This window comes from Betta splendens, chromosome 13 (genome assembly GCF_900634795.4).
Source record: "Betta splendens chromosome 13, fBetSpl5.4, whole genome shotgun sequence".
Lineage (NCBI taxonomy): Eukaryota > Metazoa > Chordata > Actinopteri > Anabantiformes > Osphronemidae > Betta > Betta splendens.
In genome coordinates, this window is record NC_040893.2 from 5,799,781 (window position 1) to 5,854,808 (window position 55,028).

General features: G+C 44.8%; 4 protein-coding genes across 15 annotated transcripts; 2 read left to right on the forward strand and 2 right to left on the reverse strand.

Annotated features, from left to right (window-relative positions):
* The first annotated feature begins 418 nt into the window (after nucleotides 1-418).
* On the forward strand, nucleotides 419-3,180 carry si:dkey-4p15.5 (zona pellucida-like domain-containing protein 1). Its single transcript, XM_029171598.3, has 11 exons — nucleotides 419-540; nucleotides 812-921; nucleotides 1,003-1,229; nucleotides 1,430-1,614; nucleotides 1,696-1,768; nucleotides 1,850-1,947; nucleotides 2,024-2,104; nucleotides 2,180-2,351; nucleotides 2,428-2,521; nucleotides 2,809-2,838; nucleotides 2,932-3,180. Exons 1-11 carry the CDS (start codon nucleotides 419-421, stop codon nucleotides 3,066-3,068), a joined length of 1,329 nt encoding a protein of 442 aa, XP_029027431.1. The 3' UTR covers nucleotides 3,069-3,180.
* Nucleotides 3,181-3,728: 548 nt separating this feature from the next.
* On the reverse strand, nucleotides 3,729-15,243 carry sytl2b (synaptotagmin-like 2b). Of its 5 annotated transcripts, none has more exons than XM_029172132.3 (20): nucleotides 15,070-15,243; nucleotides 13,986-14,117; nucleotides 12,537-12,700; nucleotides 12,042-12,153; nucleotides 11,411-11,459; nucleotides 11,228-11,330; nucleotides 10,760-11,141; nucleotides 10,504-10,679; nucleotides 8,065-10,311; nucleotides 7,233-7,343; nucleotides 7,106-7,156; nucleotides 6,927-7,021; nucleotides 6,730-6,840; nucleotides 5,923-6,092; nucleotides 5,746-5,848; nucleotides 5,477-5,638; nucleotides 5,097-5,181; nucleotides 4,884-4,986; nucleotides 4,594-4,799; nucleotides 3,729-4,507 (listed from the first exon to the last, which is right to left on the reverse strand). In XM_029172132.3, the coding sequence occupies exons 2-20, from the start codon at nucleotides 14,084-14,086 to the stop codon at nucleotides 4,359-4,361; spliced, it is 4,680 nt and encodes a 1,559-aa protein (XP_029027965.1). In that variant the 5' UTR covers nucleotides 14,087-14,117; nucleotides 15,070-15,243; the 3' UTR covers nucleotides 3,729-4,358. The 5 variants fall into 5 exon arrangements, with proteins under 5 accessions (XP_029027965.1, XP_029027964.1, XP_029027963.1 ...); XM_029172131.3 differs by having other exon boundaries at nucleotides 14,991-15,243; XM_029172130.3 differs by lacking the exon at nucleotides 15,070-15,243 and having other exon boundaries at nucleotides 11,228-11,327; nucleotides 12,537-14,117.
* A 759-nt stretch (nucleotides 15,244-16,002) lies between these two features.
* Nucleotides 16,003-30,386, reverse strand: picalmb (phosphatidylinositol binding clathrin assembly protein b). Of its 8 annotated transcripts, XM_029171324.3 has the most exons (24): nucleotides 29,640-30,382; nucleotides 26,674-26,816; nucleotides 26,488-26,563; nucleotides 26,297-26,399; nucleotides 25,516-25,609; nucleotides 25,212-25,323; nucleotides 25,001-25,107; nucleotides 24,879-24,920; nucleotides 24,040-24,051; nucleotides 23,399-23,484; nucleotides 23,157-23,280; nucleotides 22,948-23,081; nucleotides 22,277-22,377; nucleotides 21,987-22,139; nucleotides 21,520-21,603; nucleotides 20,240-20,332; nucleotides 19,968-20,078; nucleotides 19,243-19,359; nucleotides 19,133-19,163; nucleotides 18,922-19,021; nucleotides 18,724-18,783; nucleotides 18,421-18,525; nucleotides 17,990-18,095; nucleotides 16,003-17,408 (listed from the first exon to the last, which is right to left on the reverse strand). In XM_029171324.3, the coding sequence occupies exons 1-23, from the start codon at nucleotides 29,767-29,769 to the stop codon at nucleotides 18,003-18,005; spliced, it is 2,211 nt and encodes a 736-aa protein (XP_029027157.1). In that variant the 5' UTR covers nucleotides 29,770-30,382; the 3' UTR covers nucleotides 16,003-17,408; nucleotides 17,990-18,002. The 8 variants fall into 8 exon arrangements, with proteins under 8 accessions (XP_029027157.1, XP_029027159.1, XP_029027160.1 ...); XM_029171326.3 differs by lacking the exon at nucleotides 17,990-18,095 and having other exon boundaries at nucleotides 29,640-30,386; XM_029171327.3 differs by lacking the exon at nucleotides 21,520-21,603 and having other exon boundaries at nucleotides 29,640-30,381.
* Nucleotides 30,358-40,749, forward strand: zpld1b (zona pellucida-like domain containing 1b). The gene is given in 14 exon segments (XM_055514129.1): nucleotides 30,358-30,507; nucleotides 31,562-31,726; nucleotides 34,681-34,824; nucleotides 35,449-35,457; nucleotides 35,459-35,576; nucleotides 36,491-36,711; nucleotides 36,831-37,012; nucleotides 37,312-37,384; nucleotides 37,629-37,726; nucleotides 37,979-38,059; nucleotides 38,261-38,432; nucleotides 38,520-38,625; nucleotides 38,828-38,857; nucleotides 38,978-40,749. Coding segments are annotated over 14 exon segments (1,722 nt in total). The 3' UTR covers nucleotides 39,151-40,749.
* The last annotated feature ends 14,279 nt before the right edge of the window (nucleotides 40,750-55,028 follow it).

Sequence of the window (55,028 nt, forward strand, 5' to 3'; positions counted from 1 at the left end):
AAGCAGCACATACAGTAAGTGATTTGTCTGTTGTAAAATATTGTTTTGTCCAATAATGTGGCCTCATGCCCATAATTAAAACTACTCCATCTCCTGTGTCAGATACAGTTAAATGTTCTCACAAATGCTAATTTTCTAAGCTGTACTTTTATACTCTCTGTTGTATCTGTTGTTATAGTCTCTTTTGCATCAATAGACTATTGTTTGCACTATATGAGACAAATGACTATGGCTATATTTATGTGAACTATAGATGGAACCTTTTGTAAATAAAAACTATTTTCGCTCCCTTTAACATTAAAGTGAATATTCTCATTGACACAAGGTCAGCCAGAGCCAGTTTGTATGTGAACTGTGTTATTTTAGAAGCCCTATTATTCAGATTCACAATGTCTGTGAAATATTGGGCACGACGAAGATGTTTGTGGTCCAGATTATGTTACTGTGGGTGGAGGAGAGGGTTCCTTTCTACGCCCACCTGAGTATAAACAGGGATGATGTGGAATCAGGAACCGCAGCACCCAACATGAAGACTAACAGGTGAGGATGCCTTTATTCTGTTATTTCCTAGTGGTTTATTACTTTTAGATTTTATTTATTTATTTGATTTTATGAAAAAAAGTTACATTTAGTAAAAATATTTTATTAGGTATTACTCTGGATGAGCAAAGCTACAACTAAAGTCACTCATTTTATGCCTATGAGCTTTTGATGAACATTTTCATGGTTATCCCTCAGACATCTATACTTCACTTTGAAATACAGTGACTGTTGTGGTTGTGACCGTTTTGCTGTTTTCTCACAAATAAAGGCTCAGGACCGCGAGGCTGATCCTCCTTGTGTTCCAGCTGGGTCTGATTCTGAGAGCAGAGGCCCAGGTTCCAAATGCCTGCATTGCGAGTGAAACGAACCGAGCTCCAGGTTCGTACCAGACATCTTACACCTTTTTTTAGTTGTTCGATTTTTCGTATTCACTTCATTCATTCGCTCCATCTCTCACAGATTATGGGGACATAAATGTGTCCTGTGGAACTCAGTCCATAGACCTCAGCATTTTACTGTGTCCAGTCTATAACGCTCTTTACAATGAGTCTCTGCTGGTCCTCAATAATCAGTTCTCCAAAGCTGGCTGTTTTGGCACTCCTGACTGGACCGCTGTCCCACCGGTCTTAAGATTCAAAATCCCCTTGAATGAAACGTCCGTCACAGCCTGCGGCAACAGCTTTAAGGTACTGTGTGCGCTTTGCAATGTGTTCACACATCAACACGAGACAGTCCTAGATACTGTCTTCATAAAGAAATTACTTCCCAGACAGCTTTAATTCAGAAGAATTTTAAAAGGAAGTTTATGAATTCAGTTTTATCTTAGCTTTCGAGAGAAGAGAAATGCTCTCTTTAAACTAAAAATCCTGTCCTTCTCTTTTAACAGATAACTAGTGACGTGGGAAACGGACTCTTTTCAGACTTCTCAAGCGTCCAGAATGTCAATATCTCTGGCCTTGTCAATTCTAACGACCCCACCGGCGGGACAATCACCTATCGATCGCAGCTCCTGTACAGGTTCTCCTGTTACTATCCGCTGCAGTACCTGCTGAACAACACTCAGCTGGGCGTGTGAGTACTGGACGCAGTGTCCGTTGACTGTGGTGGGACTTGTTCCGGTACCTAATGCGCATTTGGTCTGGTCCCGTACAGGTCGGGCGTGAACGTGGCCGTTCGGGACAACAACGGCAGCTTCATCAGCACGCTGAGCATGCAGCTCTACAAAGTAAGACCTGCTTTGGCTTTCGCTACTGGACTAGCGTTTCACAATCTGACTTCAGGCCTACTTTTACTTTCTGTGGAACAGGACAGCTTGTACCAAGAACCCCTGATAATCCCACAATCAGGACTCAGTCTGAAGACCAAGATTTATGTTTCTGTTAAAGCCACCAATCTAACTAACAGGTATCTACTATCAGAGATCATGTATCATCTATTAATAAGAAAACACACACAAAATCATCCTGTCTGTCCTCAAAAGGTTCAATGTGCTGCTGGACAGATGCTACGCTACAACCAGTCCATACCCCTCATTTGCCGTCTTTTATGACCTCTTCGTGGGGTGAGTCTCGTCTACTTAACCACAGCATAGATTCTGTTTCACATGCTCGTCACACTGAGCATCCCACCGTCACAGGTGTACGCGCGACGCCCAGACTAAGATCGACCTCAACGGCGTGTCCCAGAGGGCGGCCTTCTCCTTCGAGGCCTTCAGATTCATAGAGCACAAAAACGTCACCGTCTCCACTTTCTACCTGCACTGTGCCACCAGGCTGTGCGAGGTCTCCACCTGCAGCTCATTATTACCCGTAAGTAACAAACTCTCTCATAGTCCTTCGCTCGTGCGTCACTGTAAACCGCAGCCCGTGTTCGCCTTTTCGACAGGTCTGTTCCGGCAGAAGAAAGAGGGAGGTTCAGGGGGGGCTGCCCAACGCCACCGTCACCTCAGCCGCCATATATGTCGGCCAGGTGAACGAAGGTCAGTCTGGAGGGCGCGATTTGATGAGGATAATGACACGTTATGTGCTGTAGTGATGAAAGTTAAAAAAAAATAAAATAAAAAAATAAATAAAATATTCTCCTGTAAAATAAACCTGAAGGCAAAAGCCAGACGCAGCTCAGCTTATCTAAAAGAAAACACAGATAATAGAATTTTCCTGCACAAGAAGAATCATCATTTATTATTTCTGGCCATTTGCTAACTGTGAAGATAAATTTGAATGAACCCTGACAACTATTGACCAGAGTTTTGATTGAATCTTTCAGGAGGTGCTCTGACCACTGTAGTTCCTACTGGTGAGAATACACACCATTAAATAATGGAGCATTTATACAGTACCCAGCCTATTATTGGATGGTAATATTAACCTCTCTCTCCGCGTGGCACAGGTGGGACGAATGGGACCACCTACAGCAGCCCAATGGTTGCCGTCATCATTTGCATTGTCATCCTAACCATTGTCATCATCGTCATGGCCTGGTACTTTGTGTTCGTCATTGGAAGGAGGAAACAACCTCGCCACTGATGCCTCCAGACCCTTCACCTCCCAAAGTGTAATAATTTACCATCTACAGAACAGGATCATACGCTACAGTAGAGATTCATGCTTACATTCATTTAGATGTTTCATCACAACACAGCTGTCATTTATCATGCAGGTATTGTAAATAACATGATTTATTAAATAGGAGATCAGGCATGAAAAATGTGTGCAATAGTTGTATATTATAAATAAATTGATGTGTGTTGGTTTAAAGCACATTAAAGTATTTAACAAAAAAGTATTAATCTTTTGCAATCACTTTTTTTAAAGCTGTTTGTCAAAGAACTCACACTGATGAAACACTATTACAGTGCATTATGTAATTATAAGTTGGTCTCCTGAACAGATAATTAGGTTGGCACATGATGAATAACTGCACGGAGTCTGCTTTGGTTACGAACTGTACTGGATTTTTAACAGCATCTAAACAACAGATTGGTGCACTTGCCGCATTACTTTGAATCTGTTTGTTTGTGTTAAAAGCTTTGTCTCTTCCTTCTCTTCCAGTTTTTCACCATAAAAGTCACAATCTACTCTGCCATACTGGTAAACATCTAGCAAAAGAATCAAACTGAGTCTGATTGAAGTTTCTGAAAAAAGCAAACAGGATTTGTAAAACTGGCGAAAAGATAAGACTAGTAGTTCGACATTAAATGTGTTTAATCAGATAAGTAATTTCAATATGAATAATACTGTCAAAAATAATCAGAAAAACCAGAATTCCAGGACATACAGCCACATAAAAAGGCATAAATGGCTTAAAGGACAGTTATATTAGGACAGATAAACTCCAGTTCAGTGTAGTTCCAGTTAAAACTAAAATCCTTGAGTCACTTTGATTGATCTGTTACTAATACAAGATAGACAACTACTGCAAGTGGGACAACGCTTTTAGTTGGTAGCAGATACGCTCAAAAAATATAGATACTGAAATTCAGAGATCAAGAACATTAAAGCTTCTATTTCAAAAGTTATGTGTGAAAGAAAGTAAAATCTGAAAACAAATCCACATATGCTGCAGACGCTGGGTGAACAATAACTCCTAACTGTTGCAACGCATTATAGTGGTGTGACTCACAGACACACTGCTTTACAGCAGCTCAACAACTGAAGCTTTTCTTTAAATGTCATTTTAGCCTTTAGCTTCCAGAAGGTATTAAAACAGCAGTAAAGAAGCAGTTGGTGTCTTTTTTACTGTAAATCTTTTTTTCAGCTCAAGAGCTGGAAGTTTGTTTTTCTCCTAAAACACATGAGACCTCTGTGTGGTTTCACCTATTTGAGGGCCGTTTTCGCACAGTTCAGCGTTCGCAGCGGCAGCACGCCTTCTATCCATTCATTAGGGGATGCCATCATGCGCTCCCACAGAGCCACCTCATCGGAGCCAGAGTCCATCCAGTCCACTGCCGCTCCATAACTTCTGCCTGCAAAACAGGACACAACTGATGGATCTCACTCACGGGTCACCGGCATCACCCAGTTCACGACGACGGCTCGTCGTCGCCATCACCTGTTCCAGATCCGAGCCTCAGACCCCCCAGCAGGTTGCCGGCGAGCCTGTCCCGGTCCCAGACCGTGAGCTCCACGCACGCCTCTGTGAGATCAACCTCTCTGATGCCGTCGTACACCATCGTGTGGTTGAACACGGGATTCGCCGTCCTCCGCAGCACGCGCGTCTTCTGCCGACTCTTCCTGCTCGTGTCCGGTAGCACAAAACTATAACAAGTAGCAAGTGGTCAACGCAGCAGCTCGATCCAGTGTGTGTTGTTACTGGTGAAGGGAGTGTGTGAGAGAGAAAACCATTTAACGTAGGGGTCGATGGTGGTCCTCACTAGAGGCAGGTTCTTGCAGTCCTTCACCCAAATATGAATCTCTCCAAAGTTGGAGGTTCCTTTAGCTAAACCTTAGGAGTGGAAACAAAGCCTGTGTTTACGGAGTTACAGATTAAAAACACTGATATTTCTGATAATTTCATTACATTAACATGTTTTGAACAGAGCACTGATTGCAAACCTTCGCTGCGGGTGATCTGTGGCAGGAACCGTATGGCCAGTCTCATCTCGCCACGATAATTTGATGGGACTAGATTAAGGATATTCTGAAATGTTTGACAGAGGGAACTTTACTACCTCTGAAAATAATGTTCCAAAAGTTCTCCATAAACATATTGCACAATAGGCCCAGGTCATGTGATATAAACAGACCTGCTCCTATTTCATCAAAGAACAGTGACGAAGGATAAAGTGGGCTAAGTGTGTGTGTGTGTGTGTGTGTGTGTGTGTGTGTGTGTGTGTGTGTGTGTGTGCGTGTGTGTGTGTGTGTGTGTGTGCGCGTGTGTGTGTGTGCGTGTGTGTGTGTGTGTGTGTCTCTCTCTCTCTTTCTTTTCTTCGTACTCTTGGTTTCAAGGCTAAGTAGTTCATCTGGGTGTGGTCCAGGTCCCAGTTGGAGAGGTCTACATCCACCTCACCAAGGAAACTGTTCCTGCCAAATGTGTCGTGATGCCAAACGGACAGAATGAGCGTCTGCGTCCTGAGGTGATCCATGCGAACGCGATACTGTACACACACAACAACACAGGGCTTCTGAATGTGCCAGGTTATGTGGATTAAAGCAGGATGTGGGAAAGTGTACTTCTAGCACAACTGGCCTTCAGGGTTCTTACTCGGAGAATCTCATTGAAGATTGGATTTAATGTCTTCTTCTTTACAGACGTTTTTCTCTTTCCCAGATGATCTTTGTCAGGAACTAGGTAGCTCTTCACGTACCTGACAAAACATTTGATCTTGAAAGATGAGAGAATGCAGCCACAGTCGAGAGCACTCGTGCTATTTTTACTCACGGATCCGACCGGGCCCTCTTCTGGTCGACCGCAGCCAGGTCTCGACACTCAGCCACGAAGATGTGAAACTCCTGGAGCCGCTGAACGTAGTTAATGGAGAACTGGATGTTTCCCTGAATGTCAATATTCCCAAAGTCTCCGCTGTACATTGTCATCACGCTTCCGCTCAACTACAGCAGGAGCAAAGAAAGAGGTGCAATGAAAACTACAGTAAGAAATGAAGATCAGAGTCACTTGAAAAGAGAATAACTGACCATTTGGTTTAAATAGAAAAGATTCACTGTCTTAGTTTCTTTCATTTTTTTGTCACTATCCACAAATGCAGACAAAGATCACAAGCTGCAAACGAGCTTTTTAATTCACCAGGACTTTTATGAAAGTGAGTATTTCTGTAATGGTAGACATGGCCCTCTCTAACTGTAAGCATCCCATCTACTGTAACTGTCCAGACGTAATCAGGGTTTTCTTAGCACATTTGGCTAAAATTAACGAATTCCGGCCTATTTCGACAACTTCCTGCCAATATTTGTTTTTGTTTGTCAATATTTCTTGGCAACTGACTAAAATCTCACATTAGAGAGTCTGAGTTTTCAAGTAGTTGTACTTGGCTATGCTGCTTTAGGCTCTTTACTGAGGCGAGAGTGAAGAGCTGCCCAGATTATTGGCAGTGTAGATGTAGACCAAATGTTTGGTTTCAATCAACCTCCCAGAGAATAGTCACAGCCCATGTAACATAGCTCAGTGATGCAGCCAGGACAGAAGCAGAGCAGGTTAGACGCGTGTTAGCGAGACACATGTTAAACATACAGACGACATGGACGCCATGCCAGAGGAGTCCGTGAGGTTAGACATGGATCGGCCCATCATTAGTTTCCCTCTGTGGTCCTCGAAGGTGGAGTCAGTGTCTATGTCAGCGTCCTGCAACACACACAGCAGGCTTTGCACAGACAGCTCTGTGCAAAGGAAGGCCAGCAGGCTACGTGAAGATGCAGCGGCCGCTTTACCTCCTTCTGCAAGAACGATGGAACCGATTTGCTCATTTTCTTTAGATGGTCTGGATCCGAAAATAAGGACGAGGAGTTTAATGGGATTGTCGACACTAAAGGAAAAGCAGAGTTTTTTAAAAAGTCTCATTTGCTACTGTGGCTTCCAGGATGTTCACATATGTACAATGTCAGTTTACCGTCGCTTGTACGTCTCACATCAGCAGGTGGCTCTTGTCCCCTTTCTTGCCCTGTGACACACAACAGCAAGAATCAGCTGTCTTTACATAGGATCAATCTGTAGCTGCACGTTGGGGAAATGCTCACACTCTGACGAGGATGCGATGTCCTCCATACTTTTAGCCAGATTTCTGGGCCGTGCTTCCGCTCGCTTCAACGCTTTCCTCACGAGGTTGTGGGTCTCGTTATCATTTTCACCTGCAGCAATGATGATGATGATGAGCTTGTTTGGAATAGATTTATTGTTGTTCAAATAATGTGAATATTAACTCACAATGCTGAACACAACAAAACGACTTGATAAAATGGTGAGAACAGTGTAAAGACAACTAAAGAGAACTAAAAAATAGAAAATAATTTGTAAAATAATAAATCAACCCTTTCTAAATAATAATGCATAAAGTAGCATTTATTACCTGAACATTTAATCTTGTGCATTGATCTTACGCATCTTGTGCAAATATTATAAATATTCACTGTAAATGCTTATGTTTGAAGGAAACATACAGTCTGTCAGTGTAACCCGATTTAAACTGGCGTGGAGGGATTGGCAGTGTTAGAGTTAGACCCAACCCACAAACTAAACAAGATCAGCTGAGCTCAGCAACTGTTTACAGAGATTTACTTGTGCCAACAAAGATAAAATGACGCGGACGTTATATCAAGGATGATGCTGGACACGACCCACAGCGATAATCAACTGTCAACGACTCTGCAAACAGCAGGGCAACTTTAAAACACACTTCAAACTCACGTGCTTCATTTTTAAAATTAAGTAACTATGATATGTAACAAAGCACATGTTTAATGAGAACCTCATAGAAGATAAATCTTTTAAATTTTTTTTTTTGGCCCAATTTTAAAAATTGCTAGTAGAAGAAACCAGACTTTGATCTGTAAGTGCTATCTGGGTGCTTACGGTTAGAACTGGCCCTGGAACTGGGCCGGGTGTCCGAGGTGCTGCTCTGGGCCGACTCCTGACCCGTGTCTGAGCTGCTGTAGTTGGCCCCCAGGGGGCGCTGACTGGGCCTGTTGGCCTTCCGGCTGGAGCGCTCCTCGGAGCACACTGGGGTGCTAGCCCTCACCGGGGCAAACTCGTGCGGCCTGCCCTCCGACCCTTCCTCCCTCACAGCCGGGGCGAGCGACGCGTGGACGCTGGTGCCGTCCGTCATCCCCAGGTAGTGCCGGTAGTCTCTGGGAACGAACGCCCGCGCAAGTGGGGTTAGGGTCTCGGTTTCCTCGGAAGATCGTCTCTGCAGGACGCCTTTGTCTTTGATCGGCCTCTCCTTTCTGCTCTGGGACTGAACCGGACTCACGTCCACTTGAAGCGGGCCTTTCTCGTCAGGACCACACAGGGCAAACATGCTTGTGGCTCGACGTAAAGAACTGCGGCCGCTTGAGTTGCTGAAACTGTCTTTTCTCCCCTTTGCAGGACGAGTTTCTCTCCCAGAGGTCATCTGAGATTTTGTGGGTTTTTCTTTGCTGAACTCTTTGGAGCTTCTTCTAGACTCTGACCTACTCTGGGGCGACCTGGACCGACCCTGTGGAGGTGGAGATGACTTCATGGCAGGTCTGGTTTTCTCCACGGTGGAGTGAACCTCAGACTCGTCCCACTTGAACTCCGGACTTTGAATGTGGGCACTCACTGGCTCTTTCCTTTTGGGGCTTTTGGGTTTGTCATGAGACAATGGCGCCCTGGCTTCTGCCGCGGCCTCGTCCCAGAACACACGCAGCGTGTTGAAATTCGATCTGCTCATGTTCAGGCTGGGGGACAAACTCTCCATTCGCTGATTCAAAGGAACAACAGTAAAGTTCGGATGGTTTCTGTTGGAGTCGTCAGCGTCGCCATCAGAATCGTTTCCAACTGACCTCAGATCGTACTCAGACTTGGTAAATCTTTTATTCAGTCTTGCCCGGTTTGCACGGTGATAAACTTTCCCATCCACCTTAGGTTTGTCCTTGTAGAGCGTGGGTTTGTTCATCTCCTGCTCCCAGAAAGATCTCAGCTGCTTTATCTTCTCTGCTCTACCTTCTTGTGGCGAAGCTCGTTGGTCCATGTTAGGATCTTCATCCTCTCTGTCCATCCTCATGATGACGTCACTTGACTGTCTACAAATGCTTCTTTTAGCGTCGACCTGTCCATCATTCTCATCTAGACTGAAGGCCATGCTCAGGCTGTTTCTGGACAAACCGATCTTCTCCGGTGCAGGACTGTCGTTTGGCTTGACATCTACATCCAGTCCAGGCACAGACAGGGTCTTTGTCAGCTCTTCTGGGACCTGGGAGGTAACAGGTTGTTGATTTGGTTGAGCTGGAGTTCCTCTAGACTGGACAGCTGTCCTGGACTGGGGGCCGGGTCTGCTTGCATGTGAGACCTCTGCACTTCTTCTGTCTTGGGGCTTGGGCTGTACATTCAAAAGGTCATCATGTGTTGGGTCATGCGTGTTTACTACCGGACGGTGCTGCATGTTCACATCTAAGTGAAGCCCGTCGGTATTATCCGCTATCCTTTGATCGCTTCCGTTCCTGCTGTTTATCCCAAAGGGCATATTAAACACTCCATGTTGTTTGCTCACGCTCGCCTCCTTTTTCCCTGCTGGCTGGTGAGCAGGTTTTTGTTCACTGTCGCTGGGCGCGACTGATTTGCTGATAAGCATTTTCAGGCCATTGTTGCTTTTCTCCCAGAAAGACTTCTGATGACATATTCTGGGCGACTGCCAGTCATCGTCATTATCTTCCACCTCCTGTGGCTGCATTCTTCTTTCTCTACTATCTGCCACCATCTCCTCATTCTGTGTCTTGTTGTCTCTAACCCCCAGAGCCTCATTGGTCTGTCTTTGACCTCTCTCCATTTCGAGAGCCTCTTCCCTCCTATAAATGTTCCCATTGTCATTCCTCAATGACTCCTCATATTTTATTTTGTTGCTTTCTGCGTGTTTCTCAGAGATCTCTGCAGCCCCAGGATCATCTTGTCTTTTTAACCAGTCACTGCTGTCTGTGCTGCGACTGAACCAGTCCAGCACCTTGGCAATGGAGTCTTCATCACCAGTGGGACTGGTGACCTGAGTGGATAACTTGAAGACATGTTTCGGATTTGATTTGTATTGTGCTTGCTGATCAGTTTTATCAATGAACTTGAGATCATAGGAGACAGGAGGCTCTGGATCTGTGGAAACAAAGTCAAATCCAGTCAAAAGCTTTTTAGTGTGTAAAACACAACAAATAGACCTCATACTGGCAGTTGTATTTTAATGATCCTTCTCCTGTAGATACCCTTTAAAAATCTATCAAGTAAAACAATATGTATGTAAAAGTCCAAACATACTAAGGCAGCATCAAAGTTAATTAGTGAACTTACCCACAATGCTGTGGGTGGAACTCTCCATTTCTCTGACCACACTGCCGGTGTTTTCATAACCTGAGTCTTTAAAAATGTCCTTTGGTAGGATGACAGTTTTCACCCCCACACATTCTCTTTGTGCCTGAGCGTCTCCTGCTTTCTGTGTGCTTTGGTTTTCTGTGAATGTTTCACCTCTGAAATAACACAGCTAGTCAGTTGCAGGGCAAAGCCAAAGGCATTGAATCGATGGCTCGGAGTGAACGTTTCTAGGCACCTGTCTCTTGCGGGTGAAGGTGGCTTCCAGTTCATCTCCAGATGGGAATTCGAGGCGTCTTGTGCGGAGCTGAGCGGCTGAGGTATCTTGTTATACGCCGCGGCTGCACCTCTCTGGGGCATCTCATCCCGGCCCCTCGACTGGTTGGAGCTCCCACTGGACCCCCGCTGAAGGCTTGTCCTGGGAGCAGGGACGACTCCCTCTGGCCGAACCTGTGCATCAAATCCCGGATCGCTGGTTTCCGAATGACTGCGTCTTGGAAGGAAAGTCCTCTTCTTCGGGACTGGCCTGAACCCGGCGGAGGAGCCCTCTGACGTCAGAGAGCCTCCTGAAGTCTGAGCAAGTTCACCTCGAAGGGGATTCTTCAGCGGAGACGCGAGTTCTAATGAAAATATGACAGAAATATCATTTGTGTGTCATCGTGAGAAAATATTTACCTGCCAGCCTTCTAAAAGTGTGAATTGAAACCTTTGTTGGGTGAGACTTGGTCCCAAACGGGTGACGTGTCCATATTACTTTCAGGAGGTTCCACAGGAATAAGTGATGCGCGGTTGAAAGGGTTGTGCCTCTGCTTGAAGGAAAACAAATATAAGTAATGCCTCTCATCACGTGATCTGCAACAAACCTGTTAGACACATCCGCCTACTGTACCATTCGCGGAGAGCGGAACCCAGAGTGAACATTCTCCTTCTCTGCATCACTGAGGAAAACAATAGAAAAGTTAGGTCAGAAAAGGAGAATTGAAAGAAACCAGATGAAGCTACAGTTTGTTCTTCAGCCGCTTGGCCAAGTCAAATATTGACTGCACAGTAAAAGCAGGGTGATTCATGTGACACAGGAATATGTCAGGTTTCGGTCCAAAAGAAAAACATATCTTTTGCTGGGATTCGCTGTAAAAACTATTTAGACTTAGATCAAAGCCAATTAAATGATGCATAATGAATTTTGTTATGTCTAAATCGGAATCAGCCGACTGCAGCCTGTCCCTCCTGTCAGCTGTGACTCGGAGCTGCTACAGTCTTCGAGTCAAACGCTTTATGAATGTGCTGTTGCTTCCCTGAAACCACATCCTGCATCGCTGAGACTGTACAGTGGCTCCAGCTGGGCTGTAAAAGACGCGCTCCCACTAAGCACCACCTATGTTTGCAGAGGCTGAGTCACTGTACACACACACACACACACACACACACACACACACACACACACACAAACACACACACACACACACACAATGATAAACGCAGGCATGTGACAGAGCGGCTGAAGACAGTGTGATGTGTACTTTATCTGCTGCGGCTGTGTCGCCTCCAAACATCTGGCGGGTTTCGACGGAGGGACGCTTTCTGCAGCCCGGCTGCTGGGGATCCTGGGCCTTTCGAGTCTGAGAGACCCATCTGCAGCGAGAAGGGGAAGATAAATAGCTCTGAAGCCGTTTCTCAGTAACGCTGCAGCCGGGCGGTTCAGTCACACTCCGATCCCGCAGTTCGTCTGCCCTCAAGGATGCAGTGTTTGCCCAGGGTGAAACCGGCTTTTAAATCCAATATTTTCCCAAAGTGTGACACGGCCTCTGCGCTGTGTGGCAGCGGGCGCTAAGTCGGGCCCGCGGGCGCTGGCAGCGGCTGCCGCAGCTTCTGATTTGAGCTCCAGCTTCACCGCGGGTGAACACGTTATCCTTCCAGGATGAGAGCAGACACCGGTGGGATGATGAAGGCACCTGTGACCACACAGTGTCTTCAGAAAGTAATGGGCCGACTACTGAGGTCACACCCAAACCCACCTAAACCGGCGGCTTTCCTCTGTTTCATTGAGGCCAGGATTATGTCTGAGCCGTGGATCTTGTCCGTGTGTCTGCGGGATTTGGCTTCGTAAAACCACTCTCCGGTCAAATACTTCAGCTTGCTGTCTGACGGTGAGCCGCTGCTCAGCACTGTCTCCAGTTTCCTAAGAACAATTAAGGAAACACAAAGGAAGCATGTACAGATGCCGGTAGCGACCAGCGGTTCTTTGACGACTCCATTGTGAACAAAAGCACACGGCATGGACACAAACGCACGCACAAACACACACGAGCAGAGAATCTGACACTTGTTTGCATTTCGGCAGTGTTGATCACTAAATATGAGGAGAAACATGAAACCCAGTGCAGACAGAGAAGACACAAATCACCAGAGGCTGTTCTGAAGCTAGACCACACACACACACACACACACACACACACACACACACACACACACACACACACACACAAATTGCTATTTCCATCATTTAAATAAAACATCATAAAAGGTCAAAGGTCATAATATCGCCAGAGGTTTCACAGACTTGGGACAAACATCTGAGATGATGTCTGCTGTTATTTAGTGCCACATAAACCAACGTAATTAAATCGAGTTAATATTATGTTTAAGCGCATCATACGCAGTATTTCCTGCTGTTCTCTGTTAGTTTTCAGCTTAATTTACCATTTGCACATGACCTTTGGAGGGAACGGAAGGAATCCAGAAAACAGTTCCATCAAGTTCAAATTGAATCACAGAGAGTAAAAGAACAAATTCCTGCGACTGATCCGACTCATCTTTCCTTTTGACGCCGGACCACGCGAGTCATGTGAAGACGGGCTGGCGCATTATTACAGGCTGTGGGCCTAATCCTTTTACAGCTGACTGGCCGAGACACAGTAGGCTTCAAATTCCATCAAACCCACGATCAAAAGCGGATTGTTCCATGACATTCAAATTGAAAACAGACCACGAAGGCGGAACGTTTGTGAGGAGTCGGACGGACTTTACGTCAGTGTGAGCTTTTCCTCGCCTCTGACGCTGCTGAGACTCAAACTACACAACGGTGGGGACCTGAGGTCCTTCACAGGTTCGTGTCTCCCACCGCTGTGTGTTTAATGGCTTCTCTTCCTGACCGCCGGCAGTGTGATGCTCTCCCGTGTGCGAACGCTTACGAGGCTCTAATCCAATTGCTCACCTCACACTGAGGATTCTCTGTGATGGAAGCAGCGTCTGTGTCCGGCCAGGCTTTTATTGTGTTACATTATTAGAGCCACGGTGGGCATGTTTACTGTCCCACAGAGGCTTCTGCTCACAAGACGGGCAATATATGGCCTTATTAAATCAATAAAATGACATTAGCTGGACAACATGGCAGATTTAATATTCAACCGGAACATCTCAGCTCACGTATCAGAAAAAAAAGTCAAACTACACGTATATTGGACCTGATTCTCTCCCCCTCAGACTTCTTCAGCTCAAGGTCCCTCCTCAGCACCATCATTATCTTCCCCTGCTCCTCCTCCGTCAGGTGGCTCAGGTCGATCATGGCTCCTCCTCGGTGCACAGCAGGTCAGTCTCTGTCACAGAGATTCACACAGTTGAACGTCCTGCCCACACATTGGCCACAGTGAAGCCACAAAAGGCAGCATCCGCCATTCAGTATGTTGGTGCGAGCAAAAAGCCACGAGATTCAGTTCTGGCCAATGTTCATGCATCAGTGCAGTGAAGCCCACGGAACCAGAAACATCTGCAGCACTGGGAGGACGAGCTACGTTCTGTTGTACACGGCAGGGGAACGTCACAGGTTCTACCAAGAGCTTCACTGACGTCTAGTAAAGTGTTGATATGATATTTGTCAGACATGCAGATCCTAACCTAAAACATCCCAAGATATATATATATATATATATATATATATATATATATATATATAATATCACCTCAGTCACCTGGTAAATACACAATACTAATAGATGTTTAAATTCCTCCTTTCACTTAAGCATGTAAACACATCCTTCACTTGTTCTTTACCATGAAGTGAAGTGCAGCTCAGGTTCTCTTCGGGTGTGTTTGCCCAACATTTGCTGGATGTTGACACAACTGGCCCAACGACAAACTTGTGTGTCTTTCTTTCAAACTCTATCGCTAACGCTTATTCATTATTCTCCACCACCAAATTATTCTAATATAGGAAACAAGAGCTATTTTCTACGTTAGGTAAACGCTTCGTTCACAGTTTAACACAGTTAAGTGATAATGAGGTTTCCTCGTCTTCATTTTAGATGACACGAAGCACGTATGACCGTTTTAGAAGCAGTTGTAGCAGCAGTGACACTTCTCTGTCTGAATGAACAACAAACCGGCGGTTTTAGTGATTAATTCATTATCTTACAATTAAGGAAAGTGACAAGTTTCTTCTCAGGTGAAGGACGTAGTAACACGTGACCTACCTCACAGGACCCCCACTCTCTTCCTAAAGTGCATGTCGCTGTGGTGTTAAAATGCACAGGCTGGAGTTAAAGTCTTTACCTCGTCTTCGGCACAGACCCGCGGCTGCTGCTCCTGCTGGAGGGAAGGTGGGAGGTGTGGTGGGGCGGGCGGTGTCGGTGTGTTTGAACAGGGAGGCCCTGCGACAGCTGCAACAGCTGTTCGATGATCTTTTCACTTCATTTCATCCGTAGCTTGATGTGATTTGTTTGCTGGTGGCATCCGATTAAAGTGTCTCAAAGTAAGGTACGTCTGTGAAGCGTAAATAAAAGGCACTAACCCATCTGTGTTGTAATAACTGGTAGCGGCCAGCAGGGGTCCCCAGTCTCCACAGTCTACATCAGTCTGTTTGACCACAGGGGGGCAAGGTGTGACCGCGACCACAATTCACAGTGAAAGCTTGAATGTTTAATACTGAACCTTTGAAAGAAATCTGAATACCTAATAAAAATACTTTCATCACAATCTTCAATTATAACCCTGTCGGAAATGTTTTGTGAACATTTAACATTTGCTTTCAATTCTGCCCAGAATTAACAGGTAAAAAGCATTTGGAAGTAAAAAAAATGATAATGATGAAACATTTGAAGAATTAATTCCCATCATTATTATTTTTGCAATAGATGTAAATGTTTGTATCATGTTTCACACTTTCAAAATGTCTTTCTAAAACATTTAAACTTCTGATTTCAACCCCTAGAAGTATGGAGAAAACATCTCATGTCCAGCATACAGTAGGTTCATCCTGGAACCTGCTAAGCAGTCTTACCTCAAGACTGAAAGAGGCTTTGTTTGCTGCTGGTCAATACAGAGCTAGTATGAGATTCTTCTCATGTAAGTGAGGGGAGCCTTTAACATCTGGTCACAATATAAATTTAGTCAACTGCCTCTCTTGATTTTAAAGCGCTTCAGGTGTCGTGGCTAAAGTGAACTTTTGAAATATCAAGTCACCAAAAAATCCCCTGAACACACCAGTTTGTGGAAGCTGCTCTTTATTTGTAAAAGAAAGAAAAGACTTCAGTCGTTGTCTGCTACACGTTCTAATTACATAAAGAAAATATCTGCGGAGACAAACGCAGAGAATATCCTGAATCAAACTTAGGTAGAGTCAAATTTGATTGAATTGCCTTCATATTTCATACATCTTTCACATGTCCCACTTGATGAACAGTCAGTTTTTATTTACACACAGAGCACCGATCAACAGTGCCTCTCCGCTCTAACCCCTGACCCTCTGCATCGTTTATACATCTAATTTACATCAAATCTGAAACCTCCGCCCCTTTACTGTAGCGACTGGCCACCACCACCACACCCCCACCGAGGAACTGCAGTGTGGAAAGATGTGTGCAACATGAAGACAACTCTTTCACATTCAGAGTAAAGGCAGCCTTGAATACGGTCAGTGAGTCAATGGCATGCCAAGCTTAAAGCAAATGGAGCCCACCACCCAGTGCGACGCTTCAGATTTGTGGATGAAGTGTTTGTCAACTAGACAGGAAACCATTGCAAAAAACTCTAGGCACAGAACCGACTATATACTGGTAACTGACTCATACTCTAACCCCTGCACTTGGAGTACAATGGAGACTGTGAAATCTTTCATCTAGTAAAAAATTTTCTTAACACAAAACTCAGAATATTTAGTGCTCTATCATTCCGCTTAATAGGTGTCTTTTATATAATAGCTATTTATTTTTAACTCTACCTCTCAGTGATCGTCTGAGATTCTTGTTAAATGCTGACGCACTCCCACAAGTGTTCAATGTACTGTAGATTTTACATCACCCCCCCCCCCAATCTTAAACCAATAATCATAAATAAATACAAACAACACACAAGGAATGTCTACTGTAAACACTGTAAAAAAGACAGAAACTAAGCAGGTGTAAACGTCATTAGCATCACTACTCAGTGACAGTTAAATAACTGTAGGGAATGGATGACTGATGATCGGATCAAGAAAGGGAAGGATCACTCTCTTTTACTCCGCTGCCCCCACTGAACATCGAGTCTTTACATCTGACCACAGTGTTTCCAAATACATAACATTAAAGTTTCTCAGCACCCATTATCTACCTTTACAGATTACACTGTAAAACGTATAAGGGATCCTCTTAAGGGGGGGGGTTGTTAGACAGCAGCATCACTTGACATCTGAGACAAGTTACAGAATGATGGGTTTGAGTTAATCGCCAAACGTCATGTGGACATGGTTACCATAGAGTCGGACAGCCGTCGCACCGCTGTGTTCTCATCACGTTTGCATTTGGGATCGTGTGAATGTTTCTCCGTAGAGCTGGACAACGAGGACAAAGCTTTGCTGCTAAGTGCTTAAATCTTCCGAGAGACACTTTTCCTTCAAATTACATGAACTGCATCTGCAAAAAAGGGAATGAGAAGAATTAGAAACATGGTAGAGCAGAGACTGAAGATTAAGCTAAGGACAGATATAGGTATGAGTCAGCTGATCATGACCACTAAACCAACAGAATAGTCCAAACACAGCTTGGCCATAAGTAGTTCCACTTAATAGAAACCCCTGAGCTAAACTAACTGGGCTGTGGGTCTAATCCCACAGAGGTCCCTGATTGGTAGCACCTTCTAAAGATCCAGAGTCTGTAAGGGTGGAGCCTGATTTAAAAGGCCTGGAGGAAGTTAAAACAAGCTAAGTCACAGAGACAAAGCTCAGTGAACTGTCAGTTTAACTAAGCAATGGCTGCAAAGTTGAGCGAAAACGGGCTCGAAAAATACATAATGACGACAGGAAGAGGAAGAACAAAGGGTCAGGGTGAATCCAGCTCCTCCATAGAAGCAGTACATTTATTTCAACAAGCAAAAACCCAGGGCTGGGGGAAAAAAGAAAAACAGCATCTAATCAAATGTAGAAAACATGACGTGCGAAAGATAACACAAAGGGTATTAGAACTGGGCATGCAATGCATGCAGGTGCATGCTGTACCTAAAGAGATGCTCTACAAGAAATCCTTGAGAGAGAGGTGTGCAAATGGGTCCTGTCCAGGGGCTCGAAGAGGACTCTGGCTGGAAGGACTAGAGGCTGCTGAGGGCTATTTCAGGAAAAAAATACAGCAAGGAGGAGGACCACAGTACAAGTTAGAGTCAGAATCTAAGGAGGGGGGGGGGGGGGGGGGGGGGTTAGTTTGGAGACGTATGACCGAAGGGAGTTACTGAAGAACAGACATTTAAAATGGCAGATGATTTACAGTTTTGTGCCTTTTAGCTTCAGAAACAAAAGGGTTCATTATCAAAACTGTCATCATCATTATCATGTCACAGCACAATGGAGACGCAGCTACTTGTTCCACCTGAGAACTGTACATAGACATCACTGTGGAGCAGCTCAGTGCAACAGTGAAACTGCCTTGCACCCACCTGAGCACTAGACACAGAGCCAAAGGGGTTGGGTGGCCTCATCACAGGCTGGTTGTACATCATGGTGGGTGGATTCATCATCCCCATTGAGCCCATTTGTGGAGGCTGCAGAAATCAAATATTTGACGAACAGTAGAAAAAGTAGTTATTTCATTTGATTCACAGATTCTACTGATGTGTTCTGAGGACAAAAAGCTGGTAACAATGTTAATGAAAGTTTAAGAACACTTCTTGGGTTGTTGTTGTTCAGTATGTAATCTACAGTAACTCATCTTTTTGGAGTACATGGTACATAATACTAACCATTCCATATCCCATCATGCCTGTGGGTGTGGTGGCAGGGAAGGCCATAACTGATGGTGGCTGCAAGGAGACATAGGCCAGTGAGAAGTTGCAGCAAACACGCATGAAGCAGCACTGTGTTACACTCCGTGGCAGCAAAATGAGGCAGATATACACCAGAGGCCGATGTCAAGACTTAAAAAGACAGTAATGCATCACCATGGAAACGGGGTTCCAGGTCGTGGTTGGCGCCGCCTTGGGCTGCCAGTTGGTGCCACCGGTCATCCTCTTTTCCCCCGGCTGGCTCCAGTGGATGTCACTGCAAATGAAGCCATTTACTGTTAGCAGCAGTTTGCGTGTGCCTGGCAGCTCAAAGTCGCTGCCGTGTCTGTGCTGCCAAAATATACCAGACAGATGATCCACCACTTACTTCTTCATCGTGCCATTCCCAATGCCGAGATCTGAGAGAAAATGGAGATGGCAGGTATTAGATATCGCTCTGCGCCTTTCATGTGGTGCCGTGTAAAGCATCAAACTTACTGCCGACAAGGTTGGCCAGGGAGGAGTCAAGGTCATCTGACACCAGCTTCTCTGGCTGCTGAAGCGACGCCTGGTTGGAACCGGCAAGAGTGGGTTTCAGGATGCCTCCGGTAATATCTGACCATACAAATGACACACAATGTTAACAGCTGTTTAAAAATCAGACAACATAATCAATGTTATCTGTATAGCAGGTGACCAAATGCAAATACAGCAGTGTTACAGTAGGATTTCTGTGCCATGTCTGCCCTCTATACTGACCCATTAAAATGATGTTTGCTAAATCAATGATCCGCTAGGCGACTGCCTTTGCGTAAAACCTTTTCACATTTGTCTTGTTTTCTGCTCGGCTCCTTTTCTAGCCGAGTGATTTGTTTCATTATTTTTTGGGGCCAAACAAAGAGGCAAGTTTCACGCTAGACTGACCTTTGAGTCAACATCTGCACGGTGCAATTTAACATTTCCTGTGCCCTAGAATAAGATGTAAACAGGTCCTGACCCAGAGAATCTGCTTGTATAACTTAGAACTCATAGGAAAAAGAACTGGCCCACAGTCAGTAAAACAAGGCCAATAAAATACACCTCCAGCCCCTTCACACCCTGCTGTGTGCAACCTTTGTTGGTTGACTAATCCTGAGGTAAACAACTAACACAGGGCCTTTATTCATTCTTACTGGCCACAGTATAGTATGCTTTAAAATTACTAAATATAGGAAAATACTCACCATCAGAGTTGAGACTGTTGCTGCCTGTGGCTTTGGCTCCAAAAACAGACTCGAAGTCCACTTGGAGTCCCCCCACAGACTGCTGTAGAGGGGCCTGTGGTGTCGAGTAGCCTGTATAAGATACAGGAACAAAGACGGTTACTGTTACAGAGTTCGATGATGGGAAACGATGCGTAATACTAAACACAGGGCCCATAAAGTTCTATGAAGTGATTGACATATGAACAGTGGCGCTGAGCTACTGCTGAAGATGACTCTGTTCAGTACTCTACCTCTGAATAGACCTGCTACAGTAGAATGCTCAGAGGGGAAGGGTGCCTGGTGTGGGAGATGCTGGGCGACCGACACTGGACCACAGAAGGAGTCTGACACGTCATAGGAAGCAGGAAGCAGAAAACAGCAGAAAGCGGAAAAAGGAAGAGACAGTTCAAGGCCAGTCCAAACATTTAGAAAGCGAAGAAGACTGTACATCTGAGTTTTAAAGTGGGTTAACTGGTGCTTAAGTCAAATCTAAAGACTGTTAAAGAATAGTGCAGAACAAGGCTGTAGAAACAGAAAAGGCTGTAATAATACATATTGCGTGAAACACATCAATACTATTTCGAGGGACAGTCAATGTGACACAGAACAAGGGAAAAGAAAGACTCCATACTTAAACCTGGGACAAAGTTACTGTATGAAAAGCCATGCAAAGTAAGCTTTAGACCAGTCAAACTAACCCCTACCACATAGATAAAAATTAGGGCAAACAGTCAAGGACAGTCTACAGATAAGAGCCACAGACAAGTCTTGAAGCAAATCCAGAAATCTAGATGAGGACTCTGCTGGTGGTGAGGCAAAAAATCTTGGCAACAGAACCAGAACGCTTATATCTAACTAATATGTCTGAATAGAACATGTACAGGCCCGTTTATTCAGCTGTTTCACGTTCTCATTAGACTCAAGACGTTCACAGCCCTTTTTCCCCCCACAGTGGATAAGAATTAAGAAAGAAAAGTTGTGACAGTTTGAGGAATACAACTATCTGGTTTGTTGCTGAGGATATAGATCCAGCCTACATGAATAATGTGCATAGCTACGCCCAGCAGTTGCTTAGCTTGGCACAAATATTGGAATCATTAACAACTAGATTGTTTTATAACTCATATACCGTATATTATCATAATCATAATAATGACATATAATTAACTTTTACCACTTGCATTAATGAAAGAAATCCATTGTATTAAACTTTTACTTTCCCTATGTGTGACATGTGTTTTCTGATTGCCTGGCAACTGGTGCACATCAGAAAGTGTTTGTGTCGGTATGCTAAACTAAGCTAAGCTAGGCTAAGATGAGCTAAGCTAAGCTAAACAACTGCCAGTTGAAGCTTCATATTTACTGTACAGACATGAATATGACATCACTGCTTATTTTTAAGTCTTGGCAAAAAATTCCCTGAAAATGTATCTATAAATGTCAATTTAAGACCACTGGTTTATCATTCACAGGAGCCTATGTTTGTCAGGGTTCAGCAAACATAGGTTGAGATGGTGAGCCATCATAGTACCTGAGATGGAGTGTTCTATCCGCACTGTGCGTTTGTAATTGGCTGAAACTGATGAGTTTGTGTCAATAAAGGGATTGTAACGATCTGGAGAATCAAACATAGTGTTGGTGAAGAAAAACAGGCGTCAACTTAAAGCTCTATGGTACGTTTGTATTACATTACAACACCAAACTGTGTAGTGGAAGAAAGGATGACTCAAAAAGCTAAATGTGCGCATGGGCTCTGCAGTGAGGGTCCTGGGTCATATTGCACCAAAACGGAAAAAAGGTGTGTTCTCTCTGAAAATATAACTTAAGCTTGCTATGAACTGCAATGTGGTGCGTTTTATAAACAGACAGAAAATCATTTAAACATCAGCACAGGGAGACATTCACACTGAAATGACAGTGGTACGATAAACCATGCAGGCTAATCATGCATGAAAACTACTACAAAGAAATGAACAAATGAACAAAATGAGTTGTTACCACCAAACACTTCATGACCAGATGTCCTAGAGGAAAAGCTAACACCGTCTGAGGACACGACAGGTAAGTGAGTGGCATCGACAACAAGTTTTGAGAGGAAAGGGTTAAGGTTTGGCATGGAATCATCTCCAGCTTCAGCAGAGGTGAAAGGATCTAGGCAGACAGAAAAAAAAAGAGACAGAACAGAAGACAGACAGAACAGAGTGAAGAGGAAGATGTAGGCATCAGAGTCAGACAACCAGAGAAGAAGAGCATGCAGAAGAGTTTCAGAAACACACACACTTCTTTACCTGCCCACGCTGTTGCCACTGGAAGCCCCGATGAGCCTGATTGCATGGAGGGCTGGAAGGTTGATTGCAGGTCAAAAAGGTCACTCTCCATCTTCACTGCACTGCAGACACACAGAAAATAAGCGGTTAAGTGAGACAAAAACCCTTAATATCTATCTAACCACTTAATACAGAAAAGGGGGGGGGGGCAGAAGGTTTCCAAATTACAGTAAACACGTTTATTCACAAAAAAATGAACCAGCCTTAGATTCCACTGACTATTAAAAATGTATATTCTTCAAAATATGTTCTATATTCTAAATTGCTCACTTCAGCTCTAATTTCAAGATTTGCATAAATTTCCTTGTTTGAGCAATTCATTGACTGTTGGTTATGGTTTATCTAAACTATCACACATCCAACAAACAATCTTGCACTTTTACAGAAGCTTTTAGACTCTAACTCATCTATTGAGAACTGTCGAAGTGTTAAACGTGTATTTACGGCACTTTTACTACCTCTGCTGATGACATAAACGCAGCAGAATGACAGATGGCAAATGGCTGCATTACTGTATTTCTTTGGAGAGAAGCGTCAACAAACTACTTTATGTAACCTGAGAAATGTGAGAAAACTGAATAAAAAAAAAAAAAAATCACAAAAGTCTCGTTAAAACACAACAGCAGCTGTACCCATTTGAGCAGCTGGGTGTAGAGAAGAGGTCGATGGCTGGTGCTGTGCTGATAGTGCCCCCGGTGGTGGAGATAGGCGATGTATCAGTGGTGGCAAAGGAGGGCCTCTTGGACAGCTCTTTCAGCCTTTGTTCCTATGTAAAGATGGAAGGGCTGTTTACATACAGTTAGCAAAGACATTATGAAAATACATGTGAAGGAGCACTAACCTTCAGAGCTTTGAGTCTGGCCTGCTCCTCCTCAAGAGCCGCCTGCTTCTCCCGTTCATCCACCTTAGTGAAAGACATCCCCGTGCTGGCCAGTGATGACACTGCATTGGACAGAGTACTGGCCCTGCAGGACACAGGGCCAAACAACACAACATGAGACACCGCACAAAAAAAGACATTACTGTTTTAGATTGAAAGACAATGAAAACTGAGATTTGAGAAAAATACTCAGATCGGCTTACCTGCTGGCTGCAGTGGAGTCCTTGACCTTCTTGCCCTCCAACGAAGCCAAGTGCTGCTCCAGAGCTTCGAGCAGGCTGCTGGGTGCCTGTTGTGACAGAAAACACACAGTGAGCTGGCTCCTAAGACAAAAAATAGGCACTCTGTACAGACATCAAGAGCATAAGAACAGTGGTGGGCAACCAGGAGAAGAGCAACACTACACACTGGGAAATAACCATTTAACCCCAGGTGTTAGGAGAAAGCCAATTACCATCTTTGAGGAGATTCACTTTTGTTCCACAAAGTGATCTAGCAGCTACAGTATTAGTTACCCACCACTGATCGATGACTGCATTCCAGCCCAAAAGCTACTTTGGATGAGAGCAACATCTGTGTGGGATGATGTACGGCACCACGGCAATTCCAACAACCTGGCCGTTGTTGAATTGGTCGTTTCTAAGCACAACGGGGCAGCCACTTTAGAGTAGATGAGCTACACCTCAATAACAAGACCAAAGTGAAGACACTTTTACCACGGCGAGGGTTTTCTCCTTCAACTGTTTTCATCACGATGTAGGACACAGTCAGAGCAGAGGCATGCAAAAAGACAACACTGAGCCAAGTCACTGACACAGAAGAAGAGTGAAATGATAGTACTTACACAAACTGTGAACTAAAGTGGAAAGATAAGGGGAAATACAGAATATAAAGGTGGTCACAGTCAGAGGGGAATGCAGTTCTCCGGGGTAAAATATTGATGTAAAGACTGGCCCCATAAGCACAGCAAAGCAGTGTGTCTCTCATTTTATAATTAGGACGTATCTAACTGTTACTGTATAAGTCCAGAGGTTATATGAAAACACTAAGAGTTGACTCTACACCTTTATTTACTGTAGAAGGAAAGGAACAAGGTAAGAAGTAAAGAAGGTGAACAAGAAACGAAGAGGGCCGCCTCCTCCTCGGCCAAACATGCGCTCGAGAAGGAAATCATGCAAAGTGTAAGTAGCCAAAAAATGTCTAAAGGTGTTTTAAGCTGTTTTAATGTGTTTAGATATTGGCTGCATCACATGCCTGCATTCTCTGTGAAACCATGAAGGAAGAATTTGAAACTAAAAACTTATTCCAAAGCTATCTGATTTGACAGGGCAACACCCAAATAAAATACAACTACTTCTTGGAGAATTTGAGCTGGGACAAAAGTGCTGCCAGGACACTGATGAGTGCACCCCCCGAAAAAATAAATAAATAAAGAATCAAAAGGAGCCATGATGCTGCAGCAAGATGCATGTCTGAGGAAGCATAGAGTAATATTTGCCAACATCTATGACTTAACTTCTATGAAGTTAAAATCAAGTGATCAAACATCAAACAAGTACAGTTAACAGATTATTTTAAGTATTTAAATAGTACTCAAATTAGGATTAAAAAAGGAGGAACATCCCTAGCTAGAGATTAAATAAGAGAGAAAAGCTTTTGTATGAAGAGTGGAAATGTCTTTACCTGTGAAAGGTCTGGAATGTCTCCTCGATCGATGCCCACCTGCTGTTAGAGCAAAACAAATTAGAGTCTCATCTCGCCAGCGCTGACACACAGTCAATGAAAAGGATGGTGGATGTATTTACCTCTGCTACTTTGAGGAACTCTGATATTCGGGTCATCCGGGTTAGGAACTTCTTGTAAATATCCAAACCTTCTTTACACTGAGTCTTCTTCATGTCAAAGTATTTTTCTGTTTGTGGATATTTTAACATTGATTTTATCAAATTAAAATGGACAAAACTTGTCAAAAGCAAATAAATGGTTAAACGCTAAAGTGCTTGTTGGACGTCTTACCGAGCAGGTTGATAATGCCTTCATTATAAGCAGCAAAGAGCCTGATGGAGTCTTTGAAGAGGAGCATGAAGGCTGCATTGATGACTCCATTAGTCAACTCGTTGGCATTGACCTGGGGGAACGCAATCAGCCAGGACATTTATTTTGCAGCCTTTTCACAGCGATTTGTTGACAAGGAATAACAGAGCCTGTGTATAGGAACTCTGTCATTCCGTGATAATGCATCTGACTTTGTTTGCGGGAGCCTCAGAGCAATATGCACGCTCAAGCTGCGGCGCTGCGGGAGGCTTCACCTTAGACTCACATTAAAATCGAGGAGGGCGTCCATCTGGTTCTGAATAATGGGAATGGTCTTGAGCAGCTTCTCTGTGTTCATGGTCCTCATGACGCCGTCCACTCTGTGTGGACATGGACAGTAGGAGCAGGATCGAAAAAATTACTGGTTTAACCTCTTAAAAATAAAGCGCTAATTTAAAGATTAGGAGACACCTATAAGAACAAATGTAAAGCAAATGTTTGCATTTTTGCTGTAGCAAATTTTGCTTTCCTTAAAATATGACCAACATAATTTTGATGGTACACAAGCTGATAATAATGCAAATAGGGCGGCGCGCCTGGACAATATGCTACTGTGCTATTCTGAGCATGCAAATTTACCTAAAGACAGAACTTTATACTGTCTGTTAACAGAGCTGTATGTGTAGTTACCGTTCACAGGTCCCCTTTGCTAGTTAACTAACAACTTAAGCTCTCAGCATAGAGTAACCCCTATACTGTACATTCAACAATCACAGGATTAAACAAGTTATAAAAAGTACCAAATCCTAATTATATTGGGGCTTTGAGAAAAGACTGTGAGAAAAGAAGTGATTATTTGATTACTAACCAACAGTTTTTATTGAATTAAAACAGCATCTGTGGCCTGATGTATGAAATATTAGGTCTAGAAAATATATCAAATCCTTTAATAGTAAGAGAGCCCCAGCAAATTTTTAATGTATACAATTTAATGATCAAGTTTTATTTGGCAAAATATTTAATATTACAGAATACAACTAAAGACTAGAGCTGCTTCAAGTCCTTACCCGCGTTTCACTTTTGTGAAGTCAAAGGCAACCTGTCTGTAAGACACAGCTTTCTCATTCAGGTATCGACTATACCTCCTGATAAATGTAGACATGTCATAACCTGGAGAGGAAAGGGACAATTTACCTTTACAAGTGGCAACTAGCAGATTCAGACGGATGTAGGTTAAAGTCAAAAATCAAACAGGTACCTTGTAGCCCGCTTTTATCCAAAAAATTACTGAGGTTGAATAGTGTGTTCCTTGAGGCCAAGTACTGGACAAAACGCTGTATGAATGTAGAAACACACCAAGGTATCAATTAATAACACACTCAATTTATTAAACTATAAGCTCCCGTGCTACCAGTCTGTTTCACTGTCTACTTATGTGTCTCACCTCGTTGCCATAGACCATGAGGTGGTGTGTGGTGATAAGTGACTTAAACACCACCACCCAGCTGGTATTGGTGGTCCTCTCGAACAGTGAGTCAGCCAACTGGGGGATGTTCACGTTCATCTCGTTGGTACAGTGAATCAAATCTAAAAAGGACAGAAACAACTTCTTAATGAGATCGTCACATTCAATGAGGCAAGCTGCACAGTTCAGAACCCCAACTTAGGCTTTAAATACTTACAATATATATAAAATGATCAAGAGTATGAGAGCACTGTGTATACTACCCTGATGCCTGTATCTGATTAGAGCCCCAGCATGACAAGAATGAAGGCAGTCACATATAATCCTTTGTACTGTGAAAGTATTGTCACAGGCTTCACGTTGAGCTGGTGAGCAGACAAACACCTGCTGCCGCCTGTGATGAAGAACTGCAGTGACCGCAGGCGCTCAAACTAATTTCTGCGAGACTGAGCCAAAAGCAACCTCTGATGCCAACGTCATGCACAGCAGGTCAGGCGCAGTGTGTGTAGTTAGTTCAGACTTATGACCACTGGATCCCAAAAGCTGCAGCACAGGCGGCTTCTCATGCTGTTTTAGGTGGCTCCAAACCAAAAGGCCAAAACTAAAAAGACCAAAATAACACCTCTTCATTAATTTCATTAGGTGACTGGTTGATAAACATTGAATTTCTGTTTGTTTAAGCAGGTGGAGCGTGTAGGAGTGTCTTTGAGACAGACTTTGACCAGTGAGCTGCCTGTAATAACTGCACAGTGAGATATAAAGTCCTCATACTGGAGATGATGTCACTGTCCCACGGCTTTGGCTCTTCAGTTTCCCTGAATTTATAATCTAGATTATCTGCTCCACCACTGATACAAACAGGGCAGTACTCTGTTGAGTGTTCTACATAAAATATGCATAACAAACAGTGAAATCATAGGAATCACTCTTGTAATGCCAATGTAATCAAGACTAACAGCAGGAGAAGGAACCCGTTCCATTCATTTCAATACCTAAAGGCATCAAAGTGGTCATAAAGTTCACAGCATTAAAGATGTTCACCAGATGTGCTCCGTCTCGCTTCCTCGTGTTCACCCTACATCCGTGAACTGGGTAAGCGCTGTTAGTTCAGGCCCATCAGTGCTAATGACCCCGGCGTTGATCAGACTGACGGGGTAATCAGGCCTCGCTTTCTGTCCTATATTTGACTGTTTCAAAAGGCGGGGGATTCTAAGTAGGACAGGACAACCTTCCAGAGAAGAAGCAGCAGTGGCGGCGGTTAGCATGGGTGGATGAACTGCCCAGAGAAGGAGATGACAGAGAGGAGGAGGAGGAGGAAGATCTGGGGGAGGATGATGAACTGACAGCACTGTTGTGTTACAAGCAGCCTGCTAAACATTCAAAGCGCTTGACATGAATGAATTTTTATTTAATTCATGTACGAGACAGCAGTGAATCTATTGAGCTGTGATGCTGCTAAACTGTTGCAACATGTAGCTTTTTCATTACTTCTGCTTACAGCACTTAACCCCAATAAAGCCGCGTTACACGTCTGACTCAAGTCCAGATTTTGTGCCAAATGTCATCATGGATACGACGACGATCATTAATTATAAGGAAATTTGGTGTGAAGGTTCAGTGAAAGCAGAACCCCAGTAATGGAGACGATCTAATAACGGAGATGTATTTCGAGACATTTTGAGTGTTTTGCTCTCACGTAGATGAGATAAGCTCAGGCTTCCCCCGCGATGCCTACAAGGATGAAGTAGTGTTGGCTTCAACGGTGGGTAGGAGTGAGTACTTTTTTTGGAACTGGGGCATTTAGGTCCTGGGTGTTGCCTGTCTCCCCTCATTTTTACCATCTCCCACCAAAGGAAGCATCTGATCACTACAAATCAAGCCCAGGCGCTCGCTGCCGCCCCGTCCCACTGTCATTGCAGCCAGCCAGCCAACATGGAGCCATTATCCACAGCAACAGTGCCTGTCTGTTGTGAGTGCACCAGGACACGTCATCACGTGGGTGATGGAGCCCTTTACTTATCTCACCCTGTAGCACCAAAATATCCACCACAAGCATGTTAAGCAGTGAGTAAATGAGATGTGTGCTGTATTCCAGTCCACAGCCCGTGATATTGAGGCCTGTGGATGCAGGATGCGGGGCCACTTTGATTACTTCTACCGTCAAAGAGCAGATCAATATGCAAAAAAAAAAAAATCCACCACTGCGTCCAGACGCTGACTCCTCCGTCCGAGCGCATCAGACGGAGACTTCAGCTCATCTGTTGACGTCAGGGCTGAGATGAAACAACCCTCGGTCCCAAACGGTGACTTCTGCCCTTCTGGTGTCACTTCCCTGCGTCTAAACCACCACGTCCCCCACAACGAGCAGGTATCGCCTCACTCAATCACTTCCCCGCAGGATGTGGCCTGCGCTGGAACAGACGCTGGTCCTGATCCTGCTGCAGGTGCAGCGGGGACCAGCGGGGATGAAACTGGCCCGGGGGGGGGGGGGGGGTGACCCCGTGAATACGAAGTACTTCTGAACGCTGGCCGTGGGATTGTTGCCCGACAGAAACTAGTTCGGGTGCTGTTCGGCGGCGGTTCGCGCAACGTTAGCCCGGCTAACAGCTCAAGCTAAGCGAGAGTGGAGAAACGGGAGAAACAGACAAAAGCGGACAGCTAGGCAAGCTAATGTGTCACCAAACGAGGGAAAAATGACGAATTAATAGCCTGTAAGCAACAATAAAAGCCACCAAGTGCCCAAAGCCGCGTTCATTGTGTAAAGCAATGTGTCAGCGAGGCCTGTGGTCGGTGCTACGGTGTAATAATCTGCCTGACAAGCGGCAGCGGTAGCAGCTAGCCTGTGCTGAGGCTTTGAGGCCTTGCAGCGCCGCCACCGCCATATCAGCCTGCGGAGATTAAACCGACCCAGCCGAGCCGCCCAGGAGCACTTTAAGCATACTTACAGTCCAAATGCTTCTTCTTCGGGCCCATTATTTCGTGAGTGGTGGCTTTGCATACTGTTTTGGACACGGCCGACCCGGTCACACTGTGCTGGGCTGCCGTTATCCGGTCCGTAATGCTCTGCCCCGACATCTTCTCTCACTCGGCGCAACAAAAGGCTTCCACAAAAATGTCACGTTATGGACCGCCGGCTTCGTCCTCAGATATGAGCTTCGGCAAAATAAAATAAAACCTCCACCTCCTCCGCAACCTGGCCAGGCCCCCCGTTTTCCCCCACTTCGGTGGAAACGGGAATCAGAACTAGGCTACGGCAGACGTGGACCGGGGGAGGGCGGAATAAAGGGAGGAACAACCTGACAACAACAACAATTAGCGAGAAAAATGTTCAATCGCGCCTTTCCCTGGTTCCGTCCGAATTCATTCAGATTTCAGAGATAGCTGGCTGCGTGCTCCGCTCGCTGACTCATCCGACCCGGGTCTCAGTTTCGCTCTCATCCCGCTGTAGCACACCGGATCCCTGCGTCTCCTCTCCTCGCTGCCTCCGCCTCCGCCTCCGCCGCTGCCGCTCCTGCCGCTCCTGCCGCGTTTGCCGCTCCTCCTCCTCCTCCTGCCGGTGCCGCCGCTGCTCCCGCCGCTCTGTTTTACAGCGCAGCGAAACAAACGGGAAATGGCGGTCCCCGCTCAGCTCTGCTCCGCGCCGGTGGCGATGCTACGGCAGCGATGCCCCCGGTGGCGCAGGTGGACCGGTCCGACGACCCGCACCGACGCTCCATCACAGGTGCGGACGCTCGCGCTGAGAGGCGTCAGCGCTCGGAGCGTGTCTCTGATGATTGTCCTCACTGCATCATTAGAGAACGAAAGTCATTAAACGTAAAGTTGTTCACGTTTTAATAAAGACCATATTCCTCGGTAAATGTGTTGCCAACCCTTGTTGCAGCCATGACAAAACAAATCATAATCCTTATATTAAAATTTGCACAGTTAAGTGTGTTTTCTAGTAAATAAACACTATTATTGCTGAGTTGGCTCCGCAGTTGTGTTTGAGCTGCGTTGGACACTGGTTCAATTCAGTTCCTAGCGTGCAATCAAAGGTACATTTGAGAAGGTCATATATTTGATTTTACGACTATACTTATCTGAGCTCAGTTTTATGTTTATAGCCTTACGACCAGAGCAGGCTGCGTGTGGCTGCAGTGCGGCACAGTGGCCACAGGGGGGCAGCCCAACGCCGTCCTACTGTAGCAGCTAACTAAAATGTCAGGACAGAGACAGGCGCTTCAAACGGCATAAATCAAACCAAATGCTTTAACCAAACCAAATCTCAGTTTTTTTATGAGATGATGTAAAGGTTCCACCTGATGGAGTCAGATAATATGATTCTCCCAATGTTCTTGTGATTGTTACGCAGTGATATGAGATTCATTTTACTGCCTCACTGCAGACTCAATGTAAAGTCATTGTTTAAAAGCAGCAACGCACCAAATCTAGGTTCTTCAATCTTAAACAACAATGAAAAGAATATGTAGAGTTAATTTTTTGTTAGGTTTCCTGAGTCGTGATGTGTGCATATGCATATTCAGACTATAAGAAGATGACTGTGGTTCCTTTTGAGTGACGTTCTTGAAAAGGTCATTCTCTTAAAAACAGCGTTCTCGTGTAATGTTCTCATAACACAGTGCTGGCTTTCATACATAAGCAGCAAGACAGCCTGTTGTTTTCACATCTCACCTGGGAATTTTTCCCAGGCTTTCAGCTCCAGCAAACACATGCTCCCCACAAACCACAGGTAGTTGGTTTATTTTCACTTTCATAAATAATAGTTAGAAACAAACTCTTCTTTTGTTGTTGATGGACTGCAGCATATTGTCATATACTGTAGATTGAATTCTGATGATTAGTTCTCGTGTTTTCCTCTTTTCTACAGGGTTTATGTGAACAGCTTTCGTCCGGGCTCCAAATAGGCAGCGCCGTCGCCCTTCTGCTGTGGTTTCTGGCTTTTGGATCAAATCACAGCGCTGCCTTTGATGAGGGCTTCACTTTCCAGTTTGCGTTAAAACCGGAGCGTCAGATTGCAGCCGAGCTCTCACGGGTTTTGTGATGCGGCCCAGAGAGCGTGTGATTTAGATGTCTGTTTGTGGAGCCTGGATGTTTCGAATCACATAGAGGCGGCACCGTCAGGCAGATCAGACTATAGTGTTTGGTCCTGAGCCATGAAAAGTGTCTGAGCACAGGAACCTGTAGAAACCGGACACAGACTCCTAAATGTTCCAATGTATGAGGCCCCTTTTCGTCGCAAGGCTGAATCAGATGTTAAATCTGTGCATTCATTTCACCTTTAATGTGGCCGTGCGAGCTTGTCCGAGCTTAATTGCCTTTTTCTGCTTGTGGGCTCGTTGTGTATGATTTCATCCCGACCTCAGCTCCACCTCAACAGAGCAGCAGGTGAGCAGCCAGCTGACGGCTCTGCAGAGGCAGCAGGTGTCTTACAGCGTAGTGTGAGGGTGACACGTAAGGCAGGAGGCTGGCAGTGACGCTCAGCAGACATCAGCGGTGGGGATGTGCACTAACAGCAGTGTGAGCAGATGATGTTACATTATACATCTTATTCTGGGAAATATTTCTGTAATTTATAGAAATCTGGAACATGTATTTGACACTTAATCTTGACAGCATATTTGATACTTCTGAGTGTCTACAGGCCACATATATGTCTGGGGGTGACTGGGTAAGTGGAGATCAGGTTTGGGTCTCGGCTGCGTCGTCCATTGCATCCTTGGTTCATGCACACTCAGCAGCAGGTTTCCTTTAGGGTCATTGTTTGGCTGTAATCACCCTTTGCTGGCAGCACAGGGAGTTAGCAGTTAGCCGCTGTTCACCACACATAAAATAGAGACCCCGTGAAACAAAAAAAAAAAAATCCCAGGGCGCTGTGCTAAGAAGCCATAAAGGTGCATGATGCATTCAATGGGCCCCACCAGCAGCATCAGCAACGCAGGTATACAGGACAGTAGGTGGGATCCCTTGAACGCACCATCTAGCTTCTTTTACAGCTTTGGACAGATCTACACATAAAACCACTGCATAGACGCATTGTAGTCCTGCATTTTTAATAACCTTTATTCCAGAAAAAACACTTTGTTCTGTGGCCATCACCAAAAAAACGACTAGTCCTGTATCGGCTGAATGGAAATGTCAACTTTATTTTCCAACAGTCACACATTCATTGTGAGCAGTTTACTCGGCTGTAAGGGTATTTTATAGGGTGTATAATGTCTCACCGGAGGCAGCCTTTACTGCGGTGCTCCCAGAATCAATGCAGCCAATAGGACATTTCATCAAGCTGCTCCCTCTCTGATAGGTTGCTCTGCATGACGTCATGTTCTCTGACACTCTGGGCCCCTCTAGAGGGCAGCCTCTAATTGAAAATGGCAGCCAGTCATTATCATTATGAGCCCCACACGTTTTCTCTTCCATTAGAAGGCCTCTTCACTCTGAATAGCCATCAAAGATGATAATCAGCACATTATTTAATTCTTTAGTTTAGAGTTGAACTGTTGACCAACTAAAGTGATGAACCAGTTAATCAGCTAAAGCTGTGGGGAATTCTAAAAGTATTTTACACATATTCTTTTTAATCAGTCAAAAATTAATTAAGATAAAGAAAACTAAAAGTGATCACAATATTAATTTTAATAATCAACATGTAGCTGAGTGAATCCCATCAAATCAAATCCAGATCAGCATGCTAATTAAAGCCCCCCCACCTAATCTGAACCAGATACCTGGTACAGATTTACATGCAGATGCCTCCTACACATAGTTCTGAATCCATCTCCGCGTCTCCAGCTGATTAAAAGGAGCACGAACACGAAAGCGTCCTAATTACTGATTTACGTTCATCGGCTGAACAAGAAACATGAGATTGTTGTTACATGAAGACAAATCATAGCGCACACGCATACAAGAGTGAATCTAAAGGAGACAGGCAGCGAAGAGTGTTTGCTGCAGGCTGTTCTGTCTGTCGGCCGAAGGAACGTCTCAAAAAGAATAAAAAAGAATCACAAAAAAGAAAAAAACGAGTGGTCGTATCAGTATCAAAGAGCTCGGCATTAAACTTTTATTGAACCAGTCAAATGAGACACGATCTTAAAAATATATGAACATATATTCTTCCCCTCGTTAGCTCATTGTCTTCTGTACAGAGCAAAGATTTTGATGACATTTCATTTGACATTCATGAATGGACCCCGTTCGATTAAAGTCTGGCTCATCCTTGCATGAATGAGTCACACCTTTGCACCTGAGCCTTTCCTCTGCCACTCTCTCGTAGTCTGTTCCATGCAAATCACCGTGCTGCAGTGAGGGCTCTGCACCTTGTGTGTTAATCCGCCACAGGAAATAGTCCCCAACAGACGTGCTGGTTGAACCTGTTTATGTTAACTCCAGCTACAAAGTTCAGTGCCAGTCGGTTGTGGGCAACGAATTGAATTATTAAACTCTAAACTTTATATGCTTGACCTTTTCTGTGTTCAGTAGAAATCAGCGGGCTGTGGACAGGATATTGCAGCTGGACTCTTGGTTTTAGACTTTTTATGGGATTTATAGACTGTAAGAAACTCTGTCAAGGCTCCGGCACCTTCTCTACACCACTCTGACTTTGTTGAAATAAGTTTAAAGGTCAAAGAAGCGGAGGAAGGAGTTCATGCTTGTGGTGCAAATTCAACATATTAATGTCGCTGTGGTTTGATTCATTTGATGAAGTTCATCAAAATCAAAGGTGAGTGTGTTTCTGCATGTGGACTTTGTGCGATTCAGCCTTGAGATTCTACATTTACCTGCTGAACTGGCTGTGATGCGGCCGCACACACCGGCGCGAAGCCTTCACTGCCTGGCGCATCACAATAACTCATACACAGCCCCGCATCAGACCGTGAGCTGACTTTTATGTTTTTTGTGAATGCGGGCCGCGCTAGCAGTCGATGACAGCTTAATTCCTGGGCTGCCCCCCCGCCGCTGGAGCCCAGCGTTTGTGCACGCTGACAGGCAGAGATCAGCCTAAGAGGAGACGAGTGGGAACCCTCTGAGCACGCTCAGGTTTCTGGGCCAGAAGAAAAGGTTTGTCCACGCCATTCTGATCTGGTGGAGTTTCCCATGTTCTGCACTGCAGCAGGGTTTTGTTCAGGCAAAGTTGGATAATGAGTCCCTCTATCTATCTCATCTGACACACACACACACACATACACACACACACACACACACACACACACACACACACACACACACACACACACACACACACACACACACACACACAGTGGTGACGCTGAGTACAGTTTAGGTTCCTGATGCCATCAAAACGTACGCCGCAGCGCTGAACTCTCCTCTCGTCACAAAGCAGGAGGACGAGGGGCCACGAACAATTACTTTGCAAAAGGCAGAAACAGGTAAACAGCTGTAGGGAAAAAACTGGAGCGAGGGCAGAGTGAGAGGAGTGGGATGAAATGAGCTGGAAAAGGAGGTGACCTTGGTTTAAAAGGGGTTGGCTAATAGAGGTTTGGGGCCAACATGAGCGGCGGAGGTAAAAGTGGGCAGAGGGAGCAGGATAAGAAGGATTAGGGGACCTGGGGAAGGAAGGCTGCGCTGCTCTGATAGAGGTCAGAGTCTTCAGCATCCAAGGAAATAAGCAGAGGGAGCATTGTTTCAGAGCAACACATTTTTCCATAACCGCGTTTTTTCTTTTTTTTTTTTTTCCAACACGTAACCGAGGACCGTGGTTAATGCGATGTTGACCTTCTGATTATGACTGTTTGAAAACCTTTCCTCAGGTGCTGAAATGACACGAATGTGCTTTATCTTCCTGCTGATGAGTAAAGCTGCTTCGGTCTCCACACAGTTTAATGGATACAACTGTGACGCCGCCTACCACAGCAGGTTTCCTGGTGAGAATATTGCAGATAACGCTCGCATCACACGCGCTTTGAGGCTCACTGCACACATGTAAGATAATGCTGCTGCCGGTGGAGGAAAAGCATGGGAACCGTTGGCGCTGGCATTTTCAATTAAACACATCTACTGCATTAAAAATAAAGCAGACGAGCTACTGTAGCTGTAGTAAAATGACACTTTGGTCCCAGAGTGGAACAAACCTGGTAATAATGACTATTATTATAGTCTTCATAAAGAAGACTGAATGCACCTGCAGCACACACACACACACACACACACACACACACACACACACACACACACACACACACACACACACAGATGCCGGTTGTAGTGTTGAATGGGAGGTGGACGGGTCAGTGTGGGCTTCCTGACCCGTCTGTGGCTGCACAGCAAAGCTGCGATGACACATGACACGACCCGACCCATCCAGCAGCACCGGCTCCCTGTTCTAAGACCAACCTGAGCCTGAGCTGCTGAATGCGTTTAGTCAAAGCCGTGTTCTGTAGTCCTGTATCGGCTGCATCATAACCTGGTATCAGTTATTATTATTATTATTATTATTATTATTATTATTATTATTATTATTATTATTATTATTATTATTATTATTATTATTATTATTATTATTATCGAACAAATTCGTCTCTAGCTTCCATTTGGACATTTTGTGTTGATGCCACGCGTCTCTCACTCAACCAAAAGCAATTATTCCATTTTGTCATATCTGCATGCTGCTTAATTAGCGTCTCGCTGCTGACGCTCAGCAGGGAGCGTCGGCCGATACGTTGGCATTTGTAGGTGCGGCGCTCGCTGACGTGCCGGTGGGGGGGGGGTTCGAGCCGCCGGCCCGGGCTCTGACTAACGTCTGAACTCCGCCTGCTCTCTGCTCCGACCGCTCCTCCAGGCGAGCGGGACATCAGCGTCTACTGCGGCGTTCAGACCATCACGATAAAGATCAACTTCTGCCCCATACTGTTTTCCGGCTACACCGACGCCGACCTGGCCCTGAACGGTCACCACAGTGACGCCCAATGCCGGGGCTTCATCAACAACAACACCTTCCCCACGGCGGTCCTGTTCAGCATCAGTCTCAGCACTCTGGAGGCCTGTGGGAACAGCCTGGTGGTAAACAATGCCCACACGCCCCGAACACGGCCTTGATTTGATCAATAAGCGGCTCGGCCACGTTGTTTATTGACTTGGGAGCGAAGCAAAGTTATTCGCGGAGACGTTTCTCTCCACAGGTCAGCACGGCGCACGGGGCCAACGCCTATGGGAACATGTCTCTGGTACAAATTGGTAACGTCTCAGGTTACATCGACACCCCTGACCCAGCGGCTGTAATCAGCTACCTGCCCGGGCTGTTGTATAAGTTCAGCTGCAGCTACCCGCTGGAGTATCTGGTCAACAACTCACAGCTGGCGTCGTGAGTTCCCACACAGCTTCAGTGTCTTTAGGATGTGCTTGTTTCTGGATGTTTAATTATCCTCCTGGCCTGTGATGATGATTCAGCAGCTGAGTGGGTTTGTTCCTCAATCCGCCCCGCGAACGTTTTCCTCGAGTGTTCCCGTCGGTCCTGAGGCTGCTGCGCATGCGTTCGTCCCCCCAGGCTTTTATCTGTCATCATTTGAGCCGTTAAACGTGCTGTCAAACACACTTTTAACAGGGATGTTCATTAACCGAAGCAAACTTGAGCAAAAGATTAAAAGCCCCGTCTGTTCCCAGCTCGTCTGCAGCTGTTTCCGTCAAGGACAACAACGGTACATTCGTGAGCACGCTGAGCTTGATCCTCTACAACGTGAGTGCACTTCATTGTATGCCACCATTTCTGTTCCAGCTCCAAACTGGGAGCCTTTGTGTCACGAGGTTATTTTAACCCAAATCCGTTATTGATCTTTGCATCCTGCTTGTGTTTGCTCTTCGTGTATCTGGATCTCAACGCGGAGGATCACGGTGATGCAGCCTTGTTGCACTCCAGTATCATTAGATCCGTCTGGTCACTAAAGCGGTTTACAGTGGCATGTTTTTCATTGTCTCTGCAGGACTCCTCCTTCAGCCAGCCTCTCTCCATACCAATGGCCGGACTGGCCCTGAAAACCAGAGTGTTTGCTGCCGTGAAGGCCACAAACTTAGACAAGCGGTACCAAACCTTTTCCTTTGATTGATTTTTGCAGAATTCTCACTGATGAAGCAGGCAATGAAGCTCGGACGGGGATTTTCTGCCTCATCATCTTTCCCACCATTATTATTTTACAGATTTAGCTCTTATCCAGCGCTTTGTTTGCATTCGTTATGCTATCGAGGCATTATTCCAAGTGCAGGCGCCAGTCTGCTGCACAGATTCTAGATCTCTATCCACCGTCCCATATTATTATTTTTGTCCCTTCTGCAGGTGGAACATCCTGATGGACTACTGTTACTCAACCCCCTCAGGGAATCCTAATGATGAACTCCGCTATGACCTTTTCTTTGGGTAATCTTTCCCGTCAGCATGATGATTTGATCAACCACAAAGGGGAGTCATTACCCATTCAGTGTGTGCCACTGGCTCAGCCCCATGAATGCTATGTTTTCTTCTCAGCGAGTGCTTAAGCGCACACCCAGGCATCACACAGGCAGTCCTCAGTGTGTGCGTGCATTCATGTAAATGTGCGTCGTCCTCTTTCTGACACAGCTGCTACAAAGACCCGCAGACGACGGTTTTCGAGAACGGCAAGAGTCAGATGGGCCGTTTCTCCTTCGAGGTTTTCCGATTCGTTAAACACAGACACCAGAAGATGTCAACTGTGTTCCTGCACTGCGTCACCAAGCTGTGCCGGGCGGACGACTGCATCATGCTCATGCCGGTACGAGAACGCGCTGAGGCCCGGCCCGCGGCCCGGCCCGCGGCTCCCTGCGGGCTCCACTGACCTGTGGCGTGATGTGATTGGCAGATTTGTGGGCGGCGGCGGCGGCGGGATGGAGAGGAGAGGCCGGATGCTCCTGCAGCAGCATCTGGAAATGCCGTCATCACCGCCGGGCCCATTGTCACCAGGGGTGGTACGAACAACACACTCATGTATTGTATTGTTGGGACATTCCCTCACTGGAGGTTCTGTTCAGGTATAGGTGTAATTTAAACTGTGAGTATTCATTTGTATTGTTCTAGTGGGTCAGCTGGAGGAAGCGGGTTCTCAGCTAAAAATCAGACAGTCTTTACCAAAAAGTCTGTGTAAACATGATTTTTTTTTTACTCTTTCAGATGAAACTCCAGTCAACAACTCCCAGCTCGGTGAGGTCCAACAATTTGCAAAGATGTTCAAATACCAACGCTGACTAAGATATCGTAAAGCATGTCACAGTGAACTTCCACGTTAAAGAGCTGTGGCCTGTTTCGCCCCCCGTCTTTCAGCGCCTGCTGGCCCGGCCCGGTCCATCAACCCGGTCACCGTAGCTCTGATCTCAGGTGTGGTCGTTCTGGGCGGGATCAGCGGGGCCTTCTTCCTGTTGGTGCTTTGCCTCCTGCACAAGTCCAACCTCCCGACGACGGCGGTCTCAGGTGTCTGCAACCCAAGTTTCAAATGAAGCTACGTAACAACACATAGACGTGCTGCCCATGAATCACAGTGTTACTGGGTCGTATGGACAGATTCTACTGGTTGGTTATTATTGTGGATAGAGTGGAGAAAACATAAGGGTTTGAGGCAATCGGATGAGGGAGATGATAAGGCTGAATTTGTCCTTGCATGAGTACTACTGAGTATTATGTAGGTACTATAAGTACTACTGTATGGACGCTTTTGTGTCAAATCAAATAAAGCAAGTTAACCTTTCTGATGATGAACTGATGAAGAAAGGACAGAAAACTATATGAAATAAACATATTAGACCATTAGTACTTCACTAAGTACCAACAGTGGACCCATTTAAAGGAGAGGAACAAAACATGCAGTCAGAGTGGAAATATTTAGCTGCTACAGTGGCGTGAGCTCAGCCTTCCATCCACGGCGCCTGCACAACAGAAGACTTCCACAGGCGTGTGTGTGAGGAATGCCTTGTTGTGTCCTGTTTTCTACTCCAGTGTATCTTTTATGAGCCGCCGCGGCGCCGGCTGAATACTAAGAGCAGATTTCCACAAGCAAACATCAATTTCTCGACTTCTTATTATTTTTAAATGACTCGGAAAAAAACAAGGCTGCCACGTCTTGTTTTTCCTCCGGTTTGTTTCTTGTTCTCCGCCCTTTTCCTCTGAAGTGATGAAGCCTTCGTTTTCTTATTCCCTCATCCCTGTTTCATCCACTGTACCCACATTATGTGCTGGCTGTATGTGCATGTGTGATACTGTACATATTTTTCTAACGGATGCCTGCTCCAGTGTGCGTGTGTCTTCTAAGCGCAGACACATTAAATGTTCATTGTACTCGTTTACTGTAGGTGCTTGTGTATTTATTGCCTCCAGTTCATCAGGAGACGCTGGAATCTTTCTTCTGACATTCAACAAGAAAGAAAATACATAACTATAATAAGTTATTGCTTTATATAAGTATGCCTATTAGATAGAAAGTCAAGGTTCCTATTTCGCGGGAGCTTCGCTTCTTTGAAGCATGTCGAGTCTCACTGCATGCGTTAAAGCTCCGGGAGTGTGAGTGGACCTTGACTAACCCATTAAAGTATATTTTTAGCTAATCCTGTCAAGTTATAACCAAATGAGAATAGTTTTGAATATTTCACATAAAGGGGAGAGTTGTTGATTCGCTCTTGGAGACAGGTCTCCTGGCTTTGATTCGATAATGAATCGACCGAAGCCCTGCTCAACATAAAACCGAATTATACCAGTTTTCCATCCGCGTGTGTCACCCGGCTTTGGCAAGTGTTTCCTGCACGCTGATGAGCAGAGCAGCGGTAAATATTAGCACTGTGGGTAATAAACACTTCTTTAAATAGGCCCTTGGCATTTGCTCCGTGATTTATCTGCCCGTGATCAGTAAAGTTTACTTAATCTTCTTTAATATTGACATATATCTGTGAAAGTTTTCCAAATGTCACAGCCTCGTGGGTGTCCAATATCCAAGAAAATGAACAAAATACCAAGCACTGCCAGAGCTCATTTGATGACTGCCAGAATTAATCTTTCAATTTTTGCCGTATTGATTTTCCTTCCCGATGACCTATATAAATAAATGTCTGTCGGCTGCAGCTGCATCTCACGTGTCTGACTCAGCGGTTGTTTTTGTGACCTGCGCGGCTCTGCTGCATTCACTGGCCCTTATCGCTCTAATCCCTCATTTCAACAGCTATTTTGTGATGTATTCAGTGTCCACAATGGCTGCAGATAACTGAAATGAGAGGAATAAACGCAATCATCCCCGCTCTCAGTTTACTATCAGCCATAATTGATTAAACTCTCCTCCCAGGATGGAAATGAGGCTGCGGCTGAGCCTTTGAATGCTGGAGCCAAGTTCAGGTGAGTCGGGATGAGACAAAACCCAACTTGTAAAGACCTGAGGAGCACGTTTGAGGCTGGGGGTGTGAGCAAAACGCATCATAACAATAAAAATGTTTGACAAGAGATTGACAGAGACACCCGTCCTGCTGCTTGACACCTCTCCTCGTGTGGCTCGCTTGACAGGATCAGGTTTCCGCTTTCAATCACCGGCTTTCAGACAAACATTAAATGCTGCAAATATATCAGGAATAAGAGGAACTCACGAGGCTCCAACGTGGCGAAGCAGCCGTCACGCTGTGTTTAATGTGTTTGTTGTTGCCGTTTATCAAACCCGGGAGACAACAGGTCATCGTCCTTGTATTGAGTGTGATGCGCCGGGTGAATGGAAACGCATGCATGACTTTACGTGATTGGGTTTCAGAGGACCAGTCACAAACCGAGTACCTGAGGCAACGCTGAGCTTGTTTTCACCCCGAACCCAAAGCAGCGTTGTGCCACACATCACACAAAACCAGTTAAACCAGTACAGACAGATTCAGGCTCAGGTAACAACCAGTTATAACCCTTTTTGCTAGGTTAGTGATGGTTTCACAGTATATTTGTGATCTGTGAACTAGTGTTGAGGGATTTCTAATAACAAAATACTGTAGATGACAATAACAATAACAACACTACCCTCTTCAGAATACAGTGACAGTGTTACACAGGACACACTGAGAGCTGACTGGTCCTGCACAGCCTCCACACATCGCTGCCTGGTGGAGGTGGACACCCCTGCGGAGCCTCCCGTGGCGAGAGTCAGCTTCTCATCAGACAAGGAAACGCGCGTGGCCGCGCGTTCTCGGCGAGTATCACTTCGCTAAAACGCCCTCGCTCAGTGCGACTGATCAAGTCCTGATAGTCCATTCAGGAAACCGGAGGGTGTCTGAGCACGAGGAGATAGAGAGGAGAGCACGCGGGGCAGACATGAGAGGATTTTCAGCTCATCACGTTTGGGGTGAATCTGTCTCATTTAATGTAACACCGTCAGAATCAATCCCAGTCTCCTCTGCTCTTAAGAGAGCGAGAGAGTCGGGGGAGATGTTCCACTTTCTTGATGAGATTTCATCACTGCCACCTGCTGTGAGAGACACGCCAGCCAGCCACGACTTCATGAATAATCATGTCTCCCTTGAATGATTCCTCAGACCAGGAGCTCACCTCCACCGGGATCGTCCTCGCACTTCTCCAACACCGAACACGCCAGCGTCAGCATCATCATGACCTTTGACCCCGCCGCTGCGACGGTCGCATGGGGATCTGAGATTTTTACTGGAGATCTGAAAGGCAATTTTATGGAAGCGTTTAAAGCAAAGGTTTGATTTTCATTTCTACCTCCTCTTCCTTTTCCAGGTTAAAAATCACACCACGCTCCTTGTCATCGACCTCTAGGTGTCGACCTGAACACAGACATCTATGTGCAGACATCTGAGTCCAACCTGTCATCACAGTAAGAACCAGCAACATTACATCACATCATTCTCCTTGTTTTCTTGCTTGCAAGAAAATGCTTGCTCAGAATCCTAATAAGGACTGGATTTAAACACCTGCAGTGTTAACCTGCTATAAAGCACCTAGCTTTTAAAATGAAGGCAGAAAAACAAACTCAGAATAGTCAAATTGACTAAACTTTAAACCTATTAAATATTAGAGGGATATTCAAGCTGATTTCACTTCATTTGCACTGAAGGCAGTCACCTTGCAAAAATAAATAAAAAGAAAATGACAGTGAAGAGTTTACATAACTGAACCACATGCTTTGACATGTTGATTCATTTAGTGTAGAAAAAGACACATTTATTAATTGATTCACTTTCAGTTACAGCGGTGTGTAAGAATCAACACATATAAGTGACTGATTAATTAACCCACATGCAGCCACTTGTTAATGTTAACATCTGCATCATAGTCAACCAGAGCTGAAGAAAAGCCGAAGCTCCCCTGTGATCCAGCCACAGAACTATCTCTGTACAGTATTGATAGCTTATCTGATGAAATATTTTGTGGCCTGAACTCATTCTTTCTCCAAAAGTGCTTCATTCTTCAGGATCGATGCTACACCTGTTTGTCTCCGCTGCCCTCTGACTTCGCTTTCTTCACTCGTTTGTCCCGTAAGTCACAAAAACACAGAATTTACCAAAAAAACACTTGCACACACTGCAGCCAAAGTCAGGTTTATATTTAAAGCTGTGGGTAATGAGTATGGTAATACCTGTATTATTAATACAAAACCTGCACATGCTGCAACGCTACATGAATGACATTCACCTTATTTTGAAAGGTGCTACACGGACCCAGCGATCACCGCGCAGGAGAACAGGCTTTTGGCCAAAAGGCTCGATTGTGCTTCCCGGCGTTCCGCTTTACCAAGCAGCAGAATGAGAGCGTCTCGGCCTCCTATCTGCACCGCATCACACGAGTCTGTGAGCCCAGCACCTGCAGCTCACTGAAGGCGCAGCAGCACGCATTTCAAGCAGAAACCTCCACTTCCAGAAAAAAAATCCATTTTCTCAAAAATCATGTTTTCCCGTCTGCTTTGATGAACAGCAATGCAGCCGGAAGAGGAGGGCGAGTGGAGGCTGCTGTCACCCAGGGGGGCATCGTTACAGCGTCTGAGCTCAGGACCAAGACAGAGACTGGTACAAACGTCAGCGTTCTGCTATAACACTGCAAATCACAAAATGCATGATGAGATTCAACAATCCCAAATATAGCTTAGCTTAGCTTAGCTTAGCATAATATAAAACTACGAAGTATAGTATCACTGAGTCATGGCCACTCAACCTCCTGGAGATTTATCACAGCAAAACCACCAACAAAGGCACTCGCCCACAAAAATTCCCTGTTGGTAACCTGTGCTTAATAGATGCTTTTTTATAGGAAGACTACTACACTAAACGTTGCTTCTGAAGCTTGAGCTCCTGCGTGGAAGATGTTTGTACTTTAAAAACAACAAATGCAGCCATTTCCCCCAAAGTTCAGGCTAAGTTAAGTTAATTAACTCTGGCTCTTTATATGTGTTTATTCTACATTCTGCAACTCAAATAATATGTCAGACTTAGGTAAACCTTACATATAAACCTTGTTTGTCTTATGTCAGGAGTGTACAGACTTTTTCCACCAAGGGCCAAATGCAATAAAATACGCAAACAGCCACTCACTCGAGGTGAAGTACGTGTTACCTCACTTGGTTTATTTAAGTAAACTAAATCAATCAGCCTACAGCATATATATATATATATATATATATATATATATATATATATATATATATATATATATATATATATATATATATATATATATATATATATATATATATATATATATATATATATATATATATATATATATTTATCCATACCTATCTATATTTTTAGAACAAAAAAGGTGGGCAGTTCATTTTCAAAAGAGCTGCCCTTTTTTCAAAAACCCTTAAATAGAAAACAAATGATGTACTATATTTCAAGCTTCGTATGCAAATAAGTTTGGATTGTTAACAGATTAACTAATATTTGTTTAAAAATGCTAATGCTAACATTTTTTTGAACTGGCAGGTCCAGAGTCAGTTTGTGGGTGAGAGGTGAAGAACATCATAGAGATGGTCGTTGGTCACTTCGGTTTCTACAATTTTTATCGGTCACTTTGACGCAGCCGTCCAATAAAACACATTCTCTTAACAGTTCACACACAGGTCAAAAAAGCGACTTCAACGTCATAATGACACGCTTTGTTTCCAAAAGGCCCTAACTGTGTCAAGACATTTGAAGTACGCAGAAAAATCTCATTTTGCCTTCAAACAATACAACTTGCAACCGAGTACATTAACACGTCCAATCACTCATAACATAGTGGACAGCAAAATACAAAACACTGATCTCAGTGTGAATCAGTGCTTCATTAATTGTCATTGGAGTCTGTTGCTATTTGTTGTCTTTGTAGTTTATGTCAAATTTACCTTTGGTGCAAAGACTTGGATCCAGATGAAGAAATGCTTTGATTTATGGAACCCATGACATTAATTTTACAAACTGTGGCAGAAAACTGTAATATTGTAAATATTACCAAAATACATTCATCCATCCATCTTCTACTGCTTAGTCCCATGCGGGGTCGCGGATGGTGCTGGAGCCTATCCCAGCTATCTACAGGCCAGTCCATCACAGGACAAGGATGGATGAGGATGAGACATACAGTAGCCACCATTGATACTCAGTCTCAGCTTTAGACCTCCTCCATCCATGCTGGTAAATAGAAACACAGACCTAGCACCATTTTAAGGCCCTAAAAGCTGATAGCAAAATGAAGACTTCTGTGGAGTCAATGTGCTATGGTGAGTTCATACTGGTCCTACTGGTTTTTAATAGTTAGGAACAGATGGTTTTCCTTTGGTCACGAAGCTAAAACAATGGAGTTTAGACGTGGGGTACGGGTTTTAAGTTTTTTTTTATTCAGTAAGACCGACTACAAACACCAGATCTGCCAATCATGACGGATCACTCAACTCGTGAAGAGGTTGCTCTTTTTCCTTCGAAAACTGGTCGACCTCTGATCTCAGAGAATAAAACCGCTGAAGCACAGAGCTGCGACTTAACGCATTTCTGAATGATAGAGCACGTCCCTATGTTCAAGATCCACGTCAGTTAAGAACGTTTGACATTCTCTGTGGCAGACTGCTCGTACTCGAATTATGTTTACCGTTTCACAGCAGTGTTCATCACTGTTCAGAGCTTCTTGGTGGATGATGCAGTGCATTTTAACTTGCATTTGACACAGCTTCAAAAATGTCTGTCTTGCATTTCTTTGGTGTTGTCATTTTGTCGATAAACAACCTTGATTAACTCAGTAGCTCCACCTAGGGTTCAAACCAAAAACTGCCATAACGGCAGGCTTTGTGTGGGAGCTGTATTCTGGTATATTTTTGGAATTTGGTCTGGGCCAATCAAAAATGGCCAAGCTGCAGTTCAGATCGATTTAGGAAATGTGGCCCGTTGACCGTAGTTTGGACGCCCCTGAAAAGATGTTGGTTCATTAGTGAAATCGAAGAGCACGTTGTCTGCTACAAGGACACATAGAGATGAATAATCATTGAAATGGAAAACATACACACAAAATATTCAAAAGAATAAGAAGAAAGAAGACGAACACAAATATTTCATCTCCAAGCTTTAAGACGTTCTTGCGTTCTTTGCTGTTAATTTGTAATTCAAGCCCTGATCATAACTCATAACTCTGTGGCTTTACCAACTTCTTCTCAGCGAATTTAATTTATTTTTCCAATATTTTGACAAATGTAATCTTTTGGGTAAAATTACCCTCATAATGAAACACTAACTCCTCTCATGTTCTTTGCAGCCATGTCATCCATAGACGAAGGTAAGTATGTTATTAACTTTATTGCCATGAAAAAGCCATTTGCCAAGTTTCTGCTAATTAAATTCCTCCAGTAATGAAAAATATTTCTTATCTGCGGCGACTTACAGCGTCTTGTGTTTTGTCTGGCATAATAACTCTTGCGGTGATGTCACTGTAATTCGTGCACAGCGCTGTCTGGTCGCCAGTCTGACGGCAAGGACTGCTGTTGTCCTCACTATGACATGTGTCGCAGCCATTTTGAAAAGTGCATCTGTTTTATCAAAAGCCGGACTGACCAAGCTAATAGCAGCGCAGGATGCTGATGAAATGAGGTCATCAACAGACAGGTTGACATTCACATACTGACTGGGGGGAATAATGTATGTATGCACTGTAGGACCCCGGTGAACTGAAGCTAAGTATTGACTGAAGCACTTAATGTCTCTGTCCAGTCCTTCAAAGACTGTTATAAGTTATTGAAGGTGAAGTCTGAATAATGCACTTATTATGATGCAAAAGAAGGAAAGAAAGGACGAAAGAAAGATAGAAGGAAAGAAAAACTTCATGTATTCTTACTAGGAAAAAATTCACTTTAATAATAATAATATGAACTTTCATAATGATTGGCATCCACATCAAGTTTGAATCATGAAGAAGAGAATGAATTCATCCACACCTTTATTTAACTATTTTGCTATTTGTAATAGTTTTAGAAAATATGGAAACCTTTGTGTAAGAATGTAATAAATTCCATTTTAGATTCAAATCAATTGTGAAATTTCTCTTCCATACTGTAGCATTAGGAGGACGGATGGGTTCATTAGTTTTATACTTAATAATTGATAACGTTCTGTGCCAATTGAATGTGCTGAATTGTTTTTGTACATATGCCACGTTAAACATTAAAGTAAAGCGTACGTGCTGAGCTGTAATCCTGTGTTAGAGTTCATTTCACAGTCCACGCGAAACAACTCATGCAGTCAGAAAGTCTCTGATTCCGTTAAGGCTGCGAATGAAAAGGATTAATTCATCAAAATCTGTGTAACTAGCACACACGTCCATGCTGTTTCATAAATGGGAGAGAGCGTAAAGCCTATGAAAAGCTGAGCTGATCAGTATGAATTTGACTATATTTCAAATTCAGACTTTCACAAGTTACTTTACTTTTAAGTCTGATGTTCTTTGGTTTGGATGCTCAGAGGATGAAAAGAAAGTTTGTGTGGAGGTTTGTGGAGTAATGTTTATGTAATGATCTTCCACTAGAGGGTGTCTAACCTCCATTTTTTTTCCATCCCGGGTTTCCAGAGCTCACGGTACTGTTTATTTTCCCAGAATGACATTAATTAATTGCTCGGCATCCAGAAATGTCCTGAATCTAGAGGTTTTTCCTGCTCTTGCTCACTTCCAACCAAGTCATGTCTTTCTGAGGGGCTGGAGACTTCACGCTGCCTGGACTTCTAGTTTCTGTGGCCGTCGTGAGCCGAGAGTGATGCTTTTCTGAGTGACCCAGTGACAGGCCAGATGTCCACTCCTGTACGCCATAAAAATAACAAGCACTGCAATCAGCTGGCCTGACAAACGATCTAATTACAAGTTCCTGTGTTGTTAAGTAGGCCATGACAAACTCTGTGACAAGACGACCCACTTTGAAACACGGGGGGGATAAATCAGCTGAGCTGGAAGGCAGCGCTCCATTAGGACCGCACTAACTGTATGTTTGGTATAAATCTCCCTTTTATGAGTTCCCTGTAATTTAATTAAACCAACAGGGATAAACGCATGCTCTGTCGCTCTCTAATGGTGCGGACATTAACCTTTGGATCCAGCTGCTTTGCCCTCTAAAATGTTAATAGCCGTGGGGGGAAAACAGAGTGAAGAGCATCTAGAAAATTTACATTGCGCTCGCCGCTCGTGCTGCTCCTGACGTTGCATATTTCATTACATTATCCGCCTTGAAGCCAACTCATGTTGCAATGCATCTTTGCAGGCAACGTGCACACAGCCGTCATTAAAAGAGACTATTATCTGCAGCAGAGAGGTCTACGTGTGAGGCTTTAATGGCGCCCTCTCTCTGGGTATGGGTGTCTGCCCACTGGTCAGTTATTTCCTCAGTTGAAAGAATAATTGTCTTGTCATTTCTATTCTAATTAATATGCATACGAGTCTGTCTTTAGGCGATACATAAGGTGTGGCAGACAGAGCAATCATAAAAAATTGATGGGCCAGCTGTAATTTAGCGCAGGAATGAGCATGAAGGCAACTTTGAAAAAAAAAAAGTGCCGCGGTCGTCAGGAACGAGTGCGATGTGCTAATGTGCTTTAAAAAGTAAAGTTTAAGGCGGGTAAATGTGGGAAACTTCACAAAGGTAGGACTCCGCGGCGCTGCTGAGCAGGTGAAGTCATGATGGAAGGTCCAGCTGTTCCATTAACCTTTGGTAATGAGACAGTGAAGCTGGGAAACAGTGGGCAAAGTGTAATGTTCACGTCATATCAGAGGAAGCTGAAGAACGGGGGGCAGGTTGTTTTTTTTGTGCAGCCTCTTAAAGGGACAGATCGCTCTGTTGGAAGGCGGAGGTGATGTCCGTCTGCATGGAGGAGCCGTTAGCTTAGCATGAAGAAAACCCCCCAGTATCAGCTCCAGCGGCCCTGTCAGACTTGCTAATTAATACATCCTCACTTAGCCATTTATAAAAATAGCTCAGCACAGGACGCTTCATGAAAACACTTCATGTTTTATACTGAACAAGTCAGAAATGACATTAATTAGTGGTGGTTTTACACTCGCTCGCCAGTCTTGATTTCTTTCCAAACTAAGCTATGAAAACAAATAATTCTCATTCCTCTGAAAGAAACAAATGAAGTAACTGATGTGGTAGAGTTTGCCTCCTTTGGGCAAAACCAGCTGTTTCTGAGCTTTTTAGCCTTATGTTAAGCTATGATATCTGATAAGTAACCACCAAGGTGAAGTAAGTGTAGCCTCATTAAATCACTAATTCAAATTGGAAGCTTCCCATGTTTAACATTAACACTGAGCAGATGTTAACCAGCCCGTGGGTAACACATGGTGTCTGTGCTAAGCTAAGCTAAGCTAAGCTAAGCTAAGAACAGACACTATGTTCCTTGTGTTGCTCATTATTAAGCAACTGTCACATAACTGTCAGCGAATGCATCGCCCCACTGTTCCTGAACACAGCACCGCAGGATTGTGGTTCCTGCCCAAACATCTCCAGTATCCTACTCATGATTTCAACGAGGATTTGATGAGGTTTCTCAGCCAGCAGCTGGTGTTTATGTGATACAGTGTAAATGCAGCATATGCCAAAGTGTGGGTGCTGTATTAGTGTTGGTCCAATTAGTGTTGAGAGCGCGATTGGACAAGGGTGATTGTAGGACACCAGAACAGACTGTTGAGCCTCCGGGGGTTGTTGGGGGCTGAGTTTTCAACCAGCCCACTTGACTGTGAATGTGCTGCAGGGGAGGATGGTTTCCAAGAAGTGATCACTGCGACACAAAAAGGGAAATCACATGAAAGATTATTTGGAGTTCACTGAGTCAGCGTGCAGATTGATGATGAGAGCTCAAGATTCAGTCCAGTACCAGTTCAGGTTCCAGAGAGTTCGGTTCCGCGAAAAGCTCCACCTAGGGTTCTGCGAAATGCAAAAGTAAAGTTAGTTGTAAGAAAACCCTAGAATTAGAAAGAAACGCTGTGACTCACTATTATTACAATTAGTACCAAACTACTTTTTCTAAATGTCTTTTAATTTGTAGATTCGAAAACCGCTTTCCATCTAAATTAGTGCAATCACCAACTCTGATTGCCAGAAGGAAAATGTTGCAACAAAAAAGAAAAGGAACACGCACCACACGAACGCTGCAAGTGCTGGATATTGACTTGTTTGACTGAGCAGTAAATTTAAAACGTAAAAAGGGAAATTAGATCTTAAATAACCCTGATGCGGCAGAGGACTAGTTTGGACTTTAAATACCATCGTGTGTGTCTCCGGGACCCAGGACACACACAGCTCATCGGGTGAAATTACAAGCAGGCGCAGGTCTTAGGAAAGCTTACCGAGGACAAACAGGTTTGACGTTTCGCTCTCCACACGAACCTTAGTCGGAATAAAGACAGCTAAAATGTCAAATCCCTCTGAAAGACTGAATAATCCTATTCCGGCTGAGTGGCTGCAGTCGTCCTCCATCCCCTACAGTTAAAATCCCCTCAAAGGTTTTTTTTTCCAGCATTTCCAGATTATCAGAGTAAGCATCCCTTACACCTGAGGAACCAGGGGAATTTCTCCCAGACGCGTCGGCCACCCAGGAGAAAGGTATTAGGCGCGTGTGAGCCTGAGCACTTCAGACTCCCTGAAAGCATCTGCGGATTCACTCTGCCAGTTTAGTCAAGTTGAAAGTTCCCAGAGGAGGTCCACTATTTTCTTTCATTTAGAGTTATGACAATTTCTATTCAGGATCACTTTCTTGCCTGCATTTAGATATTCCATTGTTGCGTCTTGAATAAATCGCCTGAAAAGTGAAACAGGCCGCCATCACCTTGTCCCACTTCATCTTAACTTATTTGTCAAGCTGTCCATCATCCTTTCAGCAGGGGGCTCCTTGTTAATGATTGATGCGGCACCTCTTAATGTGATGGATGAATGCTACACGATGGGACGGGTTGAGTCACCCGCCCCTGCTACCCCCCCCCTCCCCCCGCCACCACTCACCGCCGCGTGTAGTGCGCGTCGGAGACGCACGCCTTGTGTCCATCGATGGAGGAACAAAGGCACATTCAATTTGAGCCCCATCAATAATGTACAGCTGAGGAGGCCTTTTGCGAGGGGAGCCCTGTAAAAGCCGGGGCATTGTTGTGCTGAAGCAATAGTTTGTGACTGGTGTATTATCTCTGCATCTGTACTCTGAGTCATGTCTGGTATCACTATTTTACTGTTGTGTGGCAGCGTCACTGTGATGTCTGAGAGCCCTCTCCAGCGGCTTTGTTTCTCCGGAGGCTGCAGACGCCGGGGCGCTGGAGAATATGCCAGAAGGGAGATAAGAAGAATGCCATAGTTCTTGATTTATCCTCCATGTCATGCATTTGCACACGCTGCCTGTAAAAGAGGAAATATGTTTGCTTTAAGTACAAACTGGACTGAAGACTCTGTATAAAATCTGACACTTTGAGAGCTTGTGTTTTCTATATTTATAAGACAGAGTCAGATAAGAGAGAGGATGTGGTGGTGAAGGAGACAACGGAATACACATGCAGAAACTAAACTATGGACCTAAACAAATATTTAAATAAAATGATGATAGCAATAGGTCCAAAAGTATAGTTTTTAGGACGATACAGTCTTGTCATTATAGAATGTAAACGCAAGATTAGGTCCAGTCTTTACCTGAGTGAACAGAAATACCCCATGTGAACATCTCAGGCAACTCCCAGGTTCTAATGGGGGTTTTAAAGGTCAGGCTTATACATGTAGCTCCAGGAAAAACTCAGATGCGCTTTAAAAGTAATCAATACCCATCCTGAAATGGAAGGAGAGCGAGTAGCAGAGCTGCACTGCTTGCTGCCATGTGTTTGATCTGGTTCATAAAATCCCTGCACATTCTGAACAATAGAGAAGTGAAAAAGAAAAGCTTGTATGATTTGAATTAGATCCAATGGAAGCAGGACGAACTTTACGGGATTTCAAATTTGGAAGGAGCGTTATCACTTATATTGTGAAGGATGCCAGCGGTCGGCCTGTGTGTTACTCTACGATGCAGCACACGAAATGTTTGAAAGAGCAACTAAAGGCCCAGCGTCGCCCTCCAGACGGGCAGCGAACGAACCACACGTCTCCTTTTTCATGAAGGAGAAGTTTGTCCGTGCAGGAAATAATACATTCGTAAAGTCACTGCACTTTGAAGTTGCGCTTAATTAATTTCCTCTGTATTGCACAGCGGCCATTGTTTAGTTAAGACGGGAAATCTTTCCATGCAGCGTCCTGAGACAAAGGGGCTGAAGACGGCGGCGACGCCGGCCGGCCGGACGGAACGCAGGTGGATGAGGCCCTGCATCATCCGAAGAGTCTGAAGCCCTTGTTACTGTTAGAACAATCCTCCGACGGCTGCCGAGGGAGGATCAGAGCAGGTGTTCCTCCCTTCTTTGATACATACATGAATGATGAGTCCACGTTTGGCCCCTTTAAGTAACATCCAGGCTTGAAGGCCACACTGACGGCAAAGGGGAAACGTTTCATCAGTGGTTCTGCTTCTTGGATCAAACCGGGTTGAAGGGAAGGTCACGTCTCTGTCATGTGACGCTAGCAAATTACAGGAAACAGACGCGGCCTTAAAGCGAGGCCCTACGGGGCATTTTTAACTGGATAGGAAAGTTTCCAGCAACAACAATGGAAACCTTTAAAGTGGTTTCATGGCAGCGCAGCATTCGAGCGGGTCACAGAGAATCACATAAACACCGGTGTGAAGGACTAGGAGGAGAACAGGCGCGTTTCCTTTGTGTGCTCCCAAACGAGCCGCCGCGGCATAAAACGCCTCGCCATGATTATGTGTGTTCTGGATGCAATCAGCTGATTAGCAATTAACTTTGAGAAGCTGACTCTCCGCCTCTCACGCCGGCCACGTATTTCAGCGCTGACCTTTTTCCAGACGTCCCGGTGGCCGAGAGCAGCTGGACAGCTTTGTAGCGCCGCCTCCGCGCCGCCATTTCTCCGCCCATATTTCTTGCGTTGACACCAAAAGAGCCCCCTTTTTTTTATTTTAATCTTCAGATCTCTTAACCGTTGCCAGTTAGGGGCGAGCGGCAGTCACACCTGTTCGCTCGTAAGAATTTATCACCCTTTTAACCCGACACCGGCGCGGTGGAGAGAGGGCAAAGGGACACGGAGCACTTACACAAACAACCGCCTCTCCTGACACGATGCAAACGCCCTTCGACGGCTCCGTCTGAGACGACCGGCTTTGCCTCCAATCCATCTGCGGCCACCGGGGAGCCCGTGGGGATCATAGTTCATAATTTATAGAAAGAGCCAGACATTCAGAGAGACACTACCCCGGGCTGAGTGGGGGGCTTGCCGGGATGAACCAGCCCTTTTCATTATGCATTGGATCCCTGACTCACGACCCAAAAAGCAAACTGGGGGTGCGCTGTAGTGTTTTTTTTTATTAGCTCAGTCAGATGTGCGCCCCACTTTAGGCTGACAGGACGTACGAAGCTCACAGCAACTGCACAGGTTGCTATGTGAAGCAGGAGCCGCGGTGTTTGCATGGGTCAGTCATTAAGCTGGATGAGGTGGAGAGCTCCCGGGATGTAAAGCGGCGACAAACACAGCTTCAATAAAGGTTGTGATAAATCCCCTCAGTGGAGCCAGAGGAGCCAGAGTCCCACTTCTTAGTCAAATCCTGCAGAGCTGCATCCCCGAGAGCTGGGAGCGATGACGAATGCTAATAGCAGGCTTAAGGCCGCGCTCACCTGGGCCTCGGCTTATATCAGGCCGCTATTGTTTCACATGTGGCACCGAGTCATCGAATGACGTGAGGGGTTTTAATGTGGGATCTTTAAGTTTCATATCTGGTCACGACCACTGGAAGAAAACAAAACTGTCGAGACTCAATTTGCATATGATCACACTTGGGTGACTGCGAGTCCAAACCCCCTCATACCTTTTAATGTATAGTAGCATTAACATTCACTGGAGACAGGGTTGCGATGCAGCTGGATTCATCATGACTATGAGGAACATTTTTGTTATTGTGAGATTCATCCTAAAAAAACAGCCACAGATAACACTCTGATGAAGTGCCCTTGAGCAAGCCTGAGACCAGCTGAACCAACACCACTCCGGTGCTCGCGCTGCACTTTCATCTCCATTCGAGGAGAGAAGCAAATGTTCCAGTGGAATTAATTCAGAGTAATATTGAAATCCGGATTTATTATTTATTGTTTATTATTAGCCAGGACAAACACATTAAAGCTAATGCTGTGTCTCTCCTTGACACCAATAAAGTTACAACCCGCAGGCACAATGGCACATTTCTATTACGCGCCGTAGATTGACAGAGGAGGAACGTTTGCTCGTCCGCCAATAACACATAACTCTCCCACACGTTCAGATATTTGGTTCCACCTTGGTTTTACCAGGATGATGAATTGCTTTTTATGCTCTTCATTTGTCTCCTCTGTCTTCATCAGCATTTTTAAAACATCCTCTCATTTTTCTCTCTGATAGCGTTTGAAAGAGCGATTCCTCACTTTAAGGCGCAAACACTGACTTGCGTTTCTGCCGCAGCATCCGTCTCCCTTTGTCTCACCCTGATTGTCTCCCACCACTTAGTGCTCCGTAGATTCTGTACGGTTTTAAATATTCAACAAGGAGCTAATCACGCATTCTGATTCCGCCGTGTCCCCCTCTTTGTTTTGGGGCCCGACGCATGACTTCCACCCCTCTCCACACTCTATGTGTGCTCACATTCATATGCATATTTGCATAATTACGGCAACTCCAGCAGCCTCCGTGTTTGTTATTTACCTTTCATCTTTCCTACGACTGCTCCCGTGGGCGTACGCGCAGAGGATTTTGCAAACGTAAACATTCGCTGTGTGTGTTTCCTATGAGTAAGTT

Bases quoted from the DNA above. Each gene is read 5' to 3' on its own strand.
- si:dkey-4p15.5 (XM_029171598.3), top strand. From the start codon at position 419: ATGTTTGTGGTCCAGATTATGTTACTGTGGGTGGAGGAGAGGGTTCCT. The intron at 922-1,002 runs GTTCGTACCAGA...CATCTCTCACAG, and splicing joins TGAAACGAACCGAGCTCCAG to ATTATGGGGACATAAATGTG. The intron at 1,230-1,429 runs GTACTGTGTGCG...CTCTTTTAACAG, and splicing joins CCTGCGGCAACAGCTTTAAG to ATAACTAGTGACGTGGGAAA.
- sytl2b (XM_029172129.3), bottom strand. From the start codon at position 12,891: ATGTTTCTCCTCATATTTAGTGATCAACACTGCCGAAATGCAAACAAG. The intron at 6,841-6,926 runs GTAAAGCGGCCG...TGTGTGTTGCAG, and splicing joins CATCGTTCTTGCAGAAGGAG to GACGCTGACATAGACACTGA. The intron at 4,508-4,593 runs GTGATGGCGACG...CCTGTTTTGCAG, and splicing joins GAGGCTCGGATCTGGAACAG to GCAGAAGTTATGGAGCGGCA.
- picalmb (XM_029171324.3), bottom strand. From the start codon at position 29,769: ATGTCGGGGCAGAGCATTACGGACCGGATAACGGCAGCCCAGCACAGT. The intron at 21,604-21,986 runs GTAACAACTCAT...TTGATTCTCCAG, and splicing joins TGGTCATGAAGTGTTTGGTG to ATCGTTACAATCCCTTTATT. The intron at 18,096-18,420 runs GTGGGTGCAAGG...TTCCTGAAATAG, and splicing joins GCTCTGTGTCTAGTGCTCAG to CCCTCAGCAGCCTCTAGTCC.